A 72,089-nucleotide genomic window follows, 5' to 3' on the forward strand; every position below is an offset into this window, starting at 1 on the left:
TTAGTGTACTGATCATTACCTGAAAGTATCATCCAGTTTGGGTGAAAAAATAGTTGCGGAGATTTCTGGAGAGTCGTAATTTTTGGAAGCTTGGCAACCCCTTTCAATGAAAGTGTTTCTACCCAGTCACTGCTGAGGGTTACATCAAGACGAAACAGAACATAGAGATAGAACGTGAAACTGCTTTATTGTGTCAAGTTTCAAGAAGCTAGCACAAACCGTGTTTGATTTAGAGTTCCAAATACATCTAACAGTATAGGAGAAAACAGAGTGAAACGCCAAAATTCAAACTGTTACTGGAAACGAACGCTTCAACATAGAAGAAGGAAATTTGGGAAACCAAGTGGGCTTAGTGTACTGATCATTACCTGAAAGTATCATCCAGTTTGGGTGAAAAAATAGTTGCTGAGATTTCTGGAGACTCGTAATTTTTGGAAGCTTGGCAACCCCTTTCAATGAAAGTGTTTCTCCCCAGTCACTACTTAGGGCTACATCAAGAGGAAACAGAACATAGAGACAGAACGTGAAACTGCTTTATTGTGTCAAGTTTCAAGAAGCTAGCACAAACCGTGTTTGATTTAGAGTTCCAAATACATCTATCAGTATAGGAGAAAACAGAGTGAAACGCCAAAATTCAAACTGTTATTGGAAACGAACGCTTCAACATAGAAGAACGAAATTTGGGGAACCAAGTGGGCTTAGTGTACTGATCATTACCTGAAAGTGTCATCCAGTTTGGGTGAAAAAATAGTTGCTGAGATTTCTGGAGACGCGTAATTTTTGGAAGCTTGGCAACCCCTTTCAATGAAAGTGTTTCTCCCCAGTCACTGCTTAGGGCTACATCAAGAGGAAACAGAACATAGAGATACAACGTGAAACTGCTTTATTGTGTCAAGTTTCAAGAAGCTAGCACAAACCGTGTTTGATTTAGAGTTCCAAATACATCTATCAGTATAGGAGAAAACAGAGTGAAACGCCAAAATTCAAACTGTCAATGGAAACGAACGCTTCAACATAGAAGAACGAAATTTGGGGAACCAAGTGGGCTTAGTGTACTGATCATTACCTGAAAGTGTCATCCAGTTTGGGTGAAACAATAGTTGCTTAGATTTCTGGAGACTCGTAATTTTTGGAAGCTTGGCAACCCCTTTCAATGAAAGTGTTTCTCCCCAGTCACTGCTTAGGGCTACATCAAGAGGAAACAGAACATAGAGATACAACGTGAAACTGCTTTATTGTGTCAAGTTTCAAGAAGCTAGCACAAACCGTGTTTGATTTAGAGTTCCAAATACATCTATCAGTATAGGAGAAAACAGAGTGAAACGCCAAAATTCAAACTGTCACTGGAAACGAACGCTTCAACATAGAAGAACGAAATTTGGGGAACCAAGTGGGCTTAGTGTACTGATCATTACCTGAATGTGTCATCCAGTTTGGGTGAAAAAATAGTTGCTGAGATTTCTGGAGACGCGTAATTTTTGGAAGCTTGGCAACCCCTTTCAATGAAAGTGTTTCTCCCCAGTCACTGCTTAGGGCTACATCAAGAGGAAACACAACATAGAGATAGAACGTGAAACTGCTTTATTGTGTCAAGTTTCAAGAAGCTAGCACAAACCGTGTTTGATTTAGAGTTCCAAATACATCTATCAGTATAGGAGAACACAGAGTGAAACGCCAAAATTCAAACTGTTACTGGAAACGAACGCTTCAATATACAAGAACGAAATTTGGGGAACCAAGTGGGCTTAGTGTACTGATCATTACCTGAATGTGTCATCCAGTTTGGGTGAAAAAATAGTTGCTGAGATTTCTGGAGACTCGTAATTTTTGGAAGCTTGGCAACCCCTTGCAATGTAAGTGTTTCTCCCCAGTCACTGCTTAGGGCTACATCTAGAGGAAACAGAACATAGAGATAGAACCTGAAACTGCTTTATTGTGTCAAGTTTCAAGAAGCTAGCACAAACCGTGTTTGATATAGAGTTCCAAATACATCTATCAGTATAGGAGAAAACAGAGTGAAACGCCAAAATTCAAACTGTTACTGGAAACGAACGCTTCAACATAGAAGAACGAAATTTGGGGAACCAAGTGGGCTTAGTGTACTGATCATTACCTGAAAGTATCATCCAGTTTGGGTGAAAAAATAGTTGCTGAGATTTCTGGAGACTCGTAATTTTTGGAAGCTTGGCAACCCCTTTCAATGAAAGTGTTTCTCCCCAGTCACTGCTTATGGCTACATCAAGAGGAAACAGAACATAGAGATAGAACGTGAAACTGCTTTATTGTGTCAAGTTTCAAGAAGCTAGCACAAACCGTGTTTGATTTAGAGTTCCAAATACATCTATCAGTATAGGAGAAAACAGAGTGAAACGCCAAAATTCAAACTGTTACTGGAAACGAACGCTTCAACATAGAAGAACGAAATTTGGGGAACCAAGTGGGCTTAGTGTACTGATCATTACCTGAAAGTATCATCCAGTTTGGGTGAAAAAATAGTTGCTGAGATTTCTGGAGACTCGTAATTTTTGGAAGCTTGGCAACCCCTTTCAATGAAAGTGTTTCTACCCAGTCACTGCTGAGGGTTACATCAAGACGAAACAGAACATAGAGATAGAACGTGAAACTGCTTTATTGTGTCAAGTTTCAAGAAGCTAGGACAAACCGTGTTTGATTTAGAGTTCCAAATACATCTAACAGTATAGGAGAAAACAGAGTGAAACGCCAAAATTCAAACTGTTACTGGAATCGAACGCTTCAACATAGAAGAACGAAATTTGGGAAACCAAGTGGGCTTCGTGTACTGATCATTACCTGAAAGTATCATCCAATTTTTCTGAAAAAAATAGTTGCTGAGATTTCTGGAGACTCGTAATTTTTGGAAGCTTGGCAACCCCTTTCAATGAAAGTGTTTCTCCCCAGTCACTACTTATGGCTACATCAAGAGGAAACAGAACATAGAGATAGAACGTGATACTGCTTTATTGTGTCAAGTTTCAAGAAGCTAGCACAAACCGTGTTTGATTTAGAGTTCCAAATACATCTATCAGTATAGGAGAAAACAGAGTGAAACGCCAAAATTCAAACTGTTACTGGAAACGAACGCTTCAACATAGAAGAACGAAATTTGGGGAACCAAGTGGGCTTAGTGTACTGATCATTACCTGAAAGTGTCATCAAGTTTGGGTGAAAAAATAGTTGCTGAGATTTCTGGAGACGCGTAATTTTTGGAAGCTTGGCAACCCCTTGCAATGTAAGTGTTTCTCCCCAGTCACTGCTTAGGGCTACATCTAGAGGAAACAGAACATAGAGATAGAACCTGAAACTGCTTTATTGTGTCAAGTTTCAAGAAGCTAGCACAAACCGTGTTTGATATAGAGTTCCAAATACATCTATCAGTATAGGAGAAAACAGAGTGAAACGCCAAAATTCAAACTGTTAGTGGAAACGAACGCTTCAACATAGAAGAACGAAATTTGGGGAACCAAGTGGGCTTAGTGTACTGATCATTACCTGAAAGTATCATCCAGTTTGGGTGAAAAAATAGTTGCTGAGATTTCTGGAGACTCGTAATTTTTGGAAGCTTGGCAACCCCTTTCAATGAAAGTGTTTCTCCCCAGTCACTGCTTACGGCTACATCAAGAGGAAACAGAACATAGAGATAGAACGTGAAACTGCTTTATTGTGTCAAGTTTCAAGAACCTAGCACAAACCGTGTTTGATTTAGAGTTCCAAATACATCTATCAGTATAGGAGAACGCAGAGTGAAACGCCAAAATTCAAACTGTTACTGGAAACGAACGCTTCAACATAGAAGAACGAAATTTGGGGAACCAAGTGGGCTTAGTGTACTGATCATTACCTGAATGTGTCATCCAGTTTGGGTGAAAAAATAGTTGCTGAGATTTCTGGAGACTCGTAATTTTTGGAAGCTTGGCAACCCCTTTCAATGAAAGTGTTTCTCCCCAGTCACTGCTTATGGCTACATCAAGAGGAAACAGAACATAGAGATAGAACGTGAAACTGCTTTATTGTGTCAAGTTTCAAGAAGCTAGCACAAACCGTGTTTGATTTAGAGTTCCAAATACATCTATCAGTATAGGAGAACGCAGAGTGAAACGCCAAAATTCAAACTGTTACTGGAAATGAACGCTTCAACATAGAAGAACGAAATTTGGGGAACCAAGTGGGCTTAGTGTACTGATCATTACCTGAAAGTGTCATCCAGTTTGGGTGAAAAAATAGTTGCTTAGATTTCTGGAGACTCGTAATTTTTGGAAGCTTGGCAACCCCTTTCAATGAAAGTGTTTCTCCCCAGTCACTGCTTAGGGCTACATCAAGAGGAAACAGAACATAGAGATACAACGTGAAACTGCTTTATTGTGTCAAGTTTCAAGAAGCTAGCACAAACCGTGTTTGATTTAGAGTTCCAAATACATCTATCAGTATAGGAGAAAACAGAGTGAAACGCCAAAATTCAAACTGTCACTGGAAACGAACGCTTCAACATAGAAGAACGAAATTTGGGGAACCAAGTGGGCTTAGTGTACTGATCATTACCTGAATGTGTCATCCAGTTTGGGTGAAAAAATAGTTGCTGAGATTTCTGGAGACGCGTAATTTTTGGAAGCTTGGCAACCCCTTTCAATGAAAGTGTTTCTCCCCAGTCACTGCTTAGGGCTACATCAAGAGGAAACACAACATAGAGATAGAACGTGAAACTGCTTTATTGTGTCAAGTTTCAAGAAGCTAGCACAAACCGTGTTTGATTTAGAGTTCCAAATACATCTATCAGTATAGGAGAACGCAGAGTGAAACGCCAAAATTCAAACTGTTACTGGAAATGAACGCTTCAACATAGAAGAACGAAATTTGGGGAACCAAGTGGGATTAGTGTACTGATCATTACCTGAAAGTGTCATCAAGTTTGGGTGAAAAAATAGTTGCTGAGATTTCTGGAGACTCGTAATTTTTGGAAGCTTGGCAACCCCTTTCAATGAAAGTGTTTCTCCCCAGTCACTGCTTAGGGCTACATCAAGAGGAAACAGAACATAGAGATACAACGTGAAACTGCTTTATTGTGTCAAGTTTCAAGAAGCTAGCACAAACCGTGTTTGATTTAGAGTTCCAAATACATCTATCAGTATAGGAGAAAACAGAGTGAAACGCCAAAATTCAAACTGTCACTGGAAACGAACGCTTCAACATAGAAGAACGAAATTTGGGGAACCAAGTGGGCTTAGTGTACTGATCATTACCTGAATGTGTCATCCAGTTTGGGTGAAAAAATAGTTGCTGAGATTTCTGGAGACGCGTAATTTTTGGAAGCTTGGCAACCCCTTTCAATGAAAGTGTTTCTCCCCAGTCACTGCTTAGGGCTACATCAAGAGGAAACACAACATAGAGATAGAACGTGAAACTGCTTTATTGTGTCAAGTTTCAAGAAGCTAGCACAAACCGTGTTTGATTTAGAGTTCCAAATACATCTATCAGTATAGGAGAAAACAGAGTGAAACGCCAAAATTCAAACTGTCACTGGAAACGAACGCTTCAACATAGAAGAACGAAATTTGGGGAACCAATGGGCTTAGTGTACTGATCATTACCTGAATGTGTCATCCAGTTTGGGTGAAAAAATAGTTGCTGAGATTTCTGGAGACGCGTAATTTTTGGAAGCTTGGCAACCCCTTTCAATGAAAGTGTTTCTCCCCAGTCACTGCTTAGGGCTACATCAAGAGGAAACACAACATAGAGATAGAACGTGAAACTGCTTTATTGTGTCAAGTTTCAAGAAGCTAGCACAAACCGTGTTTGATTTAGAGTTCCAAATACATCTATCAGTATAGGAGAACACAGAGTGAAACGCCAAAATTCAAACTGTTACTGGAAACGAACGCTTCAATATACAAGAACGAAATTTGGGGAACCAAGTGGGCTTAGTGTACTGATCATTACCTGAATGTGTCATCCAGTTTGGGTGAAAAAATAGTTGCTGAGATTTCTGGAGACTCGTAATTTTTGGAAGCTTGGCAACCCCTTGCAATGTAAGTGTTTCTCCCCAGTCACTGCTTAGGGCTACATCTAGAGGAAACAGAACATAGAGATAGAACGTGAAACTGCTTTATTGTGTCAAGTTTCAAGAAGCTAGCACAAACCGTGTTTGATATAGAGTTCCAAATACATCTATCAGTATAGGAGAAAACAGAGTGAAACGCCAAAATTCAAACTGTTACTGGAAACGAACGCTTCAACATAGAAGAACGAAATTTGGGGAACCAAGTGGGCTTAGTGTACTGATCATTACCTGAAAGTATCATCCAGTTTGGGTGAAAAAATAGTTGCTGAGATTTCTGGAGACTCGTAATTTTTGGAAGCTTGGCAACCCCTTTCAATGAAAGTGTTTCTCCCCAGTCAATGCTTATGGCTACATCAAGAGGAAACAGAACATAGAGATAGAACGTGAAACTGCTTTATTGTGTCAAGTTTCAAGAAGCTAGCACAAACCGTGTTTGATTTAGAGTTCCAAATACATCTATCAGTATAGGAGAACGCAGAGTGAAACGCCAAAATTCAAACTGTTACTGGAAACGAACGCTTCAACATAGAAGAACGAAATTTGGGGAACCAAGTGGGCTTAGTGTACTGATCATTACCTGAAAGTATCATCCAGTTTGGGTGAAAAAATAGTTGCTGAGATTTCTGGAGACTCGTAATTTTTGGAAGCTTGGCAACCCCTTTCAATGAAAGTGTTTCTACCCAGTCACTGCTGAGGGTTACATCAAGACGAAACAGAACATAGAGATAGAACGTGAAACTGCTTTATTGTGTCAAGTTTCAAGAAGCTAGGACAAACCGTGTTTGATTTAGAGTTCCAAATACATCTAACAGTATAGGAGAAAACAGAGTGAAACGCCAAAATTCAAACTGTTACTGGAATCGAACGCTTCAACATAGAAGAACGAAATTTGGGAAACCAAGTGGGCTTCGTGTACTGATCATTACCTGAAAGTATCATCCAATTTTTCTGAAAAAAATAGTTGCTGAGATTTCTGGAGACTCGTAATTTTTGGAAGCTTGGCAACCCCTTTCAATGAAAGTGTTTCTCCCCAGTCACTACTTATGGCTACATCAAGAGGAAACAGAACATAGAGATAGAACGTGATACTGCTTTATTGTGTCAAGTTTCAAGAAGCTAGCACAAACCGTGTTTGATTTAGAGTTCCAAATACATCTATCAGTATAGGAGAAAACAGAGTGAAACGCCAAAATTCAAACTGTTACTGGAAACGAACGCTTCAACATAGAAGAACGAAATTTGGGGAACCAAGTGGGCTTAGTGTACTGATCATTACCTGAAAGTGTCATCAAGTTTGGGTGAAAAAATAGTTGCTGAGATTTCTGGAGACTCGTAATTTTTGGAAGCTTGGCAACCCCTTTCAATGAAAGTGTTTCTCCCCAGTCACAGCTTACGGCTACATCAAGAGGAAACAGAACATAGAGATAGAACGTGAAACTGCTTTATTGTGTCAAGTTTCAAGAACCTAGCACAAACCGTGTTTGATTTAGAGTTCCAAATACATCTATCAGTATAGGAGAACGCAGAGTGAAACGCCAAAATTCAAACTGTTACTGGAAACGAACGCTTCAACATAGAAGAACGAAATTTGGGGAACCAAGTGGGCTTAGTGTACTGATCATTACCTGAATGTGTCATCCAGTTTGGGTGAAAAAATAGTTGCTGAGATTTCTGGAGACTCGTAATTTTTGGAAGCTTGGCAACCCCTTTCAATGAAAGTGTTTCTCCCCAGTCACTGCTTATGGCTACATCAAGAGGAAACAGAACATAGAGATAGAACGTGAAACTGCTTTATTGTGTCAAGTTTCAAGAAGCTAGCACAAACCGTGTTTGATTTAGAGTTCCAAATACATCTATCAGTATAGGAGAACGCAGAGTGAAACGCCAAAATTCAAACTGTTACTGGAAATGAACGCTTCAACATAGAAGAACGAAATTTGGGGAACCAAGTGGGCTTAGTGTACTGATCATTACCTGAAAGTGTCATCCAGTTTGGGTGAAAAAATAGTTGCTTAGATTTCTGGAGACTCGTAATTTTTGGAAGCTTGGCAACCCCTTTCAATGAAAGTGTTTCTCCCCAGTCACTGCTTAGGGCTACATCAAGAGGAAACAGAACATAGAGATACAACGTGAAACTGCTTTATTGTGTCAAGTTTCAAGAAGCTAGCACAAACCGTGTTTGATTTAGAGTTCCAAATACATCTATCAGTATAGGAGAAAACAGAGTGAAACGCCAAAATTCAAACTGTCACTGGAAACGAACGCTTCAACATAGAAGAACGAAATTTGGGGAACCAAGTGGGCTTAGTGTACTGATCATTACCTGAATGTGTCATCCAGTTTGGGTGAAAAAATAGTTGCTGAGATTTCTGGAGACGCGTAATTTTTGGAAGCTTGGCAACCCCTTTCAATGAAAGTGTTTCTCCCCAGTCACTGCTTAGGGCTACATCAAGAGGAAACACAACATAGAGATAGAACGTGAAACTGCTTTATTGTGTCAAGTTTCAAGAAGCTAGCACAAACCGTGTTTGATTTAGAGTTCCAAATACATCTATCAGTATAGGAGAACACAGAGTGAAACGCCAAAATTCAAACTGTTACTGGAAACGAACGCTTCAATATACAAGAACGAAATTTGGGGAACCAAGTGGGCTTAGTGTACTGATCATTACCTGAATGTGTCATCCAGTTTGGGTGAAAAAATAGTTGCTGAGATTTCTGGAGACTCGTAATTTTTGGAAGCTTGGCAACCCCTTGCAATGTAAGTGTTTCTCCCCAGTCACTGCTTAGGGCTACATCAAGAGGAAACAGAACATAGAGATACAACGTGAAACTGCTTTATTGTGTCAAGTTTCAAGAAGCTAGCACAAACCGTGTTTGATTTAGAGTTCCAAATACATCTATCAGTATAGGAGAAAACAGAGTGAAACGCCAAAATTCAAACTGTTACTAGAAACGAACGCTTCAATATAGAAGAACGAAATTTGGGGAACCAAGTGGGCTTAGTGTACTGATCATTACCTGAAAGTGTCATCCAGTTTGGGTGAAAAAATAGTTGCTGAGATTTCTGGAGACGCGTAATTTTTGGAAGCTTGGCAACCCCTTTCAATGAAAGTGTTTCTCCCCAGTCACTGCTTAGGGCTACATCAAGAGGAAACAGAACATAGAGATAGAACGTGAAACTGCTTTATTGTGTCAAGTTTCAAGAAGCTAGCACAAACCGTGTTTGATTTAGAGTTCCAAATACATCTATCAGTATAGGAGAAAACAGAGTGAAACGCCAAAATTCAAACTGTTACTGGAAACGAACGCTTCAACATAGAAGAACGAAATTTGGGGAACCAAGTGGGCTTAGAGTACTGATCATTACCTGAAAGTGTCATCCAGTTTGGGCGAAAAAATAGTTCCTCAGATTTCTGGAGACACGTAATTTTTGGAAGCTTGGCAACCCCTTTCAATGAAAGTGTTTCTCCCCAGTCACTGCTTAGGGCTACATCAAGAGGAAACAGAACATAGAGATAGAACGTGAAACTGCTTTATTGTGTCAAGTTTCAAGAAGCTAGCACAAACCGTGTTTGATTTAGAGTTCCAAATACATCTATCAGTATAGGAGAACAGAGAGTGAAACGCCAAAATTCAAACTGTTACTGGAAACGAACGCTTCAATATAGAAGAACGAAATTTGGGGAACCAAGTGGGCTTAGTGTACTGATCATTACGTGAAAGTATCATCCAGTTTGGGTGAAAAAATAGTTGCTGAGATTTCTGGAGACTCGTAATTTTTGGATGCTTGGCTACCGCTTTCAATGAAAGTGTTTCTCCCCAGTCACTGCTGAGGGTTACATCAAGAGGAAACAGAACATAGAGATAGAACGTGAAACTGCTTTTTTGTGTCAAGTTTCAAGAAGCTAGCACAAACCGTGTTTGATTTAGAGTTCCAAATACATCTATCAGTATAGGAGAAAACACAGTGAAACGCCAAAATTCAAACTGTTACTGGAAACGAACGCTTCAACATAGAAGAACGAAATTTGGGGAACCAAGTGGGCTTAGTGTACTGATCATTACCTGAAAGTGTCATCAAGTTTGGGTGAAAAAATAGTTGCTGAGATTTCTGGAGACGCGTAATTTTTGGAAGCTTGGCAACCCCTTGCAATGTAAGTGTTTCTCCCCAGTCACTGCTTAGGGCTACATCTAGAGGAAACAGAACATAGAGATAGAACCTGAAACTGCTTTATTGTGTCAAGTTTCAAGAAGCTAGCACAAACCGTCTTTGATATAGAGTTCCAAATACATCTATCAGTATAGGAGAAAACAGAGTGAAACGCCAAAATTCAAACTGTTACTGGAAACGAACGCTTCAACATAGAAGAACGAAATTTGGGGAACCAAGTGGGCTTAGTGTACTGATCATTACCTGAAAGTATCATCCAGTTTGGGTGAAAAAATAGTTGCTGAGATTTCTGGAGACTCGTAATTTTTGGAAGCTTGGCAACCCCTTTCAATGAAAGTGTTTCTCCCCAGTCACTGCTTAGGGCTACATCAAGAGGAAAAAGAACATAGAGATAGAACCTGAAACTGCTTTATTGTGTCAAGTTTCAAGAACCTAGCACAAACCGTGTTTGATTTAGAGTTCCAAATACATCTATCAGTATAGGAGAACGCAGAGTGAAACGCCAAAATTCAAACTGTTACTGGAAACGAACGCTTCAACATAGAAGAACGAAATTTGGGGAACCAAGTGGGCTTAGTGTACTGATCATTACCTGAATGTCTCATCCAGTTTGGGTGAAAAAATAGTTGCTGAGATTTCTGGAGACTCGTAATTTTTGGAAGCTTGGCAACCCCTTTCAATGAAAGTGTTTCTCCCCAGTCACTGCTTAGGGCTACATCAAGAGGAAACAGAACATAGAGATACAACGTGAAACTGCTTTATTGTGTCAAGTTTCAAGAAGCTAGCACAAACCGTGTTTGATTTAGAGTTCCAAATACATCTATCAGTATAGGAGAAAACAGAGTGAAACGCCAAAATTCAAACTGTCACTGGAAACGAACGCTTCAACATAGAAGAACGAAATTTGGGGAACCAAGTGGGCTTAGTGTACTGATCATTACCTGAATGTGTCATCCAGTTTGGGTGAAAAAATAGTTGCTGAGATTTCTGGAGACGCGTAATTTTTGGAAGCTTGGCAACCCCTTTCAATGAAAGTGTTTCTCCCCAGTCACTGCTTAGGGCTACATCAAGAGGAAACACAACATAGAGATAGAACGTGAAACTGCTTTATTGTGTCAAGTTTCAAGAAGCTAGCACAAACCGTGTTTGATTTAGAGTTCCAAATACATCTATCAGTATAGGAGAACACAGAGTGAAACGCCAAAATTCAAACTGTTACTGGAAACGAACGCTTCAATATACAAGAACGAAATTTGGGGAACCAAGTGGGCTTAGTGTACTGATCATTACCTGAATGTGTCATCCAGTTTGGGTGAAAAAATAGTTGCTGAGATTTCTGGAGACTCGTAATTTTTGGAAGCTTGGCAACCCCTTGCAATGTAAGTGTTTCTCCCCAGTCACTGCTTAGGGCTACATCAAGAGGAAACAGAACATAGAGATACAACGTGAAACTGCTTTATTGTGTCAAGTTTCAAGAAGCTAGCACAAACCGTGTTTGATTTAGAGTTCCAAATACATCTATCAGTATAGGAGAAAACAGAGTGAAACGCCAAAATTCAAACTGTTACTAGAAACGAACGCTTCAATATAGAAGAACGAAATTTGGGGAACCAAGTGGGCTTAGTGTACTGATCATTACCTGAAAGTGTCATCCAGTTTGGGTGAAAAAATAGTTGCTGAGATTTCTGGAGACGCGTAATTTTTGGAAGCTTGGCAACCCCTTTCAATGAAAGTGTTTCTCCCCAGTCACTGCTTAGGGCTACATCAAGAGGAAACAGAACATAGAGATAGAACGTGAAACTGCTTTATTGTGTCAAGTTTCAAGAAGCTAGCACAAACCGTGTTTGATTTAGAGTTCCAAATACATCTATCAGTATAGGAGAAAACAGAGTGAAACGCCAAAATTCAAACTGTTACTGGAAACGAACGCTTCAACATAGAAGAACGAAATTTGGGGAACCAAGTGGGCTTAGAGTACTGATCATTACCTGAAAGTGTCATCCAGTTTGGGCGAAAAAATAGTTCCTCAGATTTCTGGAGACACGTAATTTTTGGAAGCTTGGCAACCCCTTTCAATGAAAGTGTTTCTCCCCAGTCACTGCTTAGGGCTACATCAAGAGGAAACAGAACATAGAGATAGAACGTGAAACTGCTTTATTGTGTCAAGTTTCAAGAAGCTAGCACAAACCGTGTTTGATTTAGAGTTCCAAATACATCTATCAGTATAGGAGAACAGAGAGTGAAACGCCAAAATTCAAACTGTTACTGGAAACGAACGCTTCAATATAGAAGAACGAAATTTGGGGAACCAAGTGGGCTTAGTGTACTGATCATTACGTGAAAGTATCATCCAGTTTGGGTGAAAAAATAGTTGCTGAGATTTCTGGAGACTCGTAATTTTTGGATGCTTGGCTACCGCTTTCAATGAAAGTGTTTCTCCCCAGTCACTGCTGAGGGTTACATCAAGAGGAAACAGAACATAGAGATAGAACGTGAAACTGCTTTTTTGTGTCAAGTTTCAAGAAGCTAGCACAAACCGTGTTTGATTTAGAGTTCCAAATACATCTATCAGTATAGGAGAAAACACAGTGAAACGCCAAAATTCAAACTGTTACTGGAAACGAACGCTTCAACATAGAAGAACGAAATTTGGGGAACCAAGTGGGCTTAGTGTACTGATCATTACCTGAAAGTGTCATCAAGTTTGGGTGAAAAAATAGTTGCTGAGATTTCTGGAGACGCGTAATTTTTGGAAGCTTGGCAACCCCTTGCAATGTAAGTGTTTCTCCCCAGTCACTGCTTAGGGCTACATCTAGAGGAAACAGAACATAGAGATAGAACCTGAAACTGCTTTATTGTGTCAAGTTTCAAGAAGCTAGCACAAACCGTCTTTGATATAGAGTTCCAAATACATCTATCAGTATAGGAGAAAACAGAGTGAAACGCCAAAATTCAAACTGTTACTGGAAACGAACGCTTCAACATAGAAGAACGAAATTTGGGGAACCAAGTGGGCTTAGTGTACTGATCATTACCTGAAAGTATCATCCAGTTTGGGTGAAAAAATAGTTGCTGAGATTTCTGGAGACTCGTAATTTTTGGAAGCTTGGCAACCCCTTTCAATGAAAGTGTTTCTCCCCAGTCACTGCTTAGGGCTACATCAAGAGGAAAAAGAACATAGAGATAGAACCTGAAACTGCTTTATTGTGTCAAGTTTCAAGAACCTAGCACAAACCGTGTTTGATTTAGAGTTCCAAATACATCTATCAGTATAGGAGAACGCAGAGTGAAACGCCAAAATTCAAACTGTTACTGGAAACGAACGCTTCAACATAGAAGAACGAAATTTGGGGAACCAAGTGGGCTTAGTGTACTGATCATTACCTGAATGTCTCATCCAGTTTGGGTGAAAAAATAGTTGCTGAGATTTCTGGAGACTCGTAATTTTTGGAAGCTTGGCAACCCCTTTCAATGAAAGTGTTTCTCCCCAGTCACTGCTTAGGGCTACATCAAGAGGAAACAGAACATAGAGATACAATGTGAAACTGCTTTATTGTGTCAAGTTTCAAGAAGCTAGCACAAACCGTGTTTGATTTAGAGTTCCAAATACATCTATCAGTATAGGAGAAAACAGAGTGAAACGCCAAAATTCAAACTGTCACTGGAAACGAACGCTTCAACATAGAAGAACGAAATTTGGGGAACCAAGTGGGCTTAGTGTACTGATCATTACCTGAATGTGTCATCCAGTTTGGGTGAAAAAATAGTTGCTGAGATTTCTGGAGACGCGTAATTTTTGGAAGCTTGGCAACCCCTTTCAATGAAAGTGTTTCTCCCCAGTCACTGCTTAGGGCTACATCAAGAGGAAACACAACATAGAGATAGAACGTGAAAATGCTTTATTGTGTCAAGTTTCAAGAAGCTAGCACAAACCGTGTTTGATTTAGAGTTCCAAATACATCTATCAGTATAGGAGAACACAGAGTGAAACGCCAAAATTCAAACTGTTACTGGAAACGAACGCTTCAATATACAAGAACGAAATTTGGGGAACCAAGTGGGCTTAGTGTACTGATCATTACCTGAATGTGTCATCCAGTTTGGGTGAAAAAATAGTTGCTGAGATTTCTGGAGACTCGTAATTTTTGGAAGCTTGGCAACCCCTTGCAATGTAAGTGTTTCTCCCCAGTCACTGCTTAGGGCTACATCAAGAGGAAACAGAACATAGAGATACAACGTGAAACTGCTTTATTGTGTCAAGTTTCAAGAAGCTAGCACAAACCGTGTTTGATTTAGAGTTCCAAATACATCTATCAGTATAGGAGAAAACAGAGTGAAACGCCAAAATTCAAACTGTTACTAGAAACGAACGCTTCAATATAGAAGGACGAAATTTGGGGAACCAAGTGGGATTAGTGTACTGATCATTACCTGAAAGTGTCATCCAGTTTGGGTGAAAAAATAGTTGCTGAGATTTCTGGAGACTCGTAATTTTTGGAAGCTTGGCAACCCCTTTCAATGAAAGTGTTTCTCCCCAGTCACTGCTTAGGGCTACATCAAGAGGAAACAGAACATAGAGATAGAACGTGAAACTGCTTTATTGTGTCAAGTTTCAAGAAGCTAGCACAAACCGTGTTTGATTTAGAGTTCCAAATACATCTATCAGTATAGGAGAAAACAGAGTGAAACGCCAAAATTCAAACTGTCACTGGAAACGAACGCTTCAACATAGAAGAACGAAATTTGGGGAACCAAGTGGGCTTAGTGTACTGATCATTACCTGAATGTGTCATCCAGTTTGGGTGAAAAAATAGTTGCTGAGATTTCTGGAGACGCGTAATTTTTGGAAGCTTGGCAACCCCTTTCAATGAAAGTGTTTCTCCCCAGTCACTGCTTAGGGCTACATCAAGAGGAAACACAACATAGAGATAGAACGTGAAAATGCTTTATTGTGTCAAGTTTCAAGAAGCTAGCACAAACCGTGTTTGATTTAGAGTTCCAAATACATCTATCAGTATAGGAGAACACAGAGTGAAACGCCAAAATTCAAACTGTTACTGGAAACGAACGCTTCAATATACAAGAACGAAATTTGGGGAACCAAGTGGGCTTAGTGTACTGATCATTACCTGAATGTGTCATCCAGTTTGGGTGAAAAAATAGTTGCTGAGATTTCTGGAGACTCGTAATTTTTGGAAGCTTGGCAACCCCTTGCAATGTAAGTGTTTCTCCCCAGTCACTGCTTAGGGCTACATCAAGAGGAAACAGAACATAGAGATACAACGTGAAACTGCTTTATTGTGTCAAGTTTCAAGAAGCTAGCACAAACCGTGTTTGATTTAGAGTTCCAAATACATCTATCAGTATAGGAGAAAACAGAGTGAAACGCCAAAATTCAAACTGTTACTAGAAACGAACGCTTCAATATAGAAGAACGAAATTTGGGGAACCAAGTGGGATTAGTGTACTGATCATTACCTGAAAGTGTCATCCAGTTTGGGTGAAAAAATAGTTGCTGAGATTTCTGGAGACTCGTAATTTTTGGAAGCTTGGCAACCCCTTTCAATGAAAGTGTTTCTCCCCAGTCACTGCTTAGGGCTACATCAAGAGGAAACAGAACATAGAGATAGAACGTGAAACTGCTTTATTGTGTCAAGTTTCAAGAAGCTAGCACAAACCGTGTTTGATTTAGAGTTCCAAATACATCTATCAGTATAGGAGAACACAGAGTGAAACGCCAAAATTCAAACTGTCACTGGAAACGAACGCTTCAACATAGAAGAACGAAATTTGGGGAACCAAGTGGGCTTAGTGTACTGATCATTACCTGAATGTGTCATCCAGTTTGGGTGAAAAAATAGTTGCTGAGATTTCTGGAGACGCGTAATTTTTGGAAGCTTGGCAACCCCTTTCAATGAAAGTGTTTCTCCCCAGTCACTGCTTAGGGCTACATCAAGAGGAAACACAACATAGAGATAGAACGTGAAACTGCTTTATTGTGTCAAGTTTCAAGAAGCTAGCACAAACCGTGTTTGATTTAGAGTTCCAAATACATCTATCAGTATAGGAGAACACAGAGTGAAACGCCAAAATTCAAACTGTTACTGGAAACGAACGCTTCAATATACAAGAACGAAATTTGGGGAACCAAGTGGGCTTAGTGTACTGTTCATTACCTGAATGTGTCATCCAGTTTGGGTGAAAAAATAGTTGCTGAGATTTCTGGAGACTCGTAATTTTTGGAAGCTTGGCAACCCCTTTCAATGAAAGTGTTTCTCCCCAGTCACTGCTTAGGGCTACATCAAGAGGAAACAGAACATAGAGATAGAACGTGAAACTGCTTTATTGTGTCAAGTTTCAAGAAGCTAGCACAAACCGTGTTTGATTTAGAGTTCCAAATACATCTATCAGTATAGGAGAAAACAGAGTGAAACGCCAAAATTCAAACTGTCACTGGAAACGAACGCTTCAACATAGAAGAACGAAATTTGGGGAACCAAGTGGGCTTAGTGTACTGATCATTACCTGAATGTGTCATCCAGTTTGGGTGAAAAAATAGTTGCTGAGATTTCTGGAGACGCGTAATTTTTGGAAGCTTGGCAACCCCTTTCAATGAAAGTGTTTCTCCCCAGTCACTGCTTAGGGCTACATCAAGAGGAAACACAACATAGAGATAGAACGTGAAAATGCTTTATTGTGTCAAGTTTCAAGAAGCTAGCACAAACCGTGTTTGATTTAGAGTTCCAAATACATCTATCAGTATAGGAGAACACAGAGTGAAACGCCAAAATTCAAACTGTTACTGGAAACGAACGCTTCAATATACAAGAACGAAATTTGGGGAACCAAGTGGGCTTAGTGTACTGATCATTACCTGAATGTGTCATCCAGTTTGGGTGAAAAAATAGTTGCTGAGATTTCTGGAGACTCGTAATTTTTGGAAGCTTGGCAACCCCTTGCAATGTAAGTGTTTCTCCCCAGTCACTGCTTAGGGCTACATCAAGAGGAAACAGAACATAGAGATACAACGTGAAACTGCTTTATTGTGTCAAGTTTCAAGAAGCTAGCACAAACCGTGTTTGATTTAGAGTTCCAAATACATCTATCAGTATAGGAGAAAACAGAGTGAAACGCCAAAATTCAAACTGTTACTAGAAACGAACGCTTCAATATAGAAGAACGAAATTTGGGGAACCAAGTGGGATTAGTGTACTGATCATTACCTGAAAGTGTCATCCAGTTTGGGTGAAAAAATAGTTGCTGAGATTTCTGGAGACTCGTAATTTTTGGAAGCTTGGCAACCCCTTTCAATGAAAGTGTTTCTCCCCAGTCACTGCTTAGGGCTACATCAAGAGGAAACAGAACATAGAGATAGAACGTGAAACTGCTTTATTGTGTCAAGTTTCAAGAAGCTAGCACAAACCGTGTTTGATTTAGAGTTCCAAATACATCTATCAGTATAGGAGAACACAGAGTGAAACGCCAAAATTCAAACTGTCACTGGAAACGAACGCTTCAACATAGAAGAACGAAATTTGGGGAACCAAGTGGGCTTAGTGTACTGATCATTACCTGAATGTGTCATCCAGTTTGGGTGAAAAAATAGTTGCTGAGATTTCTGGAGACGCGTAATTTTTGGAAGCTTGGCAACCCCTTTCAATGAAAGTGTTTCTCCCCAGTCACTGCTTAGGGCTACATCAAGAGGAAACACAACATAGAGATAGAACGTGAAACTGCTTTATTGTGTCAAGTTTCAAGAAGCTAGCACAAACCGTGTTTGATTCAGAGTTCCAAATACATCTATCAGTATAGGAGAACACAGAGTGAAACGCCAAAATTCAAACTGTTACTGGAAACGAACGCTTCAATATACAAGAACGAAATTTGGGGAACCAAGTGGGCTTAGTGTACTGTTCATTACCTGAATGTGTCATCCAGTTTGGGTGAAAAAATAGTTGCTGAGATTTCTGGAGACTCGTAATTTTTGGAAGCTTGGCAACCCCTTGCAATGTAAGTGTTTCTCCCCAGTCACTGCTTAGGGCTACATCAAGAGGAAACAGAACATAGAGATACAACGTGAAACTGCTTTATTGTGTCAAGTTTCAAGAAGCTAGCACAAACCGTGTTTGATTTAGAGTTCCAAATACATCTATCAGTATAGGAGAAAACAGAGTGAAACGCCAAAATTCAAACTGTTATTGGAAACGAACGCTTCAACATAGAAGAACGAAATTTGGGGAACCAAGTGGGCTTAGTGTACTGATCATTACCTGAAAGTGTCATCCAGTTTGGGTGAAAAAATAGTTGCTGAGATTTCTGGAGACGCGTAATTTTTGGAAGCTTGGCAACCCCTTTCAATGAAAGTGTTTCTCCCCAGTCACTGCTTAGGGCTACATCAAGAGGAAACAGAACATAGAGATACAACGTGAAACTGCTTTATTGTGTCAAGTTTCAAGAAGCTAGCACAAACCGTGTTTGATTTAGAGTTCCAAATACATCTATCAGTATAGGAGAAAACAGAGTGAAACGCCAAAATTCAAACTGTCACTGGAAACGAACGCTTCAACATAGAAGAACGAAATTTGGGGAACCAAGTGGGCTTAGTGTACTGATCATTACCTGAAAGTGTCATCCAGTTTGGGTGAAACAATAGTTGCTTAGATTTCTGGAGACTCGTAATTTTTGGAAGCTTGGCAACCCCTTTCAATGAAAGTGTTTCTCCCCAGTCACTGCTTAGGGCTACATCAAGAGGAAACAGAACATAGAGATACAACGTGAAACTGCTTTATTGTGTCAAGTTTCAAGAAGCTAGCACAAACCGTGTTTGATTTAGAGTTCCAAATACATCTATCAGTATAGGAGAAAACAGAGTGAAACGCCAAAATTCAAACTGTCACTGGAAACGAACGCTTCAACATAGAAGAACGAAATTTGGGGAACCAATGGGCTTAGTGTACTGATCATTACCTGAATGTGTCATCCAGTTTGGGTGAAAAAATAGTTGCTGAGATTTCTGGAGACGCGTAATTTTTGGAAGCTTGGCAACCCCTTTCAATGAAAGTGTTTCTCCCCAGTCACTGCTTAGGGCTACATCAAGAGGAAACACAACATAGAGATAGAACGTGAAACTGCTTTATTGTGTCAAGTTTCAAGAAGCTAGCACAAACCGTGTTTGATTTAGAGTTCCAAATACATCTATCAGTATAGGAGAACACAGAGTGAAACGCCAAAATTCAAACTGTCACTGGAAACGAACGCTTCAACATAGAAGAACGAAATTTGGGGAACCAAGTGGGCTTAGTGTACTGATCATTACCTGAATGTGTCATCCAGTTTGGGTGAAAAAATAGTTGCTGAGATTTCTGGAGACCCGTAATTTTTGGAAGCTTGGCAACCCCTTTCAATGAAAGTGTTTCTCCCCAGTCACTGCTTAGGGCTACATCAAGAGGAAACACAACATAGAGATAGAACGTGAAACTGCTTTATTGTGTCAAGTTTCAAGAAGCTAGCACAAACCGTGTTTGATTTAGAGTTCCAAATACATCTATCAGTATAGGAGAACACAGAGTGAAACGCCAAAATTCAAACTGTTACTGGAAACGAACGCTTCAATATACAAGAACGAAATTTGGGGAACCAAGTGGGCTTAGTGTACTGTTCATTACCTGAATGTGTCATCCAGTTTGGGTGAAAAAATAGTTGCTGAGATTTCTGGAGACTCGTAATTTTTGGAAGCTTGGCAACCCCTTGCAATGTAAGTGTTTCTCCCCAGTCACTGCTTAGGGCTACATCAAGAGGAAACAGAACATAGAGATACAACGTGAAACTGCTTTATTCTGTCAAGTTTCAAGAAGCTAGCACAAACCGTGTTTGATTTAGAGTTCCAAATACATCTATCAGTATAGGAGAAAACAGAGTGAAACGCCAAAATTCAAACTGTTATTGGAAACGAACGCTTCAACATAGAAGAACGAAATTTGGGGAACCAAGTGGGCTTAGTGTACTGATCATTACCTGAAAGTGTCATCCAGTTTGGGTGAAAAAATAGTTGCTGAGATTTCTGGAGACGCGTAATTTTTGGAAGCTTGGCAACCCCTTTCAATGAAAGTGTTTCTCCCCAGTCACTGCTTAGGGCTACATCAAGAGGAAACAGAACATAGAGATACAACGTGAAACTGCTTTATTGTGTCAAGTTTCAAGAAGCTAGCACAAACCGTGTTTGATTTAGAGTTCCAAATACATCTATCAGTATAGGAGAAAACAGAGTGAAACGCCAAAATTCAAACTGTCACTGGAAACGAACGCTTCAATATACAAGAACGAAATTTGGGGAACCAAGTGGGCTTAGTGTACTGTTCATTACCTGAATGTGTCATCCAGTTTGGGTGAAAAAATAGTTGCTGAGATTTCTGGAGACTCGTAATTTTTGGAAGCTTGGCAACCCCTTGCAATGTAAGTGTTTCTCCCCAGTCACTGCTTAGGGCTACATCAAGAGGAAACAGAACATAGAGATACAACGTGAAACTGCTTTATTGTGTCAAGTTTCAAGAAGCTAGCACAAACCGTGTTTGATTTAGAGTTCCAAATACATCTATCAGTATAGGAGAAAACAGAGTGAAACGCCAAAATTCAAACTGTTATTGGAAACGAACGCTTCAACATAGAAGAACGAAATTTGGGGAACCAAGTGGGCTTAGTGTACTGATCATTACCTGAAAGTGTCATCCAGTTTGGGTGAAAAAATAGTTTCTGAGATTTCTGGAGACGCGTAATTTTTGGAAGCTTGGCAACCCCTTTCAATGAAAGTGTTTCTCCCCAGTCACTGCTTAGGGCTACATCAAGAGGAAACAGAACATAGAGATACAACGTGAAACTGCTTTATTGTGTCAAGTTTCAAGAAGCTAGCACAAACCGTGTTTGATTTAGAGTTCCAAATACATCTATCAGTATAGGAGAAAACAGAGTGAAACGCCAAAATTCAAACTGTCACTGGAAACGAACGCTTCAACATAGAAGAACGAAATTTGGGGAACCAAGTGGGCTTAGTGTACTGATCATTACCTGAAAGTGTCATCCAGTTTGGGTGAAACAATAGTTGCTTAGATTTCTGGAGACTCGTAATTTTTGGAAGCTTGGCAACCCCTTTCAATGAAAGTGTTTCTCCCCAGTCACTGCTTAGGGCTACATCAAGAGGAAACAGAACATAGAGATACAACGTGAAACTGCTTTATTGTGTCAAGTTTCAAGAAGCTAGCACAAACCGTGTTTGATTTAGAGTTCCAAATACATCTATCAGTATAGGAGAAAACAGAGTGAAACGCCAAAATTCAAACTGTCACTGGAAACGAACGCTTCAACATAGAAGAACGAAATTTGGGGAACCAATGGGCTTAGTGTACTGATCATTACCTGAATGTGTCATCCAGTTTGGGTGAAAAAATAGTTGCTGAGATTTCTGGAGACGCGTAATTTTTGGAAGCTTGGCAACCCCTTTCAATGAAAGTGTTTCTCCCCAGTCACTGCTTAGGGCTACATCAAGAGGAAACACAACATAGAGATAGAACGTGAAACTGCTTTATTGTGTCAAGTTTCAAGAAGCTAGCACAAACCGTGTTTGATTTAGAGTTCCAAATACATCTATCAGTATAGGAGAACACAGAGTGAAACGCCAAAATTCAAACTGTTACTGGAAACGAACGCTTCAATATACAAGAACGAAATTTGGGGAACCAAGTGGGCTTAGTGTACTGATCATTACCTGAATGTGTCATCCAGTTTGGGTGAAAAAATAGTTGCTGAGATTTCTGGAGACTCGTAATTTTTGGAAGCTTGGCAACCCCTTGCAATGTAAGTGTTTCTCCCCAGTCACTGCTTAGGGCTACATCTAGAGGAAACAGAACATAGAGATAGAACCTGAAACTGCTTTATTGTGTCAAGTTTCAAGAAGCTAGCACAAACCGTGTTTGATTTAGAGTTCCAAATACATCTATCAGTATAGGAGAAAACAGAGTGAAACGCCAAAATTCAAACTGTTATTGGAAACGAACGCTTCAACATAGAAGAACGAAATTTGGGGAACCAAGTGGGCTTAGTGTACTGATCATTACCTGAAAGTGTCATCCAGTTTGGGTGAAAAAATAGTTGCTGAGATTTCTGGAGACGCGTAATTTTTGGAAGCTTGGCAACCCCTTTCAATGAAAGTGTTTCTCCCCAGTCACTGCTTAGGGCTACATCAAGAGGAAACAGAACATAGAGATACAACGTGAAACTGCTTTATTGTGTCAAGTTTCAAGAAGCTAGCACAAACCGTGTTTGATTTAGAGTTCCAAATACATCTATCAGTATAGGAGAAAACAGAGTGAAACGCCAAAATTCAAACTGTCACTGGAAACGAACGCTTCAACATAGAAGAACGAAATTTGGGGAACCAAGTGGGCTTAGTGTACTGATCATTACCTGAAAGTGTCATCCAGTTTGGGTGAAACAATAGTTGCTTAGATTTCTGGAGACTCGTAATTTTTGGAAGCTTGGCAACCCCTTTCAATGAAAGTGTTTCTCCCCAGTCACTGCTTAGGGCTACATCAAGAGGAAACAGAACATAGAGATACAACGTGAAACTGCTTTATTGTGTCAAGTTTCAAGAAGCTAGCACAAACCGTGTTTGATTTAGAGTTCCAAATACATCTATCAGTATAGGAGAAAACAGAGTGAAACGCCAAAATTCAAACTGTCACTGGAAACGAACGCTTCAACATAGAAGAACGAAATTTGGGGAACCAATGGGCTTAGTGTACTGATCATTACCTGAATGTGTCATCCAGTTTGGGTGAAAAAATAGTTGCTGAGATTTCTGGAGACGCGTAATTTTTGGAAGCTTGGCAACCCCTTTCAATGAAAGTGTTTCTCCCCAGTCACTGCTTAGGGCTACATCAAGAGGAAACACAACATAGAGATAGAACGTGAAACTGCTTTATTGTGTCAAGTTTCAAGAAGCTAGCACAAACCGTGTTTGATTTAGAGTTCCAAATACATCTATCAGTATAGGAGAACACAGAGTGAAACGCCAAAATTCAAACTGTCACTGGAAACGAACGCTTCAACATAGAAGAACGAAATTTGGGGAACCAAGTGGGCTTAGTGTACTGATCATTACCTGAATGTGTCATCCAGTTTGGGTGAAAAAATAGTTGCTGAGATTTCTGGAGACCCGTAATTTTTGGAAGCTTGGCAACCCCTTTCAATGAAAGTGTTTCTCCCCAGTCACTGCTTAGGGCTACATCAAGAGGAAACAGAACATAGAGATACAACGTGAAACTGCTTTATTGTGTCAAGTTTCAAGAAGCTAGCACAAACCGTGTTTGATTTAGAGTTCCAAATACATCTATCAGTATAGGAGAAAACAGAGTGAAACGCCAAAATTCAAACTGTCACTGGAAACGAACGCTTCAACATAGAAGAACGAAATTTGGGGAACCAAGTGGGCTTAGTGTACTGATCATTACCTGAAAGTGTCATCCAGTTTGGGTGAAACAATAGTTGCTTAGATTTCTGGAGACTCGTAATTTTTGGAAGCTTGGCAACCCCTTTCAATGAAAGTGTTTCTCCCCAGTCACTGCTTAGGGCTACATCAAGAGGAAACAGAACATAGAGATACAACGTGAAACTGCTTTATTGTGTCAAGTTTCAAGAAGCTAGCACAAACCGTGTTTGATTTAGAGTTCCAAATACATCTATCAGTATAGGAGAAAACAGAGTGAAACGCCAAAATTCAAACTGTCACTGGAAACGAACGCTTCAACATAGAAGAACGAAATTTGGGGAACCAATGGGCTTAGTGTACTGATCATTACCTGAATGTGTCATCCAGTTTGGGTGAAAAAATAGTTGCTGAGATTTCTGGAGACGCGTAATTTTTGGAAGCTTGGCAACCCCTTTCAATGAAAGTGTTTCTCCCCAGTCACTGCTTAGGGCTACATCAAGAGGAAACACAACATAGAGATAGAACGTGAAACTGCTTTATTGTGTCAAGTTTCAAGAAGCTAGCACAAACCGTGTTTGATTTAGAGTTCCAAATACATCTATCAGTATAGGAGAACACAGAGTGAAACGCCAAAATTCAAACTGTTACTGGAAACGAACGCTTCAATATACAAGAACGAAATTTGGGGAACCAAGTGGGCTTAGTGTACTGATCATTACCTGAATGTGTCATCCAGTTTGGGTGAAAAAATAGTTGCTGAGATTTCTGGAGACTCGTAATTTTTGGAAGCTTGGCAACCCCTTGCAATGTAAGTGTTTCTCCCCAGTCACTGCTTAGGGCTACATCTAGAGGAAACAGAACATAGAGATAGAACCTGAAACTGCTTTATTGTGTCAAGTTTCAAGAAGCTAGCACAAACCGTGTTTGATATAGAGTTCCAAATACATCTATCAGTATAGGAGAAAACAGAGTGAAACGCCAAAATTCAAACTGTTACTGGAAACGAACGCTTCAACATAGAAGAACGAAATTTGGGGAACCAAGTGGGCTTAGTGTACTGATCATTACCTGAAAGTATCATCCAGTTTGGGTGAAAAAATAGTTGCTGAGATTTCTGGAGACTCGTAATTTTTGTAAGCTTGGCAACCCCTTTCAATGAAAGTGTTTCTCCCCAGTCACTGCTTATGGCTACATCAAGAGGAAACAGAACATAGAGATAGAACGTGAAACTGCTTTATTGTGTCAAGTTTCAAGAAGCTAGCACAAACCGTGTTTGATTTAGAGTTCCAAATACATCTATCAGTATAGGAGAACGCAGAGTGAAACGCCAAAATTCAAACTGTTACTGGAAACGAACGCTTCAACATAGAAGAACGAAATTTGGGGAACCAAGTGGGCTTAGTGTACTGATCATTACCTGAAAGTATCATCCAGTTTGGGTGAAAAAATAGTTGCTGAGATTTCTGGAGACTCGTAATTTTTGGAAGCTTGGCAACCCCTTTCAATGAAAGTGTTTCTACCCAGTCACTGCTGAGGGTTACATCAAGACGAAACAGAACATAGAGATAGAACGTGAAACTGCTTTATTGTGTCAAGTTTCAAGAAGCTAGGACAAACCGTGTTTGATTTAGAGTTCCAAATACATCTAACAGTATAGGAGAAAACAGAGTGAAACGCCAAAATTCAAACTGTTACTGGAATCGAACGCTTCAACATAGAAGAACGAAATTTGGGAAACCAAGTGGGCTTCGTGTACTGATCATTACCTGAAAGTATCATCCAATTTTTCTGAAAAAAATAGTTGCTGAGATTTCTGGAGACTCGTAATTTTTGGAAGCTTGGCAACCCCTTTCAATGAAAGTGTTTCTCCCCAGTCACTACTTATGGTTACATCAAGAGGAAACAGAACATAGAGATAGAACGTGATACTGCTTTATTGTGTCAAGTTTCAAGAAGCTAGCACAAACCGTGTTTGATTTAGAGTTCCAAATACATCTATCAGTATAGGAGAAAACAGAGTGAAACGCCAAAATTCAAACTGTTACTGGAAACGAACGCTTCAACATAGAAGAACGAAATTTGGGGAACCAAGTGGGCTTAGTGTACTGATCATTACCTGAAAGTGTCATCAAGTTTGGGTGAAAAAATAGTTGCTGAGATTTCTGGAGACGCGTAATTTTTGGAAGCTTGGCAACCCCTTGCAATGTAAGTGTTTCTCCCCAGTCACTGCTTAGGGCTACATCTAGAGGAAACAGAACATAGAGATAGAACGTGAAACTGCTTTATTGTGTCAAGTTTCAAGAAGCTAGCACAAACCGTGTTTGATATAGAGTTCCAAATACATCTATCAGTATAGGAGAAAACAGAGTGAAACGCCAAAATTCAAACTGTTACTGGAAACGAACGCTTCAACATAGAAGAACGAAATTTGGGGAACCAAGTGGGCTTAGTGTACTGATCATTACCTGAAAGTATCATCCAGTTTGGGTGAAAAAATAGTTGCTGAGATTTCTGGAGACTCGTAATTTATGGAAGCTTGGCAACCCCTTTCAATGAAAGTGTTTCTCCCCAGTCACTGCTTACGGCTACATCAAGAGGAAACAGAACATAGAGATAGAACGTGAAACTGCTTTATTGTGTCAAGTTTCAAGAACCTAGCACAAACCGTGTTTGATTTAGAGTTCCAAATACATCTATCAGTATAGGAGAACGCAGAGTGAAACGCCAAAATTCAAACTGTTACTGGAAACGAACGCTTCAACATAGAAGAACGAAATTTGGGGAACCAAGTGGGCTTAGTGTACTGATCATTACCTGAATGTGTCATCCAGTTTGGGTGAAAAAATAGTTGCTGAGATTTCTGGAGACTCGTAATTTTTGGAAGCTTGGCAACCCCTTTCAATGAAAGTGTTTCTCCCCAGTCACTGCTTAGGGCTACATCAAGAGGAAACAGAACATAGAGATACAACGTGAAACTGCTTTATTGTGTCAAGTTTCAAGAAGCTAGCACAAACCGTGTTTGATTTAGAGTTCCAAATACATCTATCAGTATAGGAGAACACAGAGTGAAACGCCAAAATTCAAACTGTCACTGGAAACGAACGCTTCAACATAGAAGAACGAAATTTGGGGAACCAAGTGGGCTTAGTGTACTGATCATTACCTGAATGTGTCATCCAGTTTGGGTGAAAAAATAGTTGCTGAGATTTCTGGAGACCCGTAATTTTTGGAAGCTTGGCAACCCCTTTCAATGAAAGTGTTTCTCCCCAGTCACTGCTTAGGGCTACATCAAGAGGAAACACAACATAGAGATAGAACGTGAAACTGCTTTATTGTGTCAAGTTTCAAGAAGCTAGCACAAACCGTGTTTGATTTAGAGTTCCAAATACATCTATCAGTATAGGAGAACACAGAGTGAAACGCCAAAATTCAAACTGTTACTGGAAACGAACGCTTCAATATACAAGAACGAAATTTGGGGAACCAAGTGGGCTTAGTGTACTGATCATTACCTGAATGTGTCATCCAGTTTGGGTGAAAAAATAGTTGCTGAGATTTCTGGAGACTCGTAATTTTTGGAAGCTTGGCAACCCCTTGCAATGTAAGTGTTTCTCCCCAGTCACTGCTTAGGGCTACATCAAGAGGAAACAGAACATAGAGATACAACGTGAAACTGCTTTATTGTGTCAAGTTTCAAGAAGCTAGCACAAACCGTGTTTGATTTAGAGTTCCAAATACATCTATCAGTATAGGAGAAAACAGAGTGAAACGCCAAAATTCAAACTGTTACTAGAAACGAACGCTTCAATATAGAAGAACGAAATTTGGGGAACCAAGTGGGATTAGTGTACTGATCATTACCTGAAAGTGTCATCCAGTTTGGGTGAAAAAATAGTTGCTGAGATTTCTGGAGACGCGTAATTTTTGGAAGCTTGGCAACCCCTTTCAATGAAAGTGTTTCTCCCCAGTCACTGCTTAGGGCTACATCAAGAGGAAACAGAACATAGAGATAGAACGTGAAACTGCTTTATTGTGTCAAGTTTCAAGAAGCTAGCACAAACCGTGTTTGATTTAGAGTTCCAAATACATCTATCAGTGTAGGAGAACACAGAGTGAAACGCCAAAATTCAAACTGTTACTGGAAACGAACGCTTCAATATAGAAGAACGAAATTTGGGGAACCAAGTGGGATTAGTGTACTGATCATTACCTGAAAGTGTCATCAAGTTTGGGTGAAAAAATAGTTGCTGAGATTTCTGGAGACTCGTAATTTTTGGAAGCTTGGCAACCCCTTTCAATGAAAGTGTTTCTCCCCAGTCACTGCTTAGGGCTACATCAAGAGGAAACAGAACATAGAGATAGAACGTGAAACTGCTTTATTGTGTCAAGTTTCAAGAAGCTAGCACAAACCGTGTTTGATTTAGAGTTCCAAATACATCTATCAGTATAGGAGAAAACAGAGTGAAACGCCAAAATTCAAACTGTCACTGGAAACGAACGCTTCAACATAGAAGAACGAAATTTGGGGAACCAAGTGGGCTTAGTGTACTGATCATTACCTGAATGTGTCATCCAGTTTGGGTGAAAAAATAGTTGCTGAGATTTCTGGAGACGCGTAATTTTTGGAAGCTTGGCAACCCCTTTCAATGAAAGTGTTTCTCCCCAGTCACTGCTTAGGGCTACATCAAGAGGAAACACAACATAGAGATAGAACGTGAAACTGCTTTATTGTGTCAAGTTTCAAGAAGCTAGCACAAACCGTGTTTGATTTAGAGTTCCAAATACATCTATCAGTATAGGAGAACACAGAGTGAAACGCCAAAATTCAAACTGTTACTGGAAACGAACGCTTCAATATACAAGAACGAAATTTGGGGAACCAAGTGGGCTTAGTGTACTGATCATTACCTGAATGTGTCATCCAGTTTGGGTGAAAAAATAGTTGCTGAGATTTCTGGAGACTCGTAATTTTTGGAAGCTTGGCAACCCCTTGCAATGTAAGTGTTTCTCCCCAGTCACTGCTTAGGGCTACATCAAGAGGAAACAGAACATAGAGATACAACGTGAAACTGCTTTATTGTGTCAAGTTTCAAGAAGCTAGCACAAACCGTGTTTGATTTAGAGTTCCAAATACATCTATCAGTATAGGAGAAAACAGAGTGAAACGCCAAAATTCAAACTGTTACTAGAAACGAACGCTTCAATATAGAAGAACGAAATTTGGGGAACCAAGTGGGCTTAGTGTACTGATCATTACCTGAAAGTGTCATCCAGTTTGGGTGAAAAAATAGTTGCTGAGATTTCTGGAGACGCGTAATTTTTGGAAGCTTGGCAACCCCTTTCAATGAAAGTGTTTCTCCCCAGTCACTGCTTAGGGCTACATCAAGAGGAAACAGAACATAGAGATAGAACGTGAAACTGCTTTATTGTGTCAAGTTTCAAGAAGCTAGCACAAACCGTGTTTGATTTAGAGTTCCAAATACATCTATCAGTGTAGGAGAACACAGAGTGAAACGCCAAAATTCAAACTGTTACTGGAAACGAACGCTTCAATATAGAAGAACGAAATTTGGGGAACCAAGTGGGATTAGTGTACTGATCATTACCTGAAAGTGTCATCAAGTTTGGGTGAAAAAATAGTTGCTGAGATTTCTGGAGACTCTTAATTTTTGGAAGCTTGGCAACCCCTTTCAATGAAAGTGTTTCTCCCCAGTCACTGCTTAGGGCTACATCAAGAGGAAACAGAACATAGAGATAGAACGTGAAACTGCTTTATTGTGTCAAGTTTCAAGAAGCTAGCACAAACCGTGTTTGATTTAGAGTTCCAAATACATCTATCAGTATAGGAGAAAACAGAGTGAAACGCCAAAATTCAAACTGTCACTGGAAACGAACGCTTCAACATAGAAGAACGAAATTTGGGGAACCAAGTGGGCTTAGTGTACTGATCATTACCTGAAAGTGTCATCCAGTTTGGGTGAAAAAATAGTTGCTGAGATTTCTGGAGACGCGTAATTTTTGGAAGCTTGGCAACCCCTTTCAATGAAAGTGTTTCTCCCCAGTCACTGCTTAGGGCTACATCAAGAGGAAACAGAACATAGAGATAGAACGTGCAACTGCTTTATTGTGTCAAGTTTCAAGAAGCTAGCACAAACCGTGTTTGATTTAGAGTTCCAAATACATCTATCAGTATAGGAGAACACAGAGTGAAACGCCAAAATTCAAACTGTTACTGGAAACGAACGCTTCAATATAGAAGAACGAAATTTGGGGAACCAAGTGGGCTTAGTGTACTGATCATTACCTGAATGTGTCATCCAGTTTGGGTGAAAAAATAGTTGCTGAGATTTCTGGAGACTCGTAATTTTTGGAAGCTTGGCAACCCCTTGCAATGTAAGTGTTTCTCCCCAGTCACTGCTTAGGGCTACATCTAGAGGAAACAGAACATAGAGATAGAACGTGAAACTGCTTTATTGTGTCAAGTTTCAAGAAGCTAGCACAAACCGTGTTTGATTTAGAGTTCCAAATACATCTATCAGTATAGGAGAAAACAGAGTGAAACGCCAAAATTCAAACTGTTACTGGAAACGAATGCTTCAACATAGAAGAACGAAATTTGGGGAACCAAGTGGGCTTAGTGTACTGATCATTACCTGAAAGTATCATCCAGTTTGGGTGAAAAAATAGTTGCTGAGATTTCTGGAGACTCGTAAATTTTGGAAGCTTGGCAACCCCTTTCAATGAAAGTGTTTCTCCCCAGTCCTGCTTACGGCTACATCAAGAGGAAACAGAACATAGAGATAGAACGTGAAACTGCTTTATTGTGTCAAGTTTCAAGAAGCTAGCACAAACCGTGTTTGATTTAGAGTTCCAAATACATCTATCAGTATAGAAGAACGCAGAGTGAAACGCCAAAATTCAAACTGTTACTGGAAACGAACGCTTCAACATAGAAGAACGAAATTTGGGGAACCAAGTGGGCTTAGTGTACTGATCATTACCTGAAAGTATCATCCAGTTTGGGTGAAAAAATAGTTGCTGAGATTTTTGGAGAGTCGTAATTTTTGGAAGCTTGGCAACCCCTTTCAATGAAAGTGTTTCTACCCAGTCACTGCTGAGGGTTACATCAAGACGAAACAGAACATAGAGATAGAATGTGAAACTGCTTTATTGTGTCAAGTTTCAAGAAGCTAGCACAAACCGTGTTTGATTTAGAGTTCCAAATACATCTAACAGTATAGGAGAAAACAGAGTGAAACGCCAAAATTCAAACTGTTACTGGAAACGAACGCTTCAACATAGAAGAAGGAAATTTGGGAAACCAAGTGGGCTTAGTGTACTGATCATTACCTGAAAGTATCATCCAGTTTGGGTGAAAAAATAGTTGCTGAGATTTCTGGAGACTCGTAATTTTTGGAAGCTTGGCAACCCCTTTCAATGAAAGTGTTTCTCCCCAGTCACTACTTAGGGCTACATCAAGAGGAAACAGAACATAGAGACAGAACGTGAGACTGCTTTATTGTGTCAAGTTTCAAGAAGCTAGCACAAACCGTGTTTGATTTAGAGTTCCAAATACATCTATCAGTATAGGAGAAAACAGAGTGAAACGCCAAAATTCAAACTGTTATTGGAAACGAACGCTTCAACATAGAAGAACGAAATTTGGGGAACCAAGTGGGCTTAGTGTACTGATCATTACCTGAAAGTGTCATCCAGTTTGGGTGAAAAAATAGTTGCTGAGATTTCTGGAGATGCGTAATTTTTGGAAGCTTGACAACCCCTTTCAATGAAAGTGTTTCTCCCCAGTCACTGCTTAGGGCTACATCAAGAGGAAACAGAACATAGAGATACAACGTGAAACTGCTTTATTGTGTCAAGTTTCAAGAAGCTAGCACAAACCGTGTTTGATTTAGAGTTCCAAATACATCTATCAGTATAGGAGAAAACAGAGTGAAACGCCAAAATTCAAACTGTCACTGGAAACGAACGCTTCAACATAGAAGAACGAAATTTGGGGAACCAAGTGGGCTTAGTGTACTGATCATTACCTGAAAGTGTCATCCAGTTTGGGTGAAACAATAGTTGCTTAGATTTCTGGAGACTCGTAAATTTTGGAAGCTTGGCAACCCCTTTCAATGAAAGTGTTTCTCCCCAGTCACTGCTTAGGGCTACATCAAGAGGAAACAGAACATAGAGATACAACGTGAAACTGCTTTATTGTGTCAAGTTTCAAGAAGCTAGCACAAACCGTGTTTGATTTAGAGTTCCAAATACATCTATCAGTATAGGAGAACACAGAGTGAAACGCCAAAATTCAAACTGTTACTGGAAACGAACGCTTCAATATACAAGAACGAAATTTGGGGAACCAAGTGGGCTTAGTGTACTGATCATTACCTGAATGTGTCATCCAGTTTGGGTGAAAAAATAGTTGCTGAGATTTCTGGAGACTCGTAATTTTTGGAAGCTTGGCAACCCCTTGCAATGTAAGTGTTTCTCCCCAGTCACTGCTTAGGGCTACATCTAGAGGAAACAGAACATAGAGATAGAACGTGAAACTGCTTTATTGTGTCAAGTTTCAAGAAGCTAGCACAAACCGTGTTTGATTTAGAGTTCCAAATACATCTATCAGTATAGGAGAAAACAGAGTGAAACGCCAAAATTCAAACTGTCACTGGAAACGAACGCTTCAACATAGAAGAACGAAATTTGGGGAACCAAGTGGGCTTAGTGTACTGATCATTACCTGAAAGTGTCATCCAGTTTGGGTGAAAAAATAGTTGCTGAGATTTCTGGAGACGCGTAATTTTTGGAAGCTTGGCAACCCCTTTCAATGAAAGTGTTTCTCCCCAGTCACTGCTTAGGGCTACATCAAGAGGAAACAGAACATAGAGATAGAACGTGCAACTGCTTTATTGTGTCAAGTTTCAAGAAGCTAGCACAAACCGTGTTTGATTTAGAGTTCCAAATACATCTATCAGTATAGGAGAACACAGAGTGAAACGCCAAAATTCAAACTGTTACTGGAAACGAACGCTTCAATATAGAAGAACGAAATTTGGGGAACCAAGTGGGCTTAGTGTACTGATCATTACCTGAATGTGTCATCCAGTTTGGGTGAAAAAATAGTTGCTGAGATTTCTGGAGACTCGTAATTTTTGGAAGCTTGGCAACCCCTTGCAATGTAAGTGTTTCTCCCCAGTCACTGCTTAGGGCTACATCTAGAGGAAACAGAACATAGAGATAGAACGTGAAACTGCTTTATTGTGTCAAGTTTCAAGAAGCTAGCACAAACCGTGTTTGATTTAGAGTTCCAAATACATCTATCAGTATAGGAGAAAACAGAGTGAAACGCCAAAATTCAAACTGTTACTGGAAACGAATGCTTCAACATAGAAGAACGAAATTTGGGGAACCAAGTGGGCTTAGTGTACTGATCATTACCTGAAAGTATCATCCAGTTTGGGTGAAAAAATAGTTGCTGAGATTTCTGGAGACTCGTAAATTTTGGAAGCTTGGCAACCCCTTTCAATGAAAGTGTTTCTCCCCAGTCCTGCTTACGGCTACATCAAGAGGAAACAGAACATAGAGATAGAACGTGAAACTGCTTTATTGTGTCAAGTTTCAAGAAGCTAGCACAAACCGTGTTTGATTTAGAGTTCCAAATACATCTATCAGTATAGAAGAACGCAGAGTGAAACGCCAAAATTCAAACTGTTACTGGAAACGAACGCTTCAACATAGAAGAACGAAATTTGGGGAACCAAGTGGGCTTAGTGTACTGATCATTACCTGAAAGTATCATCCAGTTTGGGTGAAAAAATAGTTGCTGAGATTTTTGGAGAGTCGTAATTTTTGGAAGCTTGGCAACCCCTTTCAATGAAAGTGTTTCTACCCAGTCACTGCTGAGGGTTACATCAAGACGAAACAGAACATAGAGATAGAATGTGAAACTGCTTTATTGTGTCAAGTTTCAAGAAGCTAGCACAAACCGTGTTTGATTTAGAGTTCCAAATACATCTAACAGTATAGGAGAAAACAGAGTGAAACGCCAAAATTCAAACTGTTACTGGAAACGAACGCTTCAACATAGAAGAAGGAAATTTGGGAAACCAAGTGGGCTTAGTGTACTGATCATTACCTGAAAGTATCATCCAGTTTGGGTGAAAAAATAGTTGCTGAGATTTCTGGAGACTCGTAATTTTTGGAAGCTTGGCAACCCCTTTCAATGAAAGTGTTTCTCCCCAGTCACTACTTAGGGCTACATCAAGAGGAAACAGAACATAGAGACAGAACGTGAGACTGCTTTATTGTGTCAAGTTTCAAGAAGCTAGCACAAACCGTGTTTGATTTAGAGTTCCAAATACATCTATCAGTATAGGAGAAAACAGAGTGAAACGCCAAAATTCAAACTGTTATTGGAAACGAACGCTTCAACATAGAAGAACGAAATTTGGGGAACCAAGTGGGCTTAGTGTACTGATCATTACCTGAAAGTGTCATCCAGTTTGGGTGAAAAAATAGTTGCTGAGATTTCTGGAGATGCGTAATTTTTGGAAGCTTGACAACCCCTTTCAATGAAAGTGTTTCTCCCCAGTCACTGCTTAGGGCTACATCAAGAGGAAACAGAACATAGAGATACAACGTGAAACTGCTTTATTGTGTCAAGTTTCAAGAAGCTAGCACAAACCGTGTTTGATTTAGAGTTCCAAATACATCTATCAGTATAGGAGAAAACAGAGTGAAACGCCAAAATTCAAACTGTCACTGGAAACGAACGCTTCAACATAGAAGAACGAAATTTGGGGAACCAAGTGGGCTTAGTGTACTGATCATTACCTGAAAGTGTCATCCAGTTTGGGTGAAACAATAGTTGCTTAGATTTCTGGAGACTCGTAAATTTTGGAAGCTTGGCAACCCCTTTCAATGAAAGTGTTTCTCCCCAGTCACTGCTTAGGGCTACATCAAGAGGAAACAGAACATAGAGATACAACGTGAAACTGCTTTATTGTGTCAAGTTTCAAGAAGCTAGCACAAACCGTGTTTGATTTAGAGTTCCAAATACATCTATCAGTATAGGAGAACACAGAGTGAAACGCCAAAATTCAAACTGTTACTGGAAACGAACGCTTCAATATACAAGAACGAAATTTGGGGAACCAAGTGGGCTTAGTGTACTGATCATTACCTGAATGTGTCATCCAGTTTGGGTGAAAAAATAGTTGCTGAGATTTCTGGAGACTCGTAATTTTTGGAAGCTTGGCAACCCCTTGCAATGTAAGTGTTTCTCCCCAGTCACTGCTTAGGGCTACATCTAGAGGAAACAGAACATAGAGATAGAACCTGAAACTGCTTTATTGTGTCAAGTTTCAAGAAGCTAGCACAAACCGTGTTTGATATAGAGTTCCAAATACATCTATCAGTATAGGAGAAAACAGAGTGAAACGCCAAAATTCAAACTGTTACTGGAAACGAACGCTTCAACATAGAAGAACGAAATTTGGGGAACCAAGTGGGCTTAGTGTACTGATCATTACCTGAAAGTATCATCCAGTTTGGGTGAAAAAATAGTTGCTGAGATTTCTGGAGACTCGTAATTTTTGGAAGCTTGGCAACCCCTTTCAATGAAAGTGTTTCTCCCCAGTCACTGCTTACGGCTACATCAAGAGGAAACAGAACATAGAGATAGAACGTGAAACAGCTTTATTGTGTCAAGTTTCAAGAAGCTAGCACAAACCGTGTTTGATTTAGAGTTCCAAATACATCTATCAGTATAGGAGAACGCAGAGTGAAACGCCAAAATTCAAAGTGTTACTGGAAACGAACGCTTCAACATAGAAGAACGAAATTTGGGGAACCAAGTGGGCTTAGTGTACTGATCATTACCTGAAAGTATCATCCAGTTTGGGTGAAAAAATAGTTGCTGAGATTTCTGGAGAGTCGTAATTTTTGGAAGCTTGGCAACCCCTTTCAATGAAAGTGTTTCTACCCAGTCACTGCTGAGGGTTACATCAAGACGAAACAGAACATAGAGATAGAACGTGAAACTGCTTTATTGTGTCAAGTTTCAAGAAGCTAGGACAAACCGTGTTTGATTTAGAGTTCCAAATACATCTAACAGTATAGGAGAAAACAGAGTGAAACGCCAAAATTCAAACTGTTACTGGAATCGAACGCTTCAACATAGAAGAACGAAATTTGGGAAACCAAGTGGGCTTCGTGTACTGATCATTACCTGAAAGTATCATCCAATTTTTCTGAAAAAATAGTTGCTGAGATTTCTGGAGACTCGTAATTTTTGGAAGCTTGGCAACCCCTTTCAATGAAAGTGTTTCTCCCCAGTCACTACTTATGGCTACATCAAAAGGAAACAGAACATAGAGATAGAACGTGAAACTGCTTTATTGTGTCAAGTTTCAAGAAGCTAGCACAAACCGTGTTTGATTTAGAGTTCCAAATACATCTATCAGTATAGGAGAAAACAGAGTGAAACGCCAAAATTCAAACTGTTACTGGAAACGAACGCTTCAACATAGAAGAACGAAATTTGGGGAACCAAGTGGGCTTAGTGTACTGATCATTACCTGAAAGTGTCATCAAGTTTGGGTGAAAAAATAGTTCCTGAGATTTCTGGAGACGCGTAATTTTTGGAAGCTTGGCAACCCCTTGCAATGTAAGTGTTTCTCCCCAGTCACTGCTTAGGGCTACATCTAGAGGAAACAGAACATAGAGATAGAACCTGAAACTGCTTTATTGTGTCAAGTTTCAAGAAGCTAGCACAAACCGTGTTTGATATAGAGTTCCAAATACATCTATCAGTATAGGAGAAAACAGAGTGAAACGCCAAAATTCAAACTGTTACTGGAAACGAACGCTTCAACATAGAAGAACGAAATTTGGGGAACCAAGTGGGCTTAGTGTACTGATCATTACCTGAAAGTATCATCCAGTTTGGGTGAAAAAATAGTTGCTGAGATTTCTGGAGAGTCGTAATTTTTGGAAGCTTGGCAACCCCTTTCAATGAAAGTGTTTCTCCCCAGTCACTGCTTACGGCTACATCAAGAGGAAACAGAACATAGAGATAGAACGTGAAACTGCTTTATTGTGTCAAGTTTCAAGAAGATAGCACAAACCGTGTTTGATTTAGAGTTCCAAATACATCTATCAGCATAGGAGAACGCAGAGTGAAACGCCAAAATTCAAACTGTTACTGGAAACGAACGCTTCAACATAGAAGAACGAAATTTGGGGAACCAAGTGGGCTTAGTGTACTGATCATTACCGGAATGTGTCATCCAGTTTGGGTGAAAAAATAGTTGCTGAGATTTCTGGAGACTCGTAATTTTTGGAAGCTTGGCAACCCCTTGCAATGTAAGTGTTTCTCCCCAGTCACTGCTTAGGGCTACATCTAGAGGAAACAGAACATAGAGATAGAACCTGAAACTGCTTTATTGTGTCAAGTTTCAAGAAGCTAGCACAAACCGTGTTTGATATAGAGTTCCAAATACATCTATCAGTATAGGAGAAAACAGAGTGAAACGCCAAAATTCAAACTGTTACTGGAAACGAACGCTTCAACATAGAAGAACGAAATTTGGGGAACCAAGTAGGCTTAGTGTACTGATCATTACCTGAAAGTATCATCCAGTTTGGGTGAAAAAATAGTTGCTGAGATTTCTGGAGACTCGTAATTTTTGGAAGCTTGGCAACCCCTTTCAATGAAAGTGTTTTTCCCCAGTCACTGCTTACGGCTACTTCAAGAGGAAACAGAACATAGAGATAGAACGTGAAACTGCTTTATTGTGTCAAGTTTCAAGAAGCTAGCAAAAACCGTGTTTGATTTAGAGTTCCAAATACATCTATCAGTATAGGAGAACGCAGAGTGAAACGCCAAAATTCAAACTGTTACTGGAAATGAACGCTTCAACATAGAAGAACGAAATTTGGGGAACCAAGTGGGCTTAGTGTACTGATCATTACCTGAAAGTATCATCCAGTTTGGGTGAAAAAAATAGTTGCTGAGATTTCTGGAGTGTCGTAATTTTTGGAAGCTTGGCAACCCCTTTCAATGAAAGTGTTTCTACCCAGTCACTGCTGAGGGTTACATCAAGAGGAAACAGAACCTAGAGATAGAACGTGAAACTGCTTTATTGTGTCAAGTTTCAAGAAGCTAGCACAAACCGTGTTTGATTTAGAGTTCCAAATACATCTATCAGTGTAGGAGAAAACAGAGTGAAACGCCAAAATTCAAACTGTTACTGGAAACGAACGCTTCAATATAGAAGAACGAAATTTGGGGAACCAAGTGGGCTTAGTGTACTGATCATTACCTGAATGTCTCATCCAGTTTGGGTGAAAAAATAGTTGCTGAGATTTCTGGAGACTCGTAATTTTTGGAAGCTTGGCAACCCCTTGCAATGTAAGTGTTTCTCCACAGTCACTGCTTAGGGCTACATCTAGAGGAAACAGAACATAGAGATAGAACCTGAAACTGCTTTATTGTGTCAAGTTTCAAGAAGCTAGCACAAACCGTGTTTGATTTAGAGTTCCAAATACATCTATCAGTATAGGAGAAAACAGAGTGAAACGCCAAAATTCAAACTGTTACTGGAAACGAACGCTTCAACATAGAAGAACGAAATTTGGGGAACCAAGTGGGCTTAGTGTACTGATCATTACCTGAAAGTATCATCCAGTTTGGGTGAAAAAATAGTTGCTGAGATTTCTGGAGAGTCGTAATTTTTGGAAGCTTGGCAACCCCTTTCAATGAAAGTGTTTCTACCCAGTCACTGCTGAGGGTTACATCAAGACGAAACAGAACATAGAGATAGAACGTGAAACTGCTTTATTGTGTCAAGTTTCAAGAAGCTAGCACAAACCGTGTTTGATTTAGAGTTCCAAATACATCTATCAGTATAGGAGAAAACAGAGTGAAACGCCAAAATTCAAACTGTTACTGGAATCGAACGCTTCAACATAGAAGAACGAAATTTGGGGAACCAAGTGGGCTTAGTGTACTGATCATTACCTGAAAGTGTCATCAAGTTTGGGTGAAAAAATAGTTGCTGCGATTTCTGGAGACTCGTAATTTTTGGAAGCTTGGCAACCCCTTTCAATGAAAGTGTTTCTCCCCAGTCACTGCTTAGGGCTACATCAAGAGGAAACAGAACATAGAGATAGAACGTGAAACTGCTTTATTGTGTCAAGTTTCAAGAAGCTAGCACAAACCGTGTTTGATTTAGAGTTCCAAATACATCTATCAGTATAGGAGAAAACAGAGTGAAACGCCAAAATTCAAACTGTCACTGGAAACGAACGCTTCAACATAGAAGAACGAAATTTGGGGAACCAAGTGGGCTTAGTGTACTGATCATTACCTGAATGTGTCATCCAGTTTGGGTGAAAAAATAGTTGCTGAGATTTCTGGAGACTCGTAATTTTTGGAAGCTTGGCAACCCCTTTCAATGAAAGTGTTTCTCCCCAGTCACTGCTGAGGGTTACATCAAGAGGAAAGAGTACATAGAGATAGAACGTGAAACTGCTTTATTGTGTCAAGTTTCAAGAAGCTAGCACAAACCTTGTTTGATTTAGAGTTCCAAATGCATCTACCAATATAGGAGGAAACGGAGTGAAACGCCAAAATTCAAACTGTTACCGGAAACGAACGCTTCAACAGAAAAGAACGAGATTTGGGGAACCAAGTGGGCTTAGTGTACTGATCATTACGTGAAAGTATCATCCAGTTTGGGTGAAAAAAATAGTTGCTGAGATTTCTGGAGACTCGTACTTTTTGGGAGCTTGGCAATTCCTTTCAATGAAAGTGTTTCTCCCCAGTCACTGCTTAGGGCTACATCAAGAGGAAAAGGAACATAGAGATAGAACCTGAAACTGCTTTATTGTGTCAAGTTTCAAGAAGCTAGCACAAACCCTGTTTGATTTAGAGTTCCAAATACATCTATCAGTATAGGAGAACACAGAGTGAAACGCCAAAATTCAAACTGTTACTGGAAACGAACGCTTCAATATAGAAGAACGAAATTTGGGGAACCAAGTGGGCTTAGTGTACTGACCATTACCTGAAAGTATCATCCAGTTTGGGTGAAAAAATAGTTGCTGAGATTTCTGGAGACTCATAATTTTTGGAAGCTTGGCAACCCCTTTCAATGAAAGTGTTTCTCCCCAGTCACTGCTGAGGGTTACATCAAGAGGAAACAGAACATAGAGATAGAACGTGAAACTGCTTTTTTGTGTCAAGTTTCAAGAAGCTAGCACAAACCGTGTTTGATTTAGAGTTCCAAATACATCTATCAGTATAGGAGAACACAGAGTAAAACGCCAAAATTCAAACTGTTACTGGAAACGAACGCTTCAATATAGAAGAATGAAATTTGGGGAACCAAGTGGTCTTAGTGTACTGATCATTACCTGAAAGTGTCATCAAGTTTGGGTGAAAAAATAGTTGCTGAGATTTCTGGAGACTCGTAATTTTTGGAAGCTTGGCAACCCCTTTCAATGAAAGTGTTTCTCCCCAGTCACTGCTGAGGGCTACATCAAGAGGAAACAGAACATAGAGATAGAACGTGAAACTGCTTTATTGTGTCAAGTTTCAAGAAGCTAGCACAAACCGTGTTTGATTTAGAGTTCCAAATACATCTATCAGTGTAGGAGAACACAGAGTGAAACGCCAAAATTCAAACTGTTACTGGAAACGAACCCTTCAATATAGAAGAATGAAATTTGGGGAACCAAGTGTGCTTAGTGTACTGATCATAACCTGAAAGTGTCATCAAGTTTGGGTGAAAAAATAGTTGCTGAGATTTCTGGAGACTCGTAATTTTTGGAAGCTTGGCAACCCCTTTCAATGAAAGTGTTTCTCCCCAGTCACTGCTTAGGGCTACATCAAGAGGAAACAGAACATAGAGATAGAACGTGAAACTGCTTAATTGTGTCAAGTTTCAAGAAGCTAGCACAAACCGTGTTTGATTTAGAGTTCCAAATACATCTATCAGTATAGGAGAAAACAGAGTGAAACGCCAAAATTCAAACTGTTACTGGAAACGAACGCTTCAACATACAAGAACGAAATTTGGGGAACCAAGTGGGCTTAGTGTACTGATCATTCCCTGAAAGTGTCATGCAATTTGGGTGAAAAAATATTTGCTGAGATTTCTGGAGACTCGTAATTTTTGGAAGCTTGGCAACCCCTTTCAATGAAAGTGTTTCTCCCCAGTCACTGCTTAGGGCTACATCAACAGGAAACAGAACATAGAGATAGAACGTGAAACTGCTTTATTGTGTCAAGTTTCAAGAAGCTAGCACAAACCGTGTTTGATTTAGAGTTCCAAATACATCTATCAGTATAGGAGAACACAGAGTGAAACGCCAAAATTCAAACTGTTACTGGAAACGAACGCTTCAACATAGAAGAACGAAATTTGGGGAACCAAGTGGGCTTAGTGTACTTATCATTACCTGAAAGTATCATCCAGTTTGGGTGAAAAAATAGTTGCTGAGATTTCTCTAGAGTCGTAATTTTTGGAAGCTTGGAAACCCCTTTCAATGAAAGTGTTTCTACCCAGTCACTGCTGAGGGTTACATCAAGACGAAACAGAACATAGAGATAGAACGTGAAACTGCTTTATTGTGTCAAGTTTCAAGAAGCTAGCACAAACCGTGTTTGATTTAGAGTTCCAAATACATCTAACAGTATAGGAGAAAACAGAGTGAAAGGACAAAATTCAAACTGTTACTGGAATCGAACGCTTCAACATAGAAGAACGAAATTTGGGAAACCAAGTGGGCTTAGTGTACTGATCATTACCTGAAAGTATCATCCAGTTTGGGTGAAAAAATAGTTGCTGAGATTTCTGGAGACTCGTAATTTTTGGAAGCTTGGCAACCCCTTTCAATGAAAGTGTTTCTCCCCAGTCACTACTTAGGGCTACATCAAGAGGAAACAGAACATAGAGATAGAACCTGAAACTGCTTTATTGTGTCAAGTTTCAAGAAGCTAGCACAAACCGTGTTTGATTTAGAGTTCCAAATACATCTAACAGTATAGGAGAAAACAGAGTGAAACGACAAAATTCAAACTGTTACTGGAATCGAACGCTTCAACATAGAAGAACGAAATTTGGGGAACCAAGTGGGCTTAGTGTACTGATCATTACGAGAATGTATCATCCAGTTTGGGTGAAAAAATAGTTGCTGAGATTTCTGGAGACTCGTAATTTTTGGAAGCTTGGCAACCCCTTTCAATGAAAGTGTTTCTCCCCAGTCACTGCTTAGGGCTACATCAAGAGGAAACAGAACATAGAGATAGAACGTGAAACTGCTTAATTGTGTCAAGTTTCAAGAAGCTAGCACAAACCGTGTTTGATTTAGAGTTCCAAATACATCTATCAGTATAGGAGAAAACAGAGTGAAACGCCAAAATTCAAACTGTTACTGGAAACGAACGCTTCAACATACAAGAACGAAATTTGGGGAACCAAGTGGGCTTAGTGTACTGATCATTACCTGAAAGTGTCATGCAGTTTGGGTGAAAAAATAGTTGCTGAGATTTCTGGAGACTCCTAATTTTTGGAAGCTTGGCAACCCCTTTCAATGAAAGTGTTTCTCCCCAGTCACTGCTTAGGGCTACATCAAGAGGAAACAGAACATAGAGATAGAACGTGAAACTGCTTTATTGTGTAAAGTTTCAAGAAGCTAGCACAAACCGTGTTTGATTTAGAGTTCCAAATACATCTATCAGTATAGGAGAACACAGAGTGAAACGCCAAAATTCAAACTGTTACTGGAAACGAACGCTTCAATATAGAAGAACGAAATTTGGGGAACCAAGTGGGCTTAGTGTTCTGATCATTACCTGAAAGTATCATCCAGTTTGGGTGAAAAAATAGTTGCTGAGATTTCTGGTGACTCGTAATTTTTGGAAGCTTGGCAACCCCTTTCAATTAAAGTGTTTCTCCCCAGTCACTGCTGAGGGTTACATCAAGAGGAAACAGAACATAGAGATAGAACGTGAAACTGCTTTTTTGTGTCAAGTTTCAAGAAGCTAGCACAAACCGTGTTTGATTTAGAGTTCCAAATACATCTATCAGTATATTAGAACACAGAGTGAAATGCCAAAATTCAAACTGTTACTGGAAACGAACGCTTCAACATTCAAGAACGAAATTTGGGGAACCAAGTGGGCTTAGTGTACTGATCATTACCTGAAAGTATCATCCAGTTTGGGTGAAAAAATAGTTGCTGAGATTTCTGGTGACTCGTAATTTTTGGAAGCTTGGCAACCCCTTTCAATGAAAGTGTTTCTCCCCAGTCACTGCTTAGGGCTACATCAAGAGGAAACAGAACATAGAGATAGAACGTGAAACTGCTTTATTGTGTCAAGTTTCAAGAAGCTAGCACAAACCGTGTTTGATTTAGAGTTCCAAATACATCTATCAGTATAGGAGAAAACAGAGTGAAACGCCAAAATTCAAACTGTTACTGGAAACGAACGCTTCAATATAAAAGAACGAAATTTGGGGAACCAAGTGGGCTTAGTGTACTGATCATTACCTGAAAGTATCATCCAGTTTGGGTGAAAAAATAGTTGCTGAGATTTCTGGAGACTCGTAATTTTTGGAAGCTTGGCAACCCCTTGCAATGTAAGTGTTTCTCCCCAGTCACTGCTTAGGGCTACATCAAGAGGAAACAGAACATAGAGATAGAACGTGAAACTGCTTTATTGTGTCAAGTTTCAAGAAGCTAGCACAAACCGTGTTTGATTTAGAGTTCCAAATACATCTATCAGTATAGGAGAAAACAGAGTGAAACGCCAAAATTCAAACTGTTACTGGAAACGAACGCTTCAACATAGAAGAACGAAATTTGGGGAACCAAGTGGGCTTAGTGTACTGATCATTACCTGAATGTGTCATCCAGTTTGGGTGAAAAAATAGTTCCTGAGATTTCTGGAGACTCGTAATTTTTGGAAGCTTGGAAACCCCTTGCAATGTAAGTGTTTCTCCCCAGTCACTGCTTAGGGCTACATCAAGAGGAAACAGAACATAGAGATAGAACGTGAAACTGCTTTATTGTGTCAAGTTTCAAGAAGCTAGCACAAACCGTGTTTGATTAAGAGTTCCAAATACATCTATCAGTATAGGAGAACACAGAGTGAAATGCCAAAACTCAAACTGTTACTGGAAACGAACTCTTCAATATGGAAGAACGAAATTTGGGGAACCAAGTGGGCTTAGTGTACTGATCATTACCTGAAAGTATCATCCAGTTTGGGTGAAAAAATAGTTGCTGAGATTTCTGGAGACTCGTAATTTTTGGAAGCTTGGCAACCCCTTTCAATGAAAGTGTTTCTCCCCAGTCACTACTTAGGGCTACATCAAGAGGAAACAGAACATAGAGATAGAACGTGAAACTGCTTTATTGTGTCAAGTTTCAAGAAGCTAGCACAAACCGTGTTTGATTTAGAGTTCCAAATACATCTATCAGTATAGGAGAACACAGAGTGAAACGCCAAAATTCAAACTGTTACTGGAAACGAACGCTTCAACATAGAAGAACGAAATTTGGGGAACCAAGTGGGCTTAGTGTACTGATCATTACCAGAATGTATCATCCAGCTTGGGTGAAAAAATAGTTGCTGAGATTTCTGGAGACTCGTAATTTTTGGAAGCTTGGCAACCCCTTTCAATGAAAGTGTTTCTCCCCAGTCACTGCTTAGGGCTACATCAAGAGGAAACAGAACATAGAGATAGAACGTGAAACTGCTTAATTGTGTCAAGTTTCAAGAAGCTAGCACAAACCGTGTTTGATTTAGAGTTCCAAATACATCTATCAGTATAGGAGAAAACAGAGTGAAACGCCAAAATTCAAACTGTTACTGGAAACGAACGCTTCAACATAGAAGAACGAAATTTGGGTAACCAAGTGGGCTTAGTGTACTGATCATTACCAGAATGTATCATCCAGCTTGGGTGAAAAAATAGTTGCTGAGATTTCTGGAGACTCGTAATTTTTGGAAGCTTGGCAACCCCTTTCAATGAAAGTGTTTCTCCCCAGTCACTGCTTAGGGCTACATCAAGAGGAAACAGAACATAGAGATAGAACGTGAAACTGCTTAATTGTGTCAAGTTTCAAGAAGCTAGCACAAACCGTGTTTGATTTAGAGTTCCAAATACATCTATCAGTATAGGAGAAAACAGAGTGAAACGCCAAAATTCAAACTGTTACTGGAAACGAACGCTTCAACATACAAGAACGAAATTTGGGGAACCAAGTGGGCTTAGTGTACTGATCATTACCTGAAAGTGTCATGCAGTTTGGGTGAAAAAATAGTTGCTGAGATTTCTGGAGACTCGTAATTTTTGGAAGCTTGGCAACCCCTTTCAATGAAAGTGTTTCTCCCCAGTCACTGCTTAGGGCTACATCAAGAGGAAACAGAACATAGAGACAGAACGTGAAACTGCTTTATTGTGTCAAGTTTCAAGAAGCTAGCACAAACCGTGTTTGATTTAGAGTTCCAAATACATCAATCAGTATAGGAGAACACAGAGTGAAACGCCAAAATTCAAACTGTTACTGGAAACGAACGCTTCAATATAGAAGAACGAAATTTGGGGAACCAAGTGGGCTTCGTGTTCTGATCATTACCTGAAAGTATCATCCAGTTTGGGTGAAAAAATAGTTGCTGAGATTTCTGGTGACTCGTAATTTTTGGAAGCTTGGCAACCCCTTTCAATGAAAGTGTTTCTCCCCAGTCACTGCTGAGGGTTACATCAAGAGGAAACAGAACATAGAGATAGAACGTGAAACTGCTTTTTTGTGTCAAGATTCAAGAAGCTACCACAAACCGTGTTTGATTTAGAGTTCCAAATACATCTATCAGTATAGGATAAAACAGAGTGAAACGCCAAAATTCAAACTGTTACTGGAAACGAACGCTTCAACATAGAAGAATGAAATTTGGGGAATGAAGTGGGCTTAGTGTACTGATCATTACCTGAAAGTGTCATCAAGTTTTGGTGAAAAAATAGTTGCTGAGATTTCTGGAGACTCGTAATTTTTGGAAGCTTGGCAACCCCTTTCAATGAAAGTGTTTCTCCCCAGTCACTGCTTAGGGCTACATCAAGAGGAAAAAGAACATAGAGATAGAACCTGAAACTGCTTTATTGTGTCAAGTTTCAAGAAGCTAGCACAAACCGTGTTTGATTTAGAGTTCCAAATACATCTATCAGTATAGGAGAAAACAGAGTGAAACGCCAAAATTCAAACTGTTACTGGAAACGAACGCTTCAACATAGAAGAACGAAATTTGGGGAACCAAGTGGGCTTAGTGTACTGATCATTACCTGAAAGTATCATCCAGTTTGGGTGAAAAAATAGTTGCTGAGATTTCTGGAGACTCGTAATTTTTGGAAGCTTGGCAACCCCTTTCAATGAAAGTGTTTCTCCCCAGTCACTGCTTAGGGCTACATCAAGAGGAAACAGAACATAGAGAAAGAACGTGAAACTGCTTTATTGTGTCAAGTTTCAAGAAGCTAGCACAAACCGTGTTTGATTTAGAGTTCCAAATACATCTATCAGTATACGAGAACACAGAGTGAAATGCCAAAATTCAAACTGTTACTGGAAACGAACGCTTCAATATAAAAGAACGAAATTTGGGGAACCAAGTGGGCTTAGTGTACTGATCATTACCTGAAAGTATCATCCAGTTTGGGTGAAAAAATAGTTGCTGAGATTTCTGGAGACTCGTAATTTTTGGAAGCTTGGCAACCCCTTTCAATGAAAGGGTTTCTCCCCAGTCACTGCTTAGGGCTACATCAAGAGGAAACAGAACATAGAGAAAGAACGTGAAACTGCTTTATTGTGTCAAGTTTCAAGAAGCTAGCACAAACCGTGTTTGATTTAGAGTTCCAAATACATCTATCAGTATACGAGAACACAGAGTGAAATGCCAAAATTCAAACTGTTACTGGAAACGAACGCTTCAATATAAAAGAACGAAATTTGGGGAACCAAGTGGGCTTAGTGTACTGATCATTACCTGAAAGTATCATCCAGTTTGGGTGAAAAAATAGTTGCTGAGATTTCTGGTGACTCGTAATTTTTGGAAGCTTGGCAACCCCTTTCAATGAAAGTGTTTCTCCCCAGTCACTGCTGAGGGTTACATGAAGAGGAAACAGAACATAGAGATAGAACGTGAAACTGCTTTATTGTGTCAAGTTTCAAGAAGCTAGCACAAACCGTGTTTGATTTAGAGTTCCAAATACATCTATCAGTATAGGAGAAAACAGAGTGAAACGCCAAAATTCAAACTGTTACTGGAAACGAACGCTTCAACATAGAAGATCGAAATTTGGGGAACCAAGTGGGCTTAGTGTACTGATCATTACCTGAATGTGTCATCCAGTTTGGGTGAAAAAATAGTTGCTGAGATTTCTGGAGACTTCTAATTTTTGGAAGCTTGGCAACCCCTTGCAATGTAAGTGTTTCTCCCCAGTCACTGCTTAGGGCTACATCAAGAGGAAACAGAACATAGAGATAGAACGTGCAACTGCTTTATTGTGTCAAGTTTCAAGAAGCTAGCACAAACCGTGTTTGATTTAGAGTTCCAAATACATCTATCAGTATAGGAGAAAACAGAGTGAAACGCCAAAATTCAAACTGTTACTGGAAACGAACGCTTCAACATAGAAGAACGAAATTTGGGGAACAAAGTGGGCTTAGTGTACTGATCATTACCTGAAAGTGTCATCCAGTTTGGGTGAAAAAATAGTTGCTGAGATTTCTGGAGACTCTTAATTTTTGGAAGCTTGGCAACCCCTTTCAATGAAAGTGTTTCTCCCCAGTCACTGCTTAGGGCTACATCAAGAGGAAACAGAACATAGAGATAGAACGTGAAACTGCTTTATTGTGTCAAGTTTCAAGAAGCTAGCACAAACCGTGTTTGATTAAGAGTTCCAAATACATCTATCAGTATAGGAGAACACAGAGTGAAATGCCAAAACTCAAACTGTTACTGGAAACGAACTCTTCAATATGGAAGAACGAAATTTGGGGAACCAAGTGGGCTTAGTGTACTGATCATTACCTGAAAGTATCATCCAGTTTGGGTGAAAAAATTGTTGCTGAGATTTCTGGAGCCTCGTAATTTTTGGAAGCTTGGCAACCCCTTTCAATGAAAGGGTTTCTCCCCAGTCACTGCTTAGGGCTACATCAAGAGGAAACAGAACATAGAGATAGAACGTGAAACTGCTTTATTGTGTCAAGTTTCAAGAAGCTAGCACAAACCGTGTTTGATTTAGAGTTCCAAATACATCTATCAGTATAGGAGAACACAGAGTGAAACGCCAAAATTCAAACTGTTACTGGAAACGAACGCTTCAACATAGAAGAATGAAATTTGGGAAACCAAGTGGGCTTAGTGTACTGATCATTACCTGAAAGTATCATCCAGTTTGGGTGAAAAAATTGTTGCTGAGTTTTCTGGAGACTCGTAATTTTTGGAAGCTTGGCAACCCCTTTCAATGAAAGTGTTTCTCCCCAGTCACTGCTTAGGGCTACATCAAGAGGAAAAAGAACATAGAGATAGAACCTGAAACTGCTTTATTGTGTCAAGTTTCAAGAAGCTAGCACAAACCGTGTTTGATTTAGAGTTCCAAATACATCTATCAGTATAGGAGAAAACAGAGTGAAACGCCAAAATTCAAACTGTTACTGGAAACGAACGCTTCAACATAGAAGAACGAAATTGGGGGAACCAAGTGGGCTTAGTGTACTGATCATTACCTGAAAGTGTCATCCAGTTTGGGTGAAAAAATAGTTGCTGAGATTTCTGGAGACTCGTAATTTTTGGAAGCTTGGCAACCCCTTTCAATGAAAGTGTTTCTCCCCAGTCACTGCTTAGGGCTACATCAAGAGGAAACAGAACATAGAGATAGAACGTGAAACTGCTTTATTGTGTCAAGTTTCAAGAGGCTAGCACAAACCGTGTTTGATTAAGAGTTCCAAATACATCTATCAGTATAGGAGAACACAGAGTTAAATGCCAAAACTCAAACTGTTACTGGAAACGAACTCTTCAATATGGAAGAACGAAATTTGGGGAACCAAGTGGGCTTAGTGTACTGATCATTACCTGAAAGTATCATCCAGTTTGGGTGAAAAAATAGTTGCTGAGATTTCTGGAGACTCGTAATTTTTGGAAGCTTGGCAACCCCTTTCAATGAAAGTGTTTCTCCCCAGTCACTGCTTAGGGCTACATCAAGAGGAAACAGAACATAGAGATACAACGTGAAACTGCTTTATTGTGTCAAGTTTCAAGAAGCTAGCACAAACCGTGTTTGATTTAGAGTTCCAAATACATCTATCAGTATAGGAGAACACAGAGTGAAACGCCAAAATTCAAACTGTTACTGGAAACGAACGCTTCAACATAGAAGAACGAAATTTGGGGAACCAAGTGGGCTTAGTGTACTGATCATTACCTGAAAGTATCATCCAGTTTGGATGAAAAAATAGTTGCTGAGATTTCTGGAGACTCGTAATTTTTGGAAGCTTGGCAACCCCTTTCAATGAAAGTGTTTCTCCCCAGTCACTGCTTAGGGCTACATCAAGAAGAAAAAGAACATAGAGATAGAACCTGAAACTGCTTTATTGTGTCAAGTTTCAAGAAGCTAGCACAAACCGTGTTTGATTTAGAGTTCCAAATACATCTATCAGTATAGGAGAAAACAGAGTGAAACGCCAAAATTCAAACTGTTACTGGAAACGAACGCTTCAACATAGAAGAACGAAATTTGGGGAACCAAGTGGGCTTAGTGTACTGATCATTACCTGAAAGTGTCATCCAGTTTGGGTGAAAAAATAGTTCCTGAGATTTCTGTAGACTCGTAATTTTTGGAAGCTTGGCAACCCTTTTCAATGAAAGTGTTTCTCCCCAGTCACTGCTTAGGGCTACACCAAGAGGAAAAAGAACATAGAGATAGAACCTGAAACTGCTTTATTGTGTCAAGTTTCAAGAAGCTAGCACAAACCGTGTTTGATTTAGAGTTCCAAATACATCTATCAGTATAGGAGAAAACAGAGTGAAACGCCAAAATTCAAACTGTTACTGGAAACGAACGCTTCAACATAGAAGAACGAAATTTGGGGAACCAAGTGGGCTTAGAGTACTGATCATTACCTGAAAGTGTCATCCAGTTTGGGCGAAAAAATAGTTCCTGAGATTTCTGGAGACACGTAATTTTTGGAAGCTTGGCAACCCCTTTCAATGAAAGTGTTTCTCCCCAGTCACTGCTTAGGGCTACATCAAGAGGAAACAGAACATAGAGATAGAACGTGAAACTGCTTTATTGTGTCAAGTTTCAAGAAGCTAGCACAAACCGTGTTTGATTTAGAGTTCCAAATACATCTATCAGTATAGGAGAACACAGAGTGAAACGCCAAAATTCAAACTGTTACTGGAAACGAACGCTTCAATATAGAAGAACGAAATTTGGGGAACCAAGTGGGCTTAGTGTACTGATCATTACGTGAAAGTATCATCCAGTTTGGGTGAAAAAATAGTTGCTGAGATTTCTGGAGACTCGTAATTTTTGGATGCTTGGCTACCGCTTTCAATGAAAGTGTTTCTCCCCAGTCACTGCTGAGGGTTACATCAAGAGGAAACAGAACATAGAAATAGAACGTGAAACTGCTTTTTTGTGTCAAGTTTCAAGAAGCTAGCACAAACTGTGTTTGATTTAGAGTTCCAAATACATCTATCAGTATATTAGAACACAGAGTGAAATGCCAAAATTCAAACTGTTACTGGAAACGAACACTTCAACATAGAAGAACGAAATTTGGGGAACAAAGTGGGCTTAGTGTACTGATAATTACCTGAAAGTGTCATCCAGTTTGGGTGAAAAAATACTTGCAGAGATTTCTGGAGACTCGTAATTTTTGGAAGCTTGGCAACCCCTTTCAATGAAAGTGTTTCTCCCCAGTCACTGCTTAGGGCTACATCAAGAGGAAAAAGAACATAGAGATAGAACCTGAAACTGCTTTATTGTGTCAAGTTTCAAGAAGCTAGCACAAACCGTGTTTGATTAAGAGTTCCAAATACATCTATCAGTATAGGAGAAGAGAGAGTGAAATGCCAAAACTCAAACTGTTACTGGAAACGAACGCTTCAACATAGAAGAACGAAATTTGGGGAACAAAGTGGGCTTAGTGTACTGATCATTACCTGAAAGTGTCATCCAGTTTGGGTGAAAAAATAGTTCCTGAGATTTCTGGAGACTCGTAATTTTTGGAAGCTTGGCAACCCCTTTCAATGAAAGTGTTTCTCCCCAGTCACTGCTTAGGGCTACATCAAGAGGAAACAGAACATAGAGATAGAACGTGAAACTGCTTTATTGTGTCAAGTTTCAAGAAGCTAGCACAAACCGTGTTTGATTAAGAGTTCCAAATACATCTATCAGTATAGGAGAACACAGAGTGAAATGCCAAAACTCAAACTGTTACTGGAAACGAACTCTTCAATATGGAAGAACGAAATTTGGGGAACCAAGTGGGCTTAGTGTACTGATCATTACCTGAAAGTATCATCCAGCTTGGGTGAAAAAATAGTTGCTGAGATTTCTGGATTCTCGTAATTTTTGGAAGATTGGCAACCCCTTTCAATGAAAGGGTTTCTCCCCAGTCACTGCTTAGGGCTACATCAAGAGGAAACAGAACATAGAGATAGAACGTGAAACTGCTTTATTGTGTCAAGTTTCAAGAAGCTAGCACAAACCTTGTTTGATTTAGAGTTCCAAATACATCTATCAGTATAGGAGAACACAGAGTGAAACGCCAAAATTCAAACTGTTACTGGAAACGAACGCTTCAACATAGAAGAATGAAATTTGGGAAACCAAGTGGGCTTAGTGTACTGATCATTACCTGAAAGTATCATCCAGTTTGGGTGAAAAAATAGTTGCTGAGATTTCTGGAGACTCGTAATTTTTGGAAGCTTGGCAACCCCTTTCAATGAAAGTGTTTCTCCCCAGTCACTGCTTAGGGCTACATCAAGAGGAAAAAGAACATAGAGATAGAACCTGAAACTGCTTTATTGTGTCAAGTTTCAAGAAGCTAGCACAAACCGTGTTTGATTTAGAGTTCCAAATACATCTATCAGTATAGGAGAAAACAGAGTGAAACGCCAAAATTCAAACTGTTACTGGAAACGAACGCTTCAACATAGAAGAACGAAATTTGGGGAACCAAGTGGGCTTAGTGTACTGATCATTACCTGAAAGTGTCATCCAGTTTGGGTGAAAAAATAGTTGCTGAGATTTCTGGAGACTCGTAATTTTTGGAAGCTTGGCAACCCTTTTCAATGAAAGTGTTTCTCCCCAGTCACTGCTTAGGGCTACACCAAGAGGAAAAAGAACATAGAGATAGAACGTGAAACTGCTTTATTGTGTCAAGTTTCAAGAAGCTAGCACAAACCGTGTTTGATTTAGAGTTCCAAATACATCTATCAGTATAGGAGAAAACAGAGTGAAACGCCAAAATTCAAACTGTTACTGGAAACGAACGCTTCAACATAGAAGAACGAAATTTAGGGAACAAAGTGGGCTTAGTGTACTGATCATTACCTGAAAGTGTCATCCAGTTTGGGTGAAAAAATAGTTGCTGAGATTTCTGGAGACTCTTAATTTTTGGAAGCTTGGCAACCCCTTTCAATGAAAGTGTTTCTCCCCAGTCACTGCTTAGGGCTACATCAAGAGGAAACAGAACATAGAGATAGAACGTGAAACTGCTTTATTGTGTCAAGTTTCAAGAAGCTAGCACAAACCGTGTTTGATTAAGAGTTCCAAATACATCTATCAGTATAGGAGAACACAGAGTGAAATGCCAAAACTCAAACTGTTACTGGAAACGAACTCTTCAATATGGAAGAACGAAATTTGGGGAACCAAGTGGGCTTAGTGTACTGATCATTACCTGAAAGTATCATCCAGTTTGGGTGAAAAAATTGTTGCTGAGATTTCTGGAGCCTCGTAATTTTTGGAAGCTTGGCAACCCCTTTCAATGAAAGGGTTTCTCCCCAGTCACTGCTTAGGGCTACATCAAGAGGAAACAGAACATAGAGATAGAACGTGAAACTGCTTTATTGTGTCAAGTTTCAAGAAGCTAGCACAAACCGTGTTTGATTTAGAGTTCCAAATACATCTATCAGTATAGGAGAACACAGAGTGAAACGCCAAAATTCAAACTGTTACTGGAAACGAACGCTTCAACATAGAAGAATGAAATTTGGGAAACCAAGTGGGCTTAGTGTACTGATCATTACCTGAAAGTATCATCCAGTTTGGGTGAAAAAATTGTTGCTGAGTTTTCTGGAGACTCGTAATTTTTGGAAGCTTGGCAACCCCTTTCAATGAAAGTGTTTCTCCCCAGTCACTGCTTAGGGCTACATCAAGAGGAAAAAGAACATAGAGATAGAACGTGAAACTGCTTTATTGTGTCAAGTTTCAAGAAGCTAGCACAAACCGTGTTTGATTTAGAGTTCCAAATACATCTATCAGTATAGGAGAAAACAGAGTGAAACGCCAAAATTCAAACTGTTACTGGAAACGAACGCTTCAACATAGAAGAACGAAATTGGGGGAACCAAGTGGGCTTAGTGTACTGATCATTACCTGAAAGTGTCATCCAGTTTGGGTGAAAAAATAGTTGCTGAGATTTCTGGAGACTCGTAATTTTTGGAAGCTTGGCAACCCCTTTCAATGAAAGTGTTTCTCCCCAGTCACTGCTTAGGGCTACATCAAGAGGAAACAGAACATAGAGATAGAACGTGAAACTGCTTTATTGTGTCAGGTTTCAAGAGGCTAGCACAAACCGTGTTTGATTAAGAGTTCCAAATACATCTATCAGTATAGGAGAACACAGAGTTAAATGCCAAAACTCAAACTGTTACTGGAAACGAACTCTTCAATATGGAAGAACGAAATTTGGGGAACCAAGTGGGCTTAGTGTACTGATCATTACCTGAAAGTATCATCCAGTTTGGGTGAAAAAATAGTTGCTGAGATTTCTGGAGACTCGTAATTTTTGGAAGCTTGGCAACCCCTTTCAATGAAAGGGTTTCTCCCCAGTCACTGCTTAGGGCTACATCAAGAGGAAACAGAACATAGAGATAGAACGTGAAACTGCTTTATTGTGTCAAGTTTCAAGAAGCTAGCACAAACCGTGTTTGATTTAGAGTTCCAAATACATCTATCAGTATAGGAGAACACAGAGTGAAACGCCAAAATTCAAACTGTTACTGGAAACGAACGCTTCAACATAGAAGAACGAAATTTGGGGAACCAAGTGGGCTTAGTGTACTGATCATTACCTGAAAGTATCATCCAGTTTGGATGAAAAAATAGTTGCTGAGATTTCTGGAGACTCGTAATTTTTGGAAGCTTGGCAACCCCTTTCAATGAAAGTGTTTCTCCCCAGTCACTGCTTAGGGCTACATCAAGAAGAAAAATAACATAGAGATAGAACCTGAAACTGCTTTATTGTGTCAAGTTTCAAGAAGCTAGCACAAACCGTGTTTGATTTAGAGTTCCAAATACATCTATCAGTATAGGAGAAAACAGAGTGAAACGCCAAAATTCAAACTGTTACTGGAAACGAACGCTTCAACATAGAAGAACGAAATTTGGGGAACCAAGTGGGCTTAGTGTACTGATCATTACCTGAAAGTGTCATCCAGTTTGGGTGAAAAAATAGTTGCTGAGATTTCTGGAGACTCGTAATTTTTGGAAGCTTGGCAACCCTTTTCAATGAAAGTGTTTCTCCCCAGTCACTGCTTAGGGCTACACCAAGAGGAAAAAGAACATAGAGATAGAACCTGAAACTGCTTTATTGTGTCAAGTTTCAAGAAGCTAGCACAAACCGTGTTTGATTTAGAGTTCCAAATACATCTATCAGTATAGGAGAAAACAGAGTGAAACGCCAAAATTCAAACTGTTACTGGAAACGAACGCTTCAACATAGAAGAACGAAATTTGGGGAACCAAGTGGGCTTAGAGTACTGATCATTACCTGAAAGTGTCATCCAGTTTGGGCGAAAAAATAGTTCCTGAGATTTCTGGAGACACGTAATTTTTGGAAGCTTGGCAACCCCTTTCAATGAAAGTGTTTCTCCCCAGTCACTGCTTAGGGCTACATCAAGAGGAAACAGAACATAGAGATACAACGTGAAACTGCTTTATTGTGTCAAGTTTCAAGAAGCTAGCACAAACCGTGTTTGATTTAGATTTCCAAATACATCTATCAGTATAGGAGAACACAGAGTGAAACGCCAAAATTCAAACTGTTACTGGAAACGAACGCTTCAATATAGAAGAACGAAATTTGGGGAACCAAGTGGGCTTAGTGTACTGATCATTACCTGAAAGTATCATCCAGTTTGGGTGAAAAAATAGTTGCTGAGATTTCTGGAGACTCGTAATTTTTGGATGCTTGGCTACCGCTTTCAATGAAAGTGTTTCTCCCCAGTCACTGCTGAGGGTTACATCAAGAGGAAACAGAACATAGAAATAGAACGTGAAACTGCTTTTTTGTGTCAAGTTTCAAGAAGCTAGCACAAACTGTGTTTGATTTAGAGTTCCAAATACATCTATCAGTATAGGATAAAACAGAGTGAAACGCCAAAATTCAAACTGTTACTGGAAACGAACGCTTCAACATAGAAGAACGAAATTTGGGGAACAAAGTGGGCTTAGTGTACTGATAATTACCTGAAAGTGTCATCCAGTTTGGGTGAAAAAATACTTGCAGAGATTTCTGGAGACTCGTAATTTTTGGAAGCTTGGCAACCCCTTTCAATGAAAGTGTTTCTCCCCAGTCACTGCTTAGGGCTACATCAAGAGGAAAAAGAACATAGAGATAGAACCTGAAACTGCTTTATTGTGTCAAGTTTCAAGAAGCTAGCACAAACCGTGTTTGATTAAGAGTTCCAAATACATCTATCAGTATAGGAGAAGACAGAGTGAAATGCCAAAACTCAAACTGTTACTGGAAACGAACGCTTCAACATAGAAGAACGAAATTTGGGGAACAAAGTGGGCTTAGTGTACTGATCATTACCTGAAAGTGTCATCCAGTTTGGGTGAAAAAATAGTTCCTGAGATTTCTGGAGACTCGTAATTTTTGGAAGCTTGGCAACCCCTTTCAATGAAAGTGTTTCTCCCCAGTCACTGCTTAGGGCTACATCAAGAGGAAACAGAACATAGAGATAGAACGTGAAACTGCTTTATTGTGTCAAGTTTCAAGAAGCTAGCACAAACCGTGTTTGATTAAGAGTTCCAAATACATCTATCAGTATAGGAGAACACAGAGTGAAATGCCAAAACTCAAACTGTTACTGGAAACGAACTCTTCAATATGGAAGAACGAAATGTGGGGAACCAAGTGGGCTTAGTGTACTGATCATTACCTGAAAGTATCATCCAGCTTGGGTGAAAAAATAGTTGCTGAGATTTCTGGATTCTCGTAATTTTTGGAAGATTGGCAACCCCTTTCAATGAAAGGGTTTCTCCCCAGTCACTGCTTAGGGCTACATCAAGAGGAAACAGAACATAGAGATAGAACGTGAAACTGCTTTATTGTGTCAAGTTTCAAGAAGCTAGCACAAACCGTGTTTGATTTAGAGTTCCAAATACATCTATCAGTATAGGAGAACACAGAGTGAAACGCCAAAATTCAAACTGTTACTGGAAACGAACGCTTCAACATAGAAGAATGAAATTTGGGAAACCAAGTGGGCTTAGTGTACTGATCATTACCTGAAAGTATCATCCAGTTTGGGTGAAAAAATAGTTGCTGAGATTTCTGGAGACTCGTAATTTTTGGAAGCTTGGCAACCCCTTTCAATGAAAGTGTTTCTCCCCAGTCACTGCTTAGGGCTACATCAAGAGGAAAAAGAACATAGAGATAGAACCTGAAACTGCTTTATTGTGTCAAGTTTCAAGAAGCTAGCACAAACCGTGTTTGATTTAGAGTTCCAAATACATCTATCAGTATAGGAGAAAACAGAGTGAAACGCCAAAATTCAAACTGTTACTGGAAACGAACGCTTCAACATAGAAGAACGAAATTTGGGGAACCAAGTGGGCTTAGTGTACTGATCATTACCTGAAAGTGTCATCCAGTTTGGGTGAAAAAATAGTTGCTGAGATTTCTGGAGACTCGTAATTTTTGGAAGCTGGCAACCCTTTTCAATGAAAGTGTTTCTCCCCAGTCACTGCTTAGGGCTACACCAAGAGGAAAAAGAACATAGAGATAGAACGTGAAACTGCTTTATTGTGTCAAGTTTCAAGAAGCTAGCACAAACCGTGTTTGATTTAGAGTTCCAAATACATCTATCAGTATAGGAGAAAACAGAGTGAAACGCCAAAATTCAAACTGTTACTGGAAACGAACGCTTCAACATAGAAGAACGAAATTGGGGGAACCAAGTGGGCTTAGTGTACTGATCATTACCTGAAAGTGTCATCCAGTTTGGGTGAAAAAATAGTTGCTGAGATTTCTGGAGACTCGTAATTTTTGGAAGCTTGGCAACCCCTTTCAATGAAAGTGTTTCTCCCCAGTCACTGCTTAGGGCTACATCAAGAGGAAACAGAACATAGAGATAGAACGTGAAACTGCTTTATTGTGTCAGGTTTCAAGAGGCTAGCACAAACCGTGTTTGATTAAGAGTTCCAAATACATCTATCAGTATAGGAGAACACAGAGTTAAATGCCAAAACTCAAACTGTTACTGGAAACGAACTCTTCAATATGGAAGAACGAAATTTGGGGAACCAAGTGGGCTTAGTGTACTGATCATTACCTGAAAGTATCATCCAGTTTGGGTGAAAAAATAGTTGCTGAGATTTCTGGAGACTCGTAATTTTTGGAAGCTTGGCAACCCCTTTCAATGAAAGGGTTTCTCCCCAGTCACTGCTTAGGGCTACATCAAGAGGAAACAGAACATAGAGATAGAACGTGAAACTGCTTTATTGTGTCAAGTTTCAAGAAGCTAGCACAAACCGTGTTTGATTTAGAGTTCCAAATACATCTATCAGTATAGGAGAACACAGAGTGAAACGCCAAAATTCAAACTGTTACTGGAAACGAACGCTTCAACATAGAAGAACGAAATTTGGGGAACCAAGTGGGCTTAGTGTACTGATCATTACCTGAAAGTATCATCCAGTTTGGATGAAAAAATAGTTGCTGAGATTTCTGGAGACTCGTAATTTTTGGAAGCTTGGCAACCCCTTTCAATGAAAGTGTTTCTCCCCAGTCACTGCTTAGGGCTACATCAAGAAGAAAAATAACATAGAGATAGAACCTGAAACTGCTTTATTGTGTCAAGTTTCAAGAAGCTAGCACAAACCGTGTTTGATTTAGAGTTCCAAATACATCTATCAGTATAGGAGAAAACAGAGTGAAACGCCAAAATTCAAACTGTTACTGGAAACGAACGCTTCAACATAGAAGAACGAAATTTGGGGAACCAAGTGGGCTTAGTGTACTGATCATTACCTGAAAGTGTCATCCAGTTTGGGTGAAAAAATAGTTGCTGAGATTTCTGGAGACTCGTAATTTTTGGAAGCTTGGCAACCCTTTTCAATGAAAGTGTTTCTCCCCAGTCACTGCTTAGGGCTACACCAAGAGGAAAAAGAACATAGAGATAGAACCTGAAACTGCTTTATTGTGTCAAGTTTCAAGAAGCTAGCACAAACCGTGTTTGATTTAGAGTTCCAAATACATCTATCAGTATAGGAGAAAACAGAGTGAAACGCCAAAATTCAAACTGTTACTGGAAACGAACGCTTCAACATAGAAGAACGAAATTTGGGGAACCAAGTGGGCTTAGAGTACTGATCATTACCTGAAAGTGTCATCCAGTTTGGGCGAAAAAATAGTTCCTGAGATTTCTGGAGACACGTAATTTTTGGAAGCTTGGCAACCCCTTTCAATGAAAGTGTTTCTCCCCAGTCACTGCTTAGGGCTACATCAAGAGGAAACAGAACATAGAGATAGAACGTGAAACTGCTTTATTGTGTCAAGTTTCAAGAAGCTAGCACAAACCGTGTTTGATTTAGATTTCCAAATACATCTATCAGTATAGGAGAACACAGAGTGAAACGCCAAAATTCAAACTGTTACTGGAAACGAACGCTTCAATATAGAAGAACGAAATTTGGGGAACCAAGTGGGCTTAGTGTACTGATCATTACGTGAAAGTATCATCCAGTTTGGGTGAAAAAATAGTTGCTGAGATTTCTGGAGACTCGTAATTTTTGGATGCTTGGCTACCGCTTTCAATGAAAGTGTTTCTCCCCAGTCACTGCTGAGGGTTACATCAAGAGGAAACAGAACATAGAAATAGAACGTGAAACTGCTTTTTTGTGTCAAGTTTCAAGAAGCTAGCACAAACTGTGTTTGATTTAGAGTTCCAAATACATCTATCAGTATAGGATAAAACAGAGTGAAACGCCAAAATTCAAACTGTTACTGGAAACGAACGCTTCAACATAGAAGAACGAAATTTGGGGAACAAAGTGGGCTTAGTGTACTGATAATTACCTGAAAGTGTCATCCAGTTTGGGTGAAAAAATACTTGCAGAGATTTCTGGAGACTCGTAATTTTTGGAAGCTTGGCAACCCCTTTCAATGAAAGTGTTTCTCCCCAGTCACTGCTTAGGGCTACATCAAGAGGAAAAAGAACATAGAGATAGAACCTGAAACTGCTTTATTGTGTCAAGTTTCAAGAAGCTAGCACAAACCGTGTTTGATTAAGAGTTCCAAATACATCTATCAGTATAGGAGAAGACAGAGTGAAATGCCAAAACTCAAACTGTTACTGGAAACGAACGCTTCAACATAGAAGAACGAAATTTGGGGAACAAAGTGGGCTTAGTGTACTGATCATTACCTGAAAGTGTCATCCAGTTTGGGTGAAAAAATAGTTCCTGAGATTTCTGGAGACTCGTAATTTTTGGAAGCTTGGCAACCCCTTTCAATGAAAGTGTTTCTCCCCAGTCACTGCTTAGGGCTACATCAAGAGGAAACAGAACATAGAGATAGAACGTGAAACTGCTTTATTGTGTCAAGTTTCAAGAAGCTAGCACAAACCGTGTTTGATTAAGAGTTCCAAATACATCTATCAGTATAGGAGAACACAGAGTGAAATGCCAAAACTCAAACTGTTACTGGAAACGAACTCTTCAATATGGAAGAACGAAATGTGGGGAACCAAGTGGGCTTAGTGTACTGATCATTACCTGAAAGTATCATCCAGCTTGGGTGAAAAAATAGTTGCTGAGATTTCTGGATTCTCGTAATTTTTGGAAGATTGGCAACCCCTTTCAATGAAAGGGTTTCTCCCCAGTCACTGCTTAGGGCTACATCAAGAGGAAACAGAACATAGAGATAGAACGTGAAACTGCTTTATTGTGTCAAGTTTCAAGAAGCTAGCACAAACCGTGTTTGATTTAGAGTTCCAAATACATCTATCAGTATAGGAGAACACAGAGTGAAACGCCAAAATTCAAACTGTTACTGGAAACGAACGCTTCAACATAGAAGAATGAAATTTGGGAAACCAAGTGGGCTTAGTGTACTGATCATTACCTGAAAGTATCATCCAGTTTGGGTGAAAAAATAGTTGCTGAGATTTCTGGAGACTCGTAATTTTTGGAAGCTTGGCAACCCCTTTCAATGAAAGTGTTTCTCCCCAGTCACTGCTTAGGGCTACATCAAGAGGAAAAAGAACATAGAGATAGAACCTGAAACTGCTTTATTGTGTCAAGTTTCAAGAAGCTAGCACAAACCGTGTTTGATTTAGAGTTCCAAATACATCTATCAGTATAGGAGAAAACAGAGTGAAACGCCAAAATTCAAACTGTTACTGGAAACGAACGCTTCAACATAGAAGAACGAAATTTGGGGAACCAAGTGGGCTTAGTGTACTGATCATTACCTGAAAGTGTCATCCAGTTTGGGTGAAAAAATAGTTGCTGAGATTTCTGGAGACTCGTAATTTTTGGAAGCTGGCAACCCTTTTCAATGAAAGTGTTTCTCCCCAGTCACTGCTTAGGGCTACACCAAGAGGAAAAAGAACATAGAGATAGAACGTGAAACTGCTTTATTGTGTCAAGTTTCAAGAAGCTAGCACAAACCGTGTTTGATTTAGAGTTCCAAATACATCTATCAGTATAGGAGAAAACAGAGTGAAACGCCAAAATTCAAACTGTTACTGGAAACGAACGCTTCAACATAGAAGAACGAAATTTAGGGAACAAAGTGGGCTTAGTGTACTGATCATTACCTGAAAGTGTCATCCAGTTTGGGTGAAAAAATAGTTGCTGAGATTTCTGGAGACTCTTAATTTTTGGAAGCTTGGCAACCCCTTTCAATGAAAGTGTTTCTCCCCAGTCACTGCTTAGGGCTACATCAAGAGGAAACAGAACATAGAGATAGAACGTGAAACTGCTTTATTGTGTCAAGTTTCAAGAAGCTAGCACAAACCGTGTTTGATTAAGAGTTCCAAATACATCTATCAGTATAGGAGAACACAGAGTGAAATGCCAAAACTCAAACTGTTACTGGAAACGAACTCTTCAATATGGAAGAACGAAATTTGGGGAACCAAGTGGGCTTAGTGTACTGATCATTACCTGAAAGTATCATCCAGTTTGGGTGAAAAAATTGTTGCTGAGATTTCTGGAGCCTCGTAATTTTTGGAAGCTTGGCAACCCCTTTCAATGAAAGGGTTTCTCCCCAGTCACTGCTTAGGGCTACATCAAGAGGAAACAGAACATAGAGATAGAACGTGAAACTGCTTTATTGTGTCAAGTTTCAAGAAGCTAGCACAAACCGTGTTTGATTTAGAGTTCCAAATACATCTATCAGTATAGGAGAACACAGAGTGAAACGCCAAAATTCAAACTGTTACTGGAAACGAACGCTTCAACATAGAAGAATGAAATTTGGGAAACCAAGTGGGCTTAGTGTACTGATCATTACCTGAAAGTATCATCCAGTTTGGGTGAAAAAATTGTTGCTGAGTTTTCTGGAGACTCGTAATTTTTGGAAGCTTGGCAACCCCTTTCAATGAAAGTGTTTCTCCCCAGTCACTGCTTAGGGCTACATCAAGAGGAAAAAGAACATAGAGATAGAACCTGAAACTGCTTTATTGTGTCAAGTTTCAAGAAGCTAGCACAAACCGTGTTTGATTTAGAGTTCCAAATACATCTATCAGTATAGGAGAAAACAGAGTGAAACGCCAAAATTCAAACTGTTACTGGAAACGAACGCTTCAACATAGAAGAACGAAATTGGGGGAACCAAGTGGGCTTAGTGTACTGATCATTACCTGAAAGTGTCATCCAGTTTGGGTGAAAAAATAGTTGCTGAGATTTCTGGAGACTCGTAATTTTTGGAAGCTTGGCAACCCCTTTCAATGAAAGTGTTTCTCCCCAGTCACTGCTTAGGGCTACATCAAGAGGAAACAGAACATAGAGATAGAACGTGAAACTGCTTTATTGTGTCAGGTTTCAAGAGGCTAGCACAAACCGTGTTTGATTAAGAGTTCCAAATACATCTATCAGTATAGGAGAACACAGAGTTAAATGCCAAAACTCAAACTGTTACTGGAAACGAACTCTTCAATATGGAAGAACGAAATTTGGGGAACCAAGTGGGCTTAGTGTACTGATCATTACCTGAAAGTATCATCCAGTTTGGGTGAAAAAATAGTTGCTGAGATTTCTGGAGACTCGTAATTTTTGGAAGCTTGGCAACCCCTTTCAATGAAAGGGTTTCTCCCCAGTCACTGCTTAGGGCTACATCAAGAGGAAACAGAACATAGAGATAGAACGTGAAACTGCTTTATTGTGTCAAGTTTCAAGAAGCTAGCACAAACCGTGTTTGATTTAGAGTTCCAAATACATCTATCAGTATAGGAGAACACAGAGTGAAACGCCAAAATTCAAACTGTTACTGGAAACGAACGCTTCAACATAGAAGAACGAAATTTGGGGAACCAAGTGGGCTTAGTGTACTGATCATTACCTGAAAGTATCATCCAGTTTGGATGAAAAAATAGTTGCTGAGATTTCTGGAGACTCGTAATTTTTGGAAGCTTGGCAACCCCTTTCAATGAAAGTGTTTCTCCCCAGTCACTGCTTAGGGCTACATCAAGAAGAAAAAGAACATAGAGATAGAACCTGAAACTGCTTTATTGTGTCAAGTTTCAAGAAGCTAGCACAAACCGTGTTTGATTTAGAGTTCCAAATACATCTATCAGTATAGGAGAAAACAGAGTGAAACGCCAAAATTCAAACTGTTACTGGAAACGAACGCTTCAACATAGAAGAACGAAATTTGGGGAACCAAGTGGGCTTAGTGTACTGATCATTACCTGAAAGTGTCATCCAGTTTGGGTGAAAAAATAGTTGCTGAGATTTCTGGAGACTCGTAATTTTTGGAAGCTTGGCAACCCTTTTCAATGAAAGTGTTTCTCCCCAGTCACTGCTTAGGGCTACACCAAGAGGAAAAAGAACATAGAGATAGAACCTGAAACTGCTTTATTGTGTCAAGTTTCAAGAAGCTAGCACAAACCGTGTTTGATTTAGAGTTCCAAATACATCTATCAGTATAGGAGAAAACAGAGTGAAACGCCAAAATTCAAACTGTTACTGGAAACGAACGCTTCAACATAGAAGAACGAAATTTGGGGAACCAAGTGGGCTTAGAGTACTGATCATTACCTGAAAGTGTCATCCAGTTTGGGCGAAAAAATAGTTCCTGAGATTTCTGGAGACTCGTAATTTTTGGAAGCTTGGCAACCCCTTTCAATGAAAGTGTTTCTCCCCAGTCACTGCTTAGGGCTACATCAAGAGGAAACAGAACATAGAGATAGAACGTGAAACTGCTTTATTGTGTCAAGTTTCAAGAAGCTAGCACAAACCGTGTTTGATTTAGATTTCCAAATACATCTATCAGTATAGGAGAACACAGAGTGAAACGCCAAAATTCAAACTGTTACTGGAAACGAACGCTTCAATATAGAAGAACGAAATTTGGGGAACCAAGTGGGCTTAGTGTACTGATCATTACGTGAAAGTATCATCCAGTTTGGGTGAAAAAATAGTTGCTGAGATTTCTGGAGACTCGTAATTTTTGGATGCTTGGCTACCGCTTTCAATGAAAGTGTTTCTCCCCAGTCACTGCTGAGGGTTACATCAAGAGGAAACAGAACATAGAAATAGAACGTGAAACTGCTTTTTTGTGTCAAGTTTCAAGAAGCTAGCACAAACTGTGTTTGATTTAGAGTTCCAAATACATCTATCAGTATAGGATAAAACAGAGTGAAACGCCAAAATTCAAACTGTTACTGGAAACGAACGCTTCAACATAGAAGAACGAAATTTGGGGAACAAAGTGGGCTTAGTGTACTGATAATTACCTGAAAGTGTCATCCAGTTTGGGTGAAAAAATACTTGCAGAGATTTCTGGAGACTCGTAATTTTTGGAAGCTTGGCAACCCCTTTCAATGAAAGTGTTTCTCCCCAGTCACTGCTTAGGGCTACATCAAGAGGAAAAAGAACATAGAGATAGAACCTGAAACTGCTTTATTGTGTCAAGTTTCAAGAAGCTAGCACAAACCGTGTTTGATTAAGAGTTCCAAATACATCTATCAGTATAGGAGAAGACAGAGTGAAATGCCAAAACTCAAACTGTTACTGGAAACGAACGCTTCAACATAGAAGAACGAAATTTGGGGAACAAAGTGGGCTTAGTGTACTGATCATTACCTGAAAGTGTCATCCAGTTTGGGTGAAAAAATAGTTCCTGAGATTTCTGGAGACTCGTAATTTTTGGAAGCTTGGCAACCCCTTTCAATGAAAGTGTTTCTCCCCAGTCACTGCTTAGGGCTACATCAAGAGGAAACAGAACATAGAGATAGAACGTGAAACTGCTTTATTGTGTCAAGTTTCAAGAAGCTAGCACAAACCGTGTTTGATTAAGAGTTCCAAATACATCTATCAGTATAGGAGAACACAGAGTGAAATGCCAAAACTCAAACTGTTACTGGAAACGAACTCTTCAATATGGAAGAACGAAATTTGGGGAACCAAGTGGGCTTAGTGTACTGATCATTACCTGAAAGTATCATCCAGCTTGGGTGAAAAAATAGTTGCTGAGATTTCTGGAGACTCGTAATTTTTGGAAGATTGGCAACCCTTTCAATGAAAGGGTTTCTCCCCAGTCACTGCTTAGGGCTACATCAAGAGGAAACAGAACATAGAGATAGAACGTGAAACTGCTTTATTGTGTCAAGTTTCAAGAAGCTAGCACAAACCGTGTTTGATTTAGAGTTCCAAATACATCTATCAGTATAGGAGAACACAGAGTGAAACGCCAAAATTCAAACTGTTACTGGAAACGAACGCTTCAACATAGAAGAATGAAATTTGGGAAACCAAGTGGGCTTAGTGTACTGATCATTACCTGAATGTGTCATCCAGTTTGGGTGAAAAAATAGTTGCTGAGATTTCTGGAGACTCGTAATTTTTGGAAGCTTGGCAACCCCTTGCAATGTAAGTGTTTCTCCCCAGTCACTGCTTAGGGCTACATCAAGAGGAAACAGAACATAGAGATACAACGTGAAACTGCTTTATTGTGTCAAGTTTCAAGAAGCTAGCACAAACCGTGTTTGATTTAGAGTTCCAAATACATCTATCAGTATAGGAGAAAACAGAGTGAAACGCCAAAATTCAAACTGTTACTAGAAACGAACGCTTCAATATAGAAGAACGAAATTTGGGGAACCAAGTGGGCTTAGTGTACTGATCATTACCTGAAAGTGTCATCCAGTTTGGGTGAAAAAATAGTTGCTGAGATTTCTGGAGACGCGTAATTTTTGGAAGCTTGGCAACCCCTTTCAATGAAAGTGTTTCTCCCCAGTCACTGCTTAGGGCTACATCAAGAGGAAACAGAACATAGAGATAGAACGTGAAACTGCTTTATTGTGTCAAGTTTCAAGAAGCTAGCACAAACCGTGTTTGATTTAGAGTTCCAAATACATCTATCAGTGTAGGAGAACACAGAGTGAAACGCCAAAATTCAAACTGTTACTGGAAACGAACGCTTCAATATAGAAGAACGAAATTTGGGGAACCAAGTGGGATTAGTGTACTGATCATTACCTGAAAGTGTCATCAAGTTTGGGTGAAAAAATAGTTGCTGAGATTTCTGGAGACTCGTAATTTTTGGAAGCTTGGCAACCCCTTTCAATGAAAGTGTTTCTCCCCAGTCACTGCTTAGGGCTACATCAAGAGGAAACAGAACATAGAGATAGAACGTGAAACTGCTTTATTGTGTCAAGTTTCAAGAAGCTAGCACAAACCGTGTTTGATTTAGAGTTCCAAATACATCTATCAGTATAGGAGAAAACAGAGTGAAACGCCAAAATTCAAACTGTCACTGGAAACGAACGCTTCAACATAGAAGAACGAAATTTGGGGAACCAAGTGGGCTTAGTGTACTGATCATTACCTGAAAGTGTCATCCAGTTTGGGTGAAAAAATAGTTGCTGAGATTTCTGGAGACGCGTAATTTTTGGAAGCTTGGCAACCCCTTTCAATGAAAGTGTTTCTCCCCAGTCACTGCTTAGGGCTACATCAAGAGGAAACAGAACATAGAGATAGAACGTGCAACTGCTTTATTGTGTCAAGTTTCAAGAAGCTAGCACAAACCGTGTTTGATTTAGAGTTCCAAATACATCTATCAGTATAGGAGAACACAGAGTGAAACGCCAAAATTCAAACTGTTACTGGAAACGAACGCTTCAACATAGAAGAACGAAATTTGGGGAACCAAGTGGGCTTAGTGTACTGATCATTACCTGAAAGTGTCATCCAGTTTGGGTGAAACAATAGTTGCTTAGATTTCTGGAGACTCGTAATTTTTGGAAGCTTGGCAACCCCTTTCAATGAAAGTGTTTCTCCCCAGTCACTGCTTAGGGCTACATCAAGAGGAAACAGAACATAGAGATACAACGTGAAACTGCTTTATTGTGTCAAGTTTCAAGAAGCTAGCACAAACCGTGTTTGATTTAGAGTTCCAAATACATCTATCAGTATAGGAGAAAACAGAGTGAAACGCCAAAATTCAAACTGTCACTGGAAACGAACGCTTCAACATAGAAGAACGAAATTTGGGGAACCAAGTGGGCTTAGTGTACTGATCATTACCTGAATGTGTCATCCAGTTTGGGTGAAAAAATAGTTGCTGAGATTTCTGGAGACGCGTAATTTTTGGAAGCTTGGCAACCCCTTTCAATGAAAGTGTTTCTCCCCAGTCACTGCTTAGGGCTACATCAAGAGGAAACACAACATAGAAATAGAACGTGAAACTGCTTTATTGTGTCAAGTTTCAAGAAGCTAGCACAAACCGTGTTTGATTTAGAGTTCCAAATACATCTATCAGTATAGGAGAACGCAGAGTGAAACGCCAAAATTCAAACTGTTACTGGAAACGAACGCTTCAACATAGAAGAACGAAATTTGGGGAACCAAGTGGGCTTAGTGTACTGATCATTACCTGAAAGTATCATCCAGTTTGGGTGAAAAAATAGTTGCTGAGATTTCTGGAGACTCGTAATTTTTGGAAGCTTGGCAACCCCTTTCAATGAAAGTGTTTCTACCCAGTCACTGCTGAGGGTTACATCAAGACGAAACAGAACATAGAGATAGAACGTGAAACTGCTTTATTGTGTCAAGTTTCAAGAAGCTAGGACAAACCGTGTTTGATTTAGAGTTCCAAATACATCTAACAGTATAGGAGAAAACAGAGTGAAACGCCAAAATTCAAATTGTTACTGGAATCGAACGCTTCAACATAGAAGAACGAAATTTGGGAAACCAAGTGGGCTTCGTGTACTGATCATTACCTGAAAGTATCATCCAATTTTTCTGAAAAAAATAGTTGCTGAGATTTCTGGAGACTCGTAATTTTTGGAAGCTTGGCAACCCCTTTCAATGAAAGTGTTTCTCCCCAGTCACTACTTATGGCTACATCAAGAGGAAACAGAACATAGAGATAGAACGTGATACTGCTTTATTGTGTCAAGTTTCAGGAAGCTAGCACAAACCGTGTTTGATTTAGAGTTCCAAATACATCTATCAGTATAGGAGAAAACAGAGTGAAACGCCAAAATTCAAACTGTTACTGGAAACGAACGCTTCAACATAGAAGAACGAAATTTGGGGAACCAAGTGGGCTTAGTGTACTGATCATTACCTGAAAGTGTCATCAAGTTTGGGTGAAAAAATAGTTGCTGAGATTTCTGGAGACGCGTAATTTTTGGAAGCTTGGCAACCCCTTGCAATGTAAGTGTTTCTCCCCAGTCACTGCTTAGGGCTACATCTAGAGGAAACAGAACATAGAGATAGAACCTGAAACTGCTTTATTGTGTCAAGTTTCAAGAAGCTAGCACAAACCGTGTTTGATATAGAGTTCCAAATACATCTATCAGTATAGGAGAAAACAGAGTGAAACGCCAAAATTCAAACTGTTACTGGAAACGAACGCTTCAACATAGAAGAACGAAATTTGGGGAACCAAGTGGGCTTAGTGTACTGAGCATTACCTGAAAGTATCATCCAGTTTGGGTGAAAAAATAGTTGCTGAGATTTCTGGAGACTCGTAATTTTTGGAAGCTTGGCAACCCCTTTCAATGAAAGTGTTTCTCCCCAGTCACTGCTTACGGCTACATCAAGAGGAAACAGAACATAGAGATAGAACGTGAAACTGCTTTATTGTGTCAAGTTTCAAGAAGCTAGCACAAACCGTGTTTGATTTAGAGTTCCAAATACATCTATCAGTATAGGAGAACGCAGAGTGAAACGCCAAAATTCAAACTGTTACTGGAAATGAACGCTTCAACATAGAAGAACGAAATTTGGGGAACCAAGTGGGCTTAGTGTACTGATCATTACCTGAAAGTGTCATCCAGTTTGGGTGAAAAAATAGTTGCTTAGATTTCTGGAGACTCGTAAATTTTGGAAGCTTGGCAACCCCTTTCAATGAAAGTGTTTCTCCCCAGTCACTGCTTACGGCTACATCAAGAGGAAACAGAACATAGAGATACAACGTGAAACTGCTTTATTGTGTCAAGTTTCAAGAAGCTAGCACAAACCGTGTTTGATTTAGAGTTCCAAATACATCTATCAGTATAGGAGAACACAGAGTGAAACGCCAAAATTCAAACTGTTACTGGAAACGAACGCTTCAATATACAAGAACGAAATTTGGGGAACCAAGTGGGCTTAGTGTACTGATCATTACCTGAATGTGTCATCCAGTTTGGGTGAAAAAATAGTTGCTGAGATTTCTGGAGACTCGTAATTTTTGGAAGCTTGGCAACCCCTTGCAATGTAAGTGTTTCTCCCCAGTCACTGCTTAGGGCTACATCTAGAGGAAACAGAACATAGAGATAGAACCTGAAACTGCTTTATTGTGTCAAGTTTCAAGAAGCTAGCACAAACCGTGTTTGATATAGAGTTCCAAATACATCTATCAGTATAGGAGAAAACAGAGTGAAACGCCAAAATTCAAACTGTTACTGGAAACGAACGCTTCAACATAGAAGAACGAAATTTGGGGAACCAAGTGGGCTTAGTGTACTGATCATTACCTGAAAGTATCATCCAGTTTGGGTGAAAAAATAGTTGCTGAGATTTCTGGAGACTCGTAATTTTTGGAAGCTTGGCAACCCCTTTCAATTAAAGTGTTTCTCCCCAGTCACTGCTTACGGCTACATCAAGAGGAAACAGAACATAGAGATAGAACGTGAAACAGCTTTATTGTGTCAAGTTTCAAGAAGCTAGCACAAACCGTGTTTGATTTAGAGTTCCAAATACATCTATCAGTATAGGAGAACGCAGAGTGAAACGCCAAAATTCAAACTGTTACTGGAAACGAACGCTTCAACATAGAAGAACGAAATTTGGGGAACCAAGTGGGCTTAGTGTACTGATCATTACCTGAAAGTATCATCCAGTTTGGGTGAAAAAATAGTTGCTGAGATTTCTGGAGAGTCGTAATTTTTGGAAGCTTGGCAACCCCTTTCAATGAAAGTGTTTCTACCCAGTCACTGCTGAGGGTTACATCAAGACGAAACAGAACATAGAGATAGAACGTGAAACTGCTTTATTGTGTCAAGTTTCAAGAAGCTAGGACAAACCGTGTTTGATTTAGAGTTCCAAATACATCTAACAGTATAGGAGAAAACAGAGTGAAACGCCAAAATTCAAACTGTTACTGGAATCGAACGCTTCAACATAGAAGAACGAAATTTGGGAAACCAAGTGGGCTTCGTGTACTGATCATTACCTGAAAGTATCATCCAATTTTTCTGAAAAAATAGTTGCTGAGATTTCTGGAGACTCGTAATTTTTGGAAGCTTGGCAACCCCTTTCAATGAAAGTGTTTCTCCCCAGTCACTACTTATGGCTACATCAAAAGGAAACAGAACATAGAGATAGAACGTGAAACTGCTTTATTGTGTCAAGTTTCAAGAAGCTAGCACAAACCGTGTTTGATTTAGAGTTCCAAATACATCTATCAGTATAGGAGAAAACAGAGTGAAACGCCAAAATTCAAACTGTTACTGGAAACGAACGCTTCAACATAGAAGAACGAAATTTGGGGAACCAAGTGGGCTTAGTGTACTGATCATTACCTGAAAGTGTCATCCAGTTTGGGTGAAAAAATAGTTCCTGAGATTTCTGGAGACGCGTAATTTTTGGAAGCTTGGCAACCCCTTGCAATGTAAGTGTTTCTCCCCAGTCACTGCTTAGGGCTACATCTAGAGGAAACAGAACATAGAGATAGAACCTGAAACTGCTTTATTGTGTCAAGTTTCAAGAAGCTAGCACAAACCGTGTTTGATATAGAGTTCCAAATACATCTATCAGTATAGGAGAAAACAGAGTGAAACGCCAAAATTCAAACTGTTACTGGAAACGAACGCTTCAACATAGAAGAACGAAATTTGGGGAACCAAGTGGGCTTAGTGTACTGATCATTACCTGAAAGTATCATCCAGTTTGGGTGAAAAAATAGTTGCGGAGATTTCTGGAGAGTCGTAATTTTTGGAAGCTTGGCAACCCCTTTCAATGAAAGTGTTTCTCCCCAGTCACTGCTTACGGCTACATCAAGAGGAAACAGAACATAGAGATAGAACGTGAAACTGCTTTATTGTGTCAAGTTTCAAGAAGATAGCACAAACCGTGTTTGATTTAGAGTTCCAAATACATCTATCAGTATAGGAGAACGCAGAGTGAAACGCCAAAATTCAAACTGTTACTGGAAATGAACGCTTCAACATAGAAGAACGAAATTTGGGGAACCAAGTGGGCTTAGTGTACTGATCATTACCTGAAAGTATCATCCAGTTTGGGTGAAAAAAATAGTTGCTGAGATTTCTGGAGTGTCGTAATTTTTGGAAGCTTGGCAACCCCTTTCAATGAAAGTGTTTCTACCCAGTCACTGCTGAGGGTTACATCAAGAGGAAACAGAACCTAGAGATAGAACGTGAAACTGCTTTATTGTGTCAAGTTTCAAGAAGCTAGCACAAACCGTGTTTGATTTAGAGTTCCAAATACATCTATCAGTGTAGGAGAAAACAGAGTGAAACGCCAAAATTCAAACTGTTACTGGAAACGAACGCTTCAATATAGAAGAACGAAATTTGGGGAACCAAGTGGGCTTAGTGTACTGATCATTACCTGAATGTGTCATCCAGTTTGGGTGAAAAAATAGTTGCTGAGATTTCTGGAGACTCGTAATTTTTGGAAGCTTGGCAACCCCTTGCAATGTAAGTGTTTCTCCACAGTCACTGCTTAGGGCTACATCTAGAGGAAACAGAACATAGAGATAGAACCTGAAACTGCTTTATTGTGTCAAGTTTCAAGAAGCTAGCACAAACCGTGTTTGATTTAGAGTTCCAAATACATCTATCAGTATAGGAGAAAACAGAGTGAAACGCCAAAATTCAAACTGTTACTGGAAACGAACGCTTCAACATAGAAGAACGAAATTTGGGGAACCAAGTGGGCTTAGTGTACTGATCATTACCTGAAAGTATCATCCAGTTTGGGTGAAAAAATAGTTGCTGAGATTTCTGGAGAGTCGTAATTTTTGGAAGCTTGGCAACCCCTTTCAATGAAAGTGTTTCTACCCAGTCACTGCTGAGGGTTACATCAAGACGAAACAGAATAGAGATAGAACGTGAAACTGCTTTACTGTGTCAAGTT

This window comes from Spermophilus citellus, assembly GCF_964194105.1.
Source record: "Spermophilus citellus genome assembly, chromosome: 3".
In the NCBI taxonomy this organism is placed as follows: domain Eukaryota; kingdom Metazoa; phylum Chordata; class Mammalia; order Rodentia; family Sciuridae; genus Spermophilus; species Spermophilus citellus.